Source organism: Tenrec ecaudatus, chromosome 10, assembly GCF_050624435.1.
Source record: "Tenrec ecaudatus isolate mTenEca1 chromosome 10, mTenEca1.hap1, whole genome shotgun sequence".
Classification (NCBI taxonomy): domain Eukaryota; kingdom Metazoa; phylum Chordata; class Mammalia; order Afrosoricida; family Tenrecidae; genus Tenrec; species Tenrec ecaudatus.
The window spans coordinates 138,579,022-138,649,095 of NC_134539.1; the positions used below are offsets into that span (position 1 = coordinate 138,579,022).

Here is a 70,074-nt window from a genome sequence, read left to right on the forward strand (position 1 = left end):
CGCCTGACCAATCCGGGAAGCATACGCAGAACGGCCTGCCAACCATCGCTGGACAATGCCGGCGCCAGAAGTTCTCTCCAATGAATTTGAAGAACAACACTGGACTGACTGCCCCCTGCCCCTGGCCCCATAAAAACCCAGCCAACAAAGGACTCGGGGCCGATTCCCTTTGGACGCTGGGTCCCCGCTGCGCCGGGCAGCGGAGGGAGGAAGCCCTAGCTCGAACTAGCGAATAAGCTCCTTTTGCCGCTTTTGCATCTCAACTGGTCATGATAATTGCATGCGCCCAAGGTGAGCTCGCCTTCCTTCCCCGAATCTAACAGGTTGGAAGGCATGCTAGATACAGTGGCCCCAACCATGGATGTGGGCATACCTGTGATCTTGAACATGGCACAGGCCTGGGCAATGCTTCACTTGGATGTCCTCCGGGATCGCCCAGGGTCGGAGCCACCTGACTGGCAGCTCACAACAACAAAATCTCATAATACCTTCATTAGACACTGCCCTCTGCTTCCTCAGGAAGGGAGGGCCGAAGGAAGCACTAGATAAGCATCTACTACATGCCGGGGATTTTCCCATTTGCTTTTTCATCTAATTTCCAGAGACTATGGCCACCAGCGAGAAGGCGGAGAGGCCCGGATCACCCAGCCAGGAAACTGTGAGGGTGGATTTGAACCGAGGTCTCTAAGCCTCCAGAGTCTGGACTCTCCCCTTCATGCATTCTCCAAATAAAACTTGCACGGGTGCTCGGGGTGTTGGGGGTGGTGGGGGGCTGGGGTAGAAAGAGTGTGGTCAGAGGTGCAAGCAGCCAGAGGGGCTAACCAGGAGAGGGCTCAGATCAGGAGCAGGAGATGGTGAACAAGGTGGCAGGCAGCCAGACGGAGGAGACAGGAGACGGCGTGGGAGGTCAAAGAGCTCTGCTTTGACGGGGCTGGGGTGGCCAGTGTGGAGCGTTTGTCCCCCACTAGCGTGCTGGAAACACCTCCTGTCCCCACAGGCCATGAGCTCACCCTCTGCTGGCACCGCCCACCTCTCCTCTTGGCTCTGGTTGGGACGCACCACCATTCCCGCCGGAGAAAGACAGCCATGACAGACATCACATTTTTCTCCCTAAAATAATACCACCGGGTGCTGCCAGCGAGCGGGGAGCCGCTCCTGCCAGCAATTCTGTGGGAAGTCTGTTCCCGATCCGGCAGGCTTCGTCTGAGATGCCTTCCCAGGAGTCACCAGCAGCCAAGCCAGCCCTCGGTCACCGGCCAGCTCCTGGCTGCCAATCCTCCAGCTCTCCCTCCGGCACTCAAAGCCTTCACCTCCCTGTTCCCACCCGGCCTCCCACCGGCAAAGGGACGCTGTTTCAATGCGGGTGGGCCTCAGGGTCCCCCAGGCACGCCATCCTGTCCTCCGCATCTCTCTCAGACCCAAGCAACACCCGATACGGAAAGGATCATTGGGAACATAATTTTGAGCCGGAAGCCTTTAATTTAAAAAAAAAATTTTTTTTTTACAACAGACTTTTCCTCCCCCTTCCTCCTCCCTCCCCTCCTTTTTTTTTAAAGTAAGAAATGAGCCCTCATTTACCTAAAGGTCTGAGTGCTTGGAAATTGTCTTCCCCATGTGCACATTACCCACTTCCTGGCTGCAGGCGTGGAAGGACTTGGAGAATGAGAGGATATTGAACAGATTCATAATGGGCCCCATAGTATAAACATGTCTCAAACGCAGACAAAAATGCCAGGAGCTTCCATTTGGTTTAATGTAAAACATCCACCAGTTGTGTCTGCGTTCCCATTGTACAAATAAACAAGGTGGGGAGATGGACGCAGCGCAATCCCTGGGGAGCCAGGTGCCTCCGTTCCCTGCAATTTCAAGGCTGCTTCTGCCCACAAACAACTCGGGAAAGAAGCTTAATGTAACCTTGCAGATCTGTGCCAAAAGGCAGAGCAAATGGGAGAGGTGGGGCCAAATGGTCTGTGGCCACGCCCACCCTCAGAGGTGACCTACACCCATGGGCTGCCCCTTCCCTGTCCCCGGCATTCCAAGTCCCTCAGAAGGTGTTATGGGAGTCTGGGCTGGAGGGTGTATGGGGGATGGGGCATCGGGAGCAGTGGGTTCAAATCCTGCCTCCACCCTGGGCAATCCCAGGCTACTGATGCCATCCCTCCCTCTCCCACCCCCGCCCCAGCTAAGCCACTCCCTCCATCGGGTGCCAGGGCTAATGGGTGCCCCAAGGCGAGGTGGGCCAAGTCTTCAGTCAAGATGCAAAGGCTCTCAGGAGGACCAGTGTTCCCAATTTCATTCCAAATCAGTGTTTCCTACCATGGGTTCTTTCAAACCCAGAGCCAGGGGGCCTGTGTCACAGAGTCTGAACACATCCAGGCCAGGTCACTGACTGAACGGCCAAAATGACTCACTTGGCCAGGTCAGTATGGGGTGGGGGCCAGCCAAGCCAGTCAGTTGGAAATGGCCACTTGGTGGGATCCAGCCCCCATCTGGACGGGGAAGGGAGACTAGATTATTCCAGGTCAGCAGGACAGACCTGGGAGCCAGCCTGCCTGGCTCCTGCTGGGTGATATGGAGCAAATTCCAATTTCTAACCCTGCTCAGCCCCAGCTTTTCGGGGCCACGTGAAGTTCCCCTCACTTTTCCCCGAGTCCAGTACCCAGAAGTGTTTCAAGTGTTAGCTGTGATTTGTGTAGAGAATAAGGGAGTTCTTCAGAAGAGGAAGCTAAAGCTGTACGTGGGACAGGATCTGCTAAAGGGCGTACAAGGTCAACTGCGATCTGACGGACGTTTCCCAGGCTCTGTGACCGAAGCAACAGCCACACGGGCAGCATAGGTGGTCCGGTCCGTGCCAGGCGTAGTCTAAGCGCACCTCATGCGTTTATCTAATGAAGTCCTTACCACCATTCTGTGAGAAAACACGCTTTAAAAAACAACAACCAAGAAAGCTTCTATTTTTTAGCTTTATTGGCATACAATATACATCTCATATAATTCAATAGTTCCATCATTTTAAGAAGAGTTATTTTCTTCTTTCTTGGACTTGTTGTTAGCTCCCCGTTTCCCCACAGCCTCCCTGGCTATACCTCGAGATAATTATGCATTCAGCTTCTGTCTCTATAGATTTACTTATATCCTGGATTTCATATACGGAAACACCCCCCCCCACCAAGAATCAAGAAACAAAAGTACTCAACAACAGTGACAAAATGAAACAGGATAAAAAACCTCAATTGAAAAGGAAAGCAGAGGCATTTTGAAAAAAAACTGAAACAAAATTAAAATGGGTCCAAAGGGAGGTCAGGTGATGAGATGCTACATTTTAACCTAACTGTATTTGCCATCATCGACTTCACACCCCTCAACCACGGTCGGAGGGGATTCGCCGGAGGCTTAGTCCACACGGGGACACTGCAAATGGATTTTTGGGCGTCTATGGTTGTCCATGGCCTTCGGCAAATCGGCTCAGAATTTAAGTTCTAATACCGTTTCCGCCTCAACGACAACAACAAAACGTTCTTCTCCCATCTTACAGATGAGGACACTGAGGCTCAGCCAGGGCCAGGGTCTTGCCTGAGCTCAACAGCCAGTTTCTGAGATGAGTAACGCTAACCCGAGGGCCAACTTCCTCTTACGCAGAAGGCCACTTCAGCCAGGCCCAGGCTTCTTTCAGTCCAGACGCCAGTCTCTTCTGCATTGCTCCGTGATGTCTTTTTCTTGGTATTCCCAGCTCCCCCAGCCCGGTGGGTGCGGGCTTACCTGGACAGGATGGCTCTGAGTTCAGCTTGGGCCCGGCTCTCCTGTCAGGTGGGCGTCATCATGTCGCTCCAAACCTCCTCTCCCCGCACGGCCATGTTCACAGTGCTCAGGGAGGGCTTGGAGCATCCTCCCCCTAGGTCTTTGGCCATGCACGTCTCTCAGGCACAAAGGAGTCTATTTTCACACAATAAGTAATAGGCCCGAAGGCCTGCGGTGATGTGGGGAGGGGGACGTGCAGCAGCACTGATCCTGGAGGCCTTGGATCTCACTGAAGAGTGCTGGCATCCTGGTTCATCCGTCCCCAAAGGCATCGACTCTAGCACTTCTCTGACCCACTGGGTCGTAAATCCTCTCCAAATTCTTCCCAAGGCAAATAGGAAAGATGGTGCGGGAGGAGAGGTGGGAGTGGGGGTGGGGTGGGGGAGAGAGAGAGAGTGGAGGGGAGAGGCACTAATACCTGGCAGAAATAAATAACCATCCCTCCAATTACAGTTCCGAGCAGCTCCCACCACGCTGAGTGCAGGCAGCAGGGGCCCCTGATCTTCGTCCTTAGCTTCACGGACTCTGCTTTCCCTTCTTCCAGCCAAGCTCTTCTTGGATCGAGAGACCAGGGCCCCAGGAGATGTGCTCGCCTGGATCCCATGACCACTTCTACACTGTGCTCTGAGGGTCGATTGTTGGGTGCCGTCAAGCCCCTTCTGATTCAGAGAGACCCCGTGTACAACAGAACGGAACACAGCCCGGTCCTGTACCGTCCCCACAATGACTCTCAGGTTTGAGCCCATCCACGCAGCCTCTGTCAATTCTTCTTGTCAACGACCTTTGTGGTCGTCACCTAATCTGGTGTCAATCTGGACATAGCCAATGAGACTGCTGTGTGGGCATGGCCTTCTCCTGAGGATTCTGGGAAATCTGGTCCTTCCTCCTTGGAGTCGGAAGACTTCCCTCTCTCTCTGCCACTCCCTGGGAGACATTGCAGAAGACAAGCCACATGGATGCAACCAAACCTCGGGAGCTGGAGAAGTTGCAGAGAGACCCCTGCCAGTGCTAAGATGCTTACAACACCACTGGACCCAAAGACTTTCTACCCACTGGCTTGTGATCGTCCTGCGGAGTACAGCCAGAATGCTCCTTGGAGGCAAGGTTGGAGAGACTTTGTCTCCTTGGCTGTGTTGTCAGGAGAGACCAGTCCCTAGAGAGGACATCATACTTGTTAAAGTAGAGGAAGGTTGTGTTAGTCCGGGTAAACTAGAGAAACAATCCATGGACACACATATGTGTATAAGGAAGAGGTTTATATACAGGAGCAACTGTACACTAAGAAAGCATCCCAACCCAGTCCAGTCGAAGCCTATAAGTCTGATACTAGCCCATATGTCTGATACCAATCTGTAAAGTCCTCTTCAGACTCACAAAACACATGCAATGAAGCCGAGTACAGGACGATCCCAACCTCCTCACTTTTAGCAAGGAAGGTTGTGTCGTCTGCATCTCGCAGGTTGGTAACAAGCCTTCCTCAAGGCCTGATGCCACATTCTTCTTCATACAACCAGCTTCTCTGATGGTTTTCTCAGCGTGTAGATGGACAAGTATGGCCAGAGGATCACACCCCGACACACACCTTTCCTGATTTTAAGCCATGCGATATTTCCCTGTTCTGTTCATACAACTGCCTCTTAATACCACGAAGTGTTTGCATAGCCAATAAGACACCAATAAACATCTTCCCGGAGTCTCTGCTTCAGCTAAGATCCAGCCGACACCAGCACTGGTATCTCTTGTTCCGCCTCCTCTTCGGATCGCGCCGGAACCTCCGGCAGCTCCGTGTCAATGTAGCGCTGCCCCTGCTGTTGGGGATCTCCAGCACAATTTCACTTGCATATAGTACCAAGGATCTCCTTCTATAACTTGCTGGGTCACTTTTCTTCGGAATGGGTACAAATATGAATCTCTTCCCGCCAAATGGCCAAGTAGCTGTCCTCCCAATTTCCTGGAAAGACGAGTGAGTGCTTCCACTGTTACATAAGTTCACGGAAATCTATCCAATGACAGCCCATCAATCCCCGGGCCTTGCTGTGGCTAACGCACTCAGTGCAGCTTGACCTTCGACCTTCAGCGCCATTGGTTCTTGCTCCTGCGCCGCCGCCCCAGGACTGTGCATTCTCTCCATCATCGTTTGATGGTCCCCGCATCGCTCAATAGCTTGCCCATAGAACCTTTCAAGATGGCAACCCGAGGCTTGACTTTGGAGTTCTTTCGGCGTGAGATAGACTGAGCGTGCTCTTCCTGTTTTAGTTTTTTAACGCCACGCCTTTGCACACTTCATGGTAACATTTTTGTCCTTTTGAGCTTCCCAGGAAATTTTCCCTTCTGCACTTTTACGTCATCTTTTCTTCTACAAGGAAGAGCGAGTTTCCGAGTCTCTCCAGACCTCCACTTTGATCTCTTCTTTCTTTCCGGCCTTGAAATGACCTTCTGCTTTCTCCAGGGAGCTGCCCTTGATGTCCTCCCACAGCTCCTCACTTTTCTGTCCTCAGTGTCCCATGTGTCGGTTCTGTCCTTGAGATATTATCAAAGTTCAGGTGCCTGGGTAGCTGAGACCTTGGAAAGTTCTGTCCTAACAGCTCTGAGCCTGATTTCAGGGTCCTCCCCAGGTGTGCGTACCTCTCCATCGCTGTGTGTCCCCCCCAAGTGTGTGTACCTCTCCGTCCCTGTGTGTTCTCCCCAGGTGTGCGTACCTCTCCACCCCCGTGTGTCTTCCCCAGGTGAGCGTACCTCTCCATCCCCGTGTGTCCTCCCCAGGTGTGTGTACCTCTCCATCCCCGTGTGTCCTCCCCAGGTGTGCGTACTTCTCCATCCCCGTGTGTCCTCCCCAGGTGAGCGTACCTCTCCATCCCCGTGTGTCCTCCCCAGGTGAGCGTACCTCTCCATCCCCGTGTGTCCTCCCCAGGTGTGCGTACCTCTCCATCCCCGTGTGTCCTCCCCAGGTGTGCGTACCTCTCCATCCCCGTGTGTCCTCCCCAGGTGTGCGTACCTCCCCATCCCCGTGTGTCCTCCCCAGGTGTGCGTACCTCTCCATCCCCGTGTGTCCTCCCCAGGTGAGCGTACCTCTCCATCCCCGTGTGTCCTCCCCAGGTGTGTGTACCTCTCCATCCCCGTGTGTCCTCCCCAGGTGAGTGTACCTCTCCATCGCCTGCTACTTCCGTCAGAGCTTGTGGATGGAAGTGAGATGCCCTTGCTGTTTGTGGTGGGACTGATGGTGAGCGGGGAAGGAAGGAAGGACTCCAGGGTCAGAACCAGAGTCTGGTTTCTCCCATTGAACTTGGAGGAAGCCAGGAACTGGCCTTCCAGGTTGCTACAATAGGATGTTTGTTCAGATTAGAGAATGAAAAATATTACATTTAGCAGCACATTAAGTTTGATTTTTAACTCCTAAGTATATGTGTGTGTATTTACATTGATATGTAAGGGTTCTCTGGTATCCGTGGGTGGTGAGAATGGTTAAGCTCTCAGCTACGACCTACAAGGTGGAGTGTTTGCAGCCACCCAGAGGTGCTATGAGAGAAAGGCCTGGCAAACGACTGCTGAAAACCCGTCGTTGAGCACTCTATGGACCAGAGTCCTCCTGTGCCAGGCATGGAATCGCCATGAGGTGGATGCTGGCAACCAGAGGTATTTTCCATTGGCACACTTGCCCTGCAATTGCCAGGGATGGGCTGGATTTCCAAATCCCATTTTCTAATCCTAGGACCTGGGTGTGGTCGCCGTCATTTGCAGGTAAAGAGTCAGGGCTCTGGGAGGTAAGACGTTTGGAAAGTTGACAGGCGGCAGCAGAACTTGGGACCGAAGTCAAGCTCTCCAATCCCACCTCTGGCTCTTCCTGCTGCCCTGACTCCCTTCTTGTGTGGGCTGGCTCCTTCCACTTTGGCAGGAGGGGGTCCTTTCCTCCTCTGTGGATGCCCAGCCAGGGGACACAGGCAGGCGGGGAATATGCTCGAACGGCCCCCGCCAGCCGAGAGGAGAATCCACTGGGAAGAAAGGAAAATGGACCCCAACAAGGTTCATGTCAGCCCGGTGGCGCGACATAGCAACTCTTTCAAAACCATAGCCTCGTCAGCCCCACCCTGGCCCCCCTCTCCCCACAGACTTGGAGTTTTCCATTGTAGAGCAGGGAAGAAATGTTGCTCTAATCCCTGTTCCATGATTTCATCTGCTCTTTCTTCCCCGGGGAGCCCCGGCAAACAGAGCAGCAGTGGGCCAGGGAGAGGAGCCAGTACTCTCCTATCGGGGTTTGCGGGTCTGAAGCTTCGGGTAGGTGGGAGGGGAGCTGGACAGGGCAGCCCCTCCCTCCCAGGTAACAGAGCCAGAACATGGGAGATGTCTACGAGGTCCCCTTTTCCCCAACCCTCTCCACCCCAAGTCCCCTCCTCCGGTCTGTCCTCGGTGTTTTCTTGTTTTCTTGTGCCGAGTGCAGGCTTCAGTCACTTCTCCCCGGGGCTTTGCAATGAGAGCCCTGCTGCTAACTGAAAAGGTTGTCAGTTTGAATCCCAGCCATTCTGCAGAAGACAGAAGCAGTAGCCTGCCTGCATCAACATTACCACTCTAGAAACCTTATGGACCATTTTACTCTGTCCTACAGGGTTGCTGGGGGCAAGGGTGGGCTAGTGGTTGCGAGTTGGGCTGCAGTCCTCAGGGTCAGTAGTTCAGAACCACCAGTGGCTCCGAAGGAGAAAGATGGGACTTCCTACTCCCCCAAGCCCACAGGCACCGTTTGACTCCGTCCCACAGAGTCGCTGCGAGTCGGCATTGACACAATGACAGTGCGCGAGACCCGGCCGCTGTGGGTTGGAATCTGCTGAGCTACAACAGTTTTTGGTCCATGTGGTTATAGCGGGTTGCATTGTGTCCTTCCCAAAAGACAGATTGGAATTCTAACTCTCGGTCCTTGTGCAAGTAACTCTATTTGGAAATAAGGTGTTTGCAGATTTAATCAAATAAACACAAGGTCATACTGGATTAGGGTGGACCTTACATCTATGACCGGTGTCCTTATAAAGAGAGGCAAACTTGGAGACGCGCAGAGAAGATGCCCGACTGGAGGGATACAGCTACAAGGCAAGGAAAGCCAGGATTGCTTACAGGCGCTAGAACCAGGTAAGGAAGGATTCTTCCCGAGAGAGGATGGAGGGCGAGCCTTCCTTGTCTCTTTGGAGGAAGACGCGGCCCTGTGGACACCTTGATTTCAGACGTAGGGCCTCTGGATCTGTGAGAGACCAGATTTCTGTTGCTCAGTCACGCGGCTCATGGTACTTGGTTCTAGCAGCCCCGGAAACGAACACAGCAACACTTCTGAATCCAGCGCTGGGCCCTCCGCCTCTCCGCCAGCAGTTGCCGAAGTGACCTGCAAGGTCGTCTCTGGATGGTTCCTCATCACCCACACGGTAAAGCCCAGGGCCCAACGGGGCTCTCAAAGGCGTCCTGGGTTCTCCTTGCCTTGTCCCCAAGCTCAGATGTCCCAGTCTCTTCTGGACACTTACTCTCCTTTCACCTCTGACTCCCTAGCGTATCATCCTTGTCTTGGTAACCCTGTACCTGCTGAGCCGCCCCTCCTTACACACACACACACACACACACACACACACGCTCTCCCTCACAAATGCACATACAAACACATCTATTCAAACACACACAAGCACACGTGGACACGCCCCCCGTCCTCTCCCTGCTTGCAGGGCCAACTGCTTTTCTTACCCCTTTTGTCCCCCGTGTTTTTCTCTCGTGATCACCCACGAAACCATAAGCTCTTTGGGGAAGGGGGTCTTCTCCAGACCTTGACATTTCTGTTGTCCCCGATCCTCGCACAATCCTGGTGGTGCAGACAGTTCAGTGCTGAGCAGCTAACCCAGCTGCTGCTCTGCTGGAGAAAGATGGGACCACGTGCCTTCCTGAACACCCAGGGGACCATTCTCCTCTGCGCCAGGCCAGCTCAGCCCCGCCCCTAATCTGATGTGCATGAGGGAGGCTGGTTCAGTGCTGCCCACACCCACAGCCATAGAGTTGATTCTCATTTCTAGTAACCCTACAAGAGGGGAACCCCCTCACCGGAATCCCCCCGCCAAAAAAGCTATGTATTTAATTTTTGTTACAAAACAACCTTATCACCTTCAACGTATTCTCCATGACCCTTAATTGTATATTTGTCAAATCTGCAATTCCTTTCTTGGAAACATTTTTCAAACTCCTCTGTTTGGATGCTGACAGGAGCTCCCTTGGTTTTTCCGGCACCTCTTCTACATCGTCAAATTGCTGTCCTTTCATGTCTCTCTTCAATCTCGGAAACAGCACGGAGTGAGATCAGGGAGTCAGGTGCATGGGGCATGAGAGGCATGCTGGGTTTTGCCCCAAACTGGCGCACTGAGATGGCTGCATGAGCAGGTGCATTGTCGTGGTGGCAAAACCAGTCCCCCGTCTGCCACCAATCAGGCCATTTTTGTCACACACTTTCACAATCTTTTTAGAATCTCTAAATAGAAAGCTTGATTAACAGTCTGACCTGGTGGAACGAACTCCAAACGCACCACGAGTCGACATTTTCGACCATTTGGGAAATTGATGGACGTCCAGAACAAGGCCTGTCATCGATCAATCGACATTTCACCTTTTCTGAAACAAGAGAACACATGCGTGTACACTTCAGTTTTCCCCATAGCGCTGTCCTGGTGATCTGTGTTCAACATCACAACAGTTTCTGTGGCAGTTTTCCTGAGCAGGACACACAATTTCACAGGCTCGTGTTGTTCTCTTAAATCGGCCATCACAAAAACGAGGTTCGTGCAAAACTGCTTTCATGACAAAATTCACTGTGACCAGAGAGAACCTTCCCAGGCGACACCACTGGGTGCACTGACTCAGAGCGAGTTGCTCGATGCTCCCCTAGCAGGGAAAATGCACACTACGAAAGCGCCGCCAGCAGACATTTTTTCTGTTTTTTGGGGGGTGGTGGTGGTACCCCTTCGTACACGGGGTTTCTGAGGCTATAAATCTTTCCAGGTACAGCTCCATCTCTCACCCTCCCAGTGGATGGTGGGTTTGAACCACCGACCACTTTTAGACACGTATGACCTGCTCTATAAAGATATTCCCTCTACTGTGGTGCTCTGGAAGGGGTGCCCCAGTATGGCGATACCATGAATGGGGTGGTTTATGAGAAAAGGCATTTTCTGTCTCTGTGTCTCTTGTCCTCTCTTATAAGAACTCACGCTCCTCCAGTCGGACCGCATGGGTCTCATCTTCCTATTTCCAAACAAGGTCACGTGTCAGGTATGAGACTTAGGGCCTGAGCCTACCTTTTCAGAGACACAGTTCTAGCCATGAGACCCCGGCAGCCCCCCGCATGAACGGAAGGCTCTAGCCCTTTTCCTTTCTCCTTCCAGAGAGCCCTCCTCTCTTGGGGCAAAGAGATAGTCTCCGGGCTACTGGCCCAATGGGTCCCCTGTACACCTCCCCTCCCTGGGATGGGCTCTTACTGGGCTCCCGCCCTTTGCCCCCGTCTCTCTCAGACCTCCCCCAAACTGCTGCCACTCTCCGCTCACCTACTAACACAGATCGGAGGCTGTTTTCAGACTTTCACTTAGATTTGAGGTCACTCAAGGTTCCCAAGCAGGAAGCCACTTAAAACTGAGTATCAGTCACTGCTAGACCAGGGCTTGGTAGACTTCTTCTATAAAGGACTAAGTAGCTACTGTTTTAGACTGTGAGGCCCAAGAGCCAAAAGCAAGACTTTTATGTTTGTATTTATAAAATAATAGAAAGCTAACATTCAAAATATAATACTTCTTGAATCCTTTTTAAAAAAGCAATGCGGATCGTCTAATAAAAAAATAGGCTTCTTTTGGGGGGGAAAAGGGAGCTAGCGTTTCACTTAAGCGGGGTTCAGCGTGAGTATTCCCTCTCATCAAATTGATTGCAAATGTTCATCTGTAGAAACCATTCTTGCGTTGTAAGTGGGCCAGCAATCTCATGGGGCCGTGCAGTGAATCACTTATTAGGGCCCTGCGAGCTGAGCCCCGTGGGTCCTAGAAAATGATTGAGTGGGGCGAGGCAAATAAGGTGGGTTTGCAAAACTGATCATTAGGGTTTCACAGACCTTCTGTGGCTAGTCCCGTTCATTTGTCTATTAGCAGTGCTGTCCAATCCCTTTGGTGGGCCCTAAGCACCTTATTTGCATAGCCCCATCCAATCATCTTGTAGGGGTCACAGGATTGCAGCTAGAGGGGCCATAGTAAGTAACTGGTAAATAAAAAGGAGGGAGAGAGGAGGCATGTCTGACTCCTGCCCCACCCCAGGCTCAGCAGGGACCTGGAGAACAGGCATCTTAGAGCATCTGGGAGACAGTGCTGGGTTCCCTTCTCCCCGCTCCTCCTGCCTGCCTTGTCCCTGCGTCAGAGACGGACAGGCTCGGTGTCCATGGGGTCCGGAGGGCGCACGGAGGGGAAGAGAGAAAAATGGAGGCAAAATCTCCCGTGGCTTGTTAAGATCAGGGCTGCCATCGGTACTAAGGTGAGTGGTAGGAGATAAGTTTTCCCTTCTCACACACTGATGCCTGTCGTCTGAGGGAACCCCACTACACAGGCGGACAGACGGTGGAGCTGGGATTGGGAAGCAGAGGTTTGAACTCCTAAGCCACCGCGACTCTCCCGCACCTGCTGTCCTTTGAGCTGTAGGTCTGTGCCCCGGACCGTGTTCTCCAACTGGCGCGAAGCTCTTGAGGGCAGCCTGACTGTGTTCCTCTTCAGAGGCCAACGTCTAGCACACAGTAGGTGTGTTGTGTAGCTCTGGGTTGACTTGGCTTAAAGGACTCGCGGGGGTCAGGGGTGTCGTGGAGGCTGTCTCACGTACCCATGCTGCTGTGACAGCAGTTCTACGAGAGGGCGATGTTCACAACGAGACGTTTATTCTCAGGGGAGGAGGCTACAAGTCTGAGTTGAGCACATCAGCCCCGGGAAGACGTTCTCTCTCTGCTCTGGCGGAAGGTTCTCGACTCCTTACAGCATGGGAGGGCTTGGCGTCCGGGGTGGGGGTGGAGTGGGATCTCCCCCTGTCTTGGCATCAACATTCCCCTGGACCCAGGGGCTCCCCGGCCCAGAGACCCTGGGTCCAAACGACTTGTTGCGCTCCATTTCTGGTGGTACTGAGGTCTCTCTGGTCTCTTGATGGAATCCTTTTTATATTTTAAACGAGATCAACTCAAGATGCAACCTAATCTTCTGAATTGGCTCCTGCTCCATTAACATAATTGCCTCGAATCCTGCCTCATGGACAGGATAGAAAACCAACCCAGACTCCCAATGCGATAGATTTATAACACAGAGCCCCAAATGGGGGTAATTATGTATACTTAGAAGCATGGTCTACCCAAGTTGGCACATATTTTGGGGGCGGGTGCAGTTTTGGTTTCAAGCAGGCTGGGCTGCCTTTGATCACCCGTGAGCTAGTGGTCAGTGAGGGAGTGAAGGGTAAACGCTGCATTGGGAGCCGAGCGTGGTGCGTGCTTGCCACCAGCACCAGCTGTGACCCAGGCTGCGTCTGCGCCTCCTTCTCCCCCTCCATTCCTCCACGGGGGGCTTCTAAGGGCTCCGATTCCAGTCATTCCAGGTCTGATCCGATCGATCGGTAAAGGTGACCGCCAAGACCACCCCAGAGCACAGACCATTCCGGGTAGAACTCAGAGTCAGCGTGGACTTGGCCACACCCAGCCACAACCAGGTACCTTTTGTGGTGAAGTGTCTATTCGAGCCCTTGGGCCACTTTTCAGGGAGTTGTTTATCTCCCCTTATCGTTCTTTATTTAAACCAGCGCTTCTCAACCTGTGGGTCGGGACCCCTTTGGGAGTCAAATGACCCTTTCACGGGGGTCACCCGGTTCATCACAGTAGCAAAATGACAGTGATGAAGTAGCAAGGGAAATAATTTTATGGTGTGTGTGGGGGTCACCACAACATGAGGGATTGTACGAAAGAGTGGCGGCATGAGGAAGGTTGAGAACCACCGATTTAAACCAAGAGAGCCGCATTCCCAGTGTGATTGGGGAAACGGGCCTGCTTCCTGTAGGCTAGGCCTCGCCGAGGGTCTTGCAGGAAACACGGGCCCTGCCTTGGGGATTCTGTCTGTCTTGGATGGCCCTGCCCGCACAGTGTGATCCTCGGATGGGGAGGACCCAGCCTGATCGCCTGAGTGGCCAATGGGAGCTGAGGAGACGGGGTCCTGTGAAGGGCAGGATGGGAAGTGACCTGGGTTTCCCCAGGCTTATGTATCAGTGAGAAAGAGCCGAACAGAATCTCCTGGAAGGGAGGAAAACAGAAGGGGAAAAAAAAATTCTCCCATCTGTTGAGTATTAACCTCTGAACCATTTAACCAAACATTGGCTTCTCCTGTTATTTGATAAGGTGTATCCAGCCGAGGGAGATGAGGAAATTGGGAGATTATTCTTTTAGATGACATCAGCAGGGGGTTTGTGTCTGCTGCAGAGCTTGGAGGGTCCCATCCGGGACATCACATCACCGCCAGCACACTCTCGGACAGGCTGGAGGGCTTTCCTCGGCCTGGGAGTGCAGGCCTTCCCAGGGATATAAAAATACACAAGAGGGATTTTACAATCCAGGCCATGCACGCAGGCTGTCTGCTCCGAGCCAGCACTGCAGAGAGGGGTGATTACGGAGGAAGGAATGGTTTGTGTCACCGTCACACGGAAATGTCCGACGCTTTTCTTCAGGGACGACACCTCTCAGTCTTCCAGAGGCTCTGAGCAGACTTCCGGAGATGTCGGCGAGCCTCCGAGGCCGTCCAGCCCGCCCCAGCCTCCTGGAGACGCGCTTTTCGGCAGCATGGGCCAGTGAGCAGTCTAGACAGATAGGGACCTCCAGAGCGGGCCAGCTGGTTTCCGCTTGTAGCTCAGACTTGTCGAAAGGACACCAAGCTGCGGACTGCACCCACCCGGCCCCTCTGCTGCCCTCCAACAGATAGAGGCAGGTTCTCTCGCCAAGCCCCGGCCCTTGCCTAGGCACCTCCACAGCCTGGTCCTTTCTCTTCGCCCAGCCTCAGTTTCCGTGTAGGCCAAAGGAGCTGGGGGAATTGGTCTCCCAGGTCTGGTCACCATGGTGGTAGGTTTCTGGACTTGGTTCTTGGCTTTGCACGATGAAAGAATTCATGCAAAGGCCCGATTTGTAATCCAAGTGGGTTTTTATGAAGGACGGGACAAGTGTCAGGTGTTACAGTCTCAAAGGGGTTCACAACTGGGCCCGAACAACCACGTGGAAAAGCACCCACATGTGTGGATCTTGGGGGGTGGGGGGGTCCCTGGAAGCCTGAAGCCCAAGAACCCTAGAGGCTGAGAGCAGGTGGGTCCCGAGGCTGTGGGCCCCAAGTGGGCCCAGAGCAGGGGCAGGTGTGCCCAAGCAGGAAAGAGAGACCCTCCCCCTCTTCCTGCCTCTGACCAGGAGCAGGGGAGGAGAGCGTCCCAGAGCTCCCTGCCTTTAGTCTCATCCACCCGTGGCTGGGGGAAGGCGTGATTGAGGGCATGGTTGACCTCATTGGCTGAGTGACCCCATCTGGGTGATGTTTGTGAGCCCAGACCTAGTTTGGCCCGCCCAGGTGTACCTCCCACCTGGCTGGGGGGCTTGATGTGAGCACGCTCAGTTTGGGGTCTTCATAGGTGTCTAATGGTTGCCGAGTTCTTTCTGACCTCTTGTAAGGGGCCAGCGCAGGCATGGGAGGGACAAGCTCCTGTCCCTAGTTCTGGCTCCCTGACAGTGGGATCCGCCCACAGGACCCCTCCGCTAGGAGGGGAGCACCCCTTTGCTTCTGCTTCTCCATGGTCACAGCCCCCTCACGACAAGTCTTCCCTGCCGTCTTCTTTAGCTCTGCTGAAGTCTCCCTCTGGCCGCCTCTCCTTGGTTTCCAGCGCAGGGGGCGGGGGGGGGGGGGCACAGGCTCGCTGTCTCTGTGAACCCATTAGCCTGTGTCACTTCTGGCTTGAGGACACTGGATGGAGTTTTTCTCCGGGCGAGCTTGTTTTCAGGAAGCCTGGGGGTGTAGTGGTCTATCTGCAAGGTGGAACGTTTGAAACCGCCAACTGTTCTATGGGAGAAAGATGGGGGCTTTTGCTCCCGTGAACAGTCGCCGTCTCCGAAGCTAGCCTGCCCCATAGGGTTGCTCTGAGTTGGTGTCAATTTGGGGGAGTTAATTTGATTAACATCATTCTGGGACCAGGATCATTCCTATGTCGGGTGAAGATACTGAAGCTCTGAAACTGGCTTGGCCAAGGTCACCCAGTAGGAAGTGATGGAGCCAGGAGGCCAACCCCCGCCTTCTTCCACCATCGTGGTACACAATCCCTGTGCCGGAGACTCCCCACTCCTGGGAGACAGCAGAGGCAGAAAGGCAAAGCGGGGAGAACACAGCAGTTTGCTCCCCAAAGCCTAGTCCTTGGGCAGAGATGGGTGCGGCGGAGGAGAGTGTTCAAGTCTGAGGCACGGGTTGGGACATGTTACAGATTCAATCATGTGCCCCCCTCCCCTCAATATGTTGTAAACCTTAACCTGTGTCGCCATCCCATTTGGGACTGGGGTGTCTGTTATGTGAACGCGATAACATGAGTGTAGCGTGCATCTCAGGTCCTTTTGGAGAGAGAAGAGATAAACAAGTGAGGCAGCCAGGAAAGAGGAGGGGAGGTAGACACCATGCCACGTGAAGACAACCCGCTGCAGAGACGGGGCCCTCCGGCAGAGCCCCACGGAGAGGGGAAGCCCTCTCTCTGGAGCCGCCACTTGGAATCCGGCATCTGGCCTCCTCACCGTACGGAAGTCAATTTCTGTTTGTCAAACCACCCATACGTGGTCTTTCTGGTCTGGCAGCACCGCACAAGGGAGGCAGGACGTGGCAACAAAAACCTGCCATCCAAGGCCTCCTGTGCTGTGTGAACTGCCCCCTGTCCCCCAAGCAGATCACGCTGGGCCTGGCTGGCCAGAGAGGGTCCTGTCCTGAGTCTCAAACAACGGCTCAAGGGAGAAAATGCAAGAGAGCCACCATCCCCTCCACGAGAACCTCGGCTTCCTCACCAAGACACGGGGGGACAACAGTGAAGGGGACGTCCTTTCAAGTCTTGCCTCTGATGTAAAAATACATAGCCTCCGTCTCCCTGCCCTCCTCTCCAATCTCCATCCCAGCACAGCCCCGGCAGACAGGGAGTGTGTCCCAGTCACTCAGCGCTGGATTAACTTCTACCCTCGCACCGTCTGTTCTTCAGTTCTCCCAGGACACCTTCCAGAAGGCGGGCTGCCCTCGCTCCTGCCCCTAGCCTACAGACGAGGGAACTGGGTCTAACTAATCCTTGTTGGTCCCGGCTTGCTGAGCAGTCGAGCCGCTTCTCAGAACCTTCCATCAACAGTGCTCTGTCTCCTTGTCATCTGGAGGTGACAGCTCAGCCAGCTGCAGCCCAGATGTGGAGACCCGGCTGGCCACAGAGGAGCGGGGTGGGTGGAGAGAGCCTCCTGTTTCCTCCCCTGAAGATGAATGGCCCAGAGGCCACTGGAGGCTGTGGCTTTGTGAGACAGGAGCTGGGCTCTTCTCGCAAACAATCCCCACCTTGTGAGGTGGCTACTCAGAGGGAGCAAGCCGAGGACAGGCTGCTCAGTCGGCTGCCCGCCTTTCCCTGCACAGCAGGGCTCTCCACCTCATCTGGCTAGGCCCTCACCCTGGTCCAGCGCGGCAATGCTAAGAGAGGGAACCGTCTGGGCTATCCCTTGGAAGCCCTTCCTCTGTCCACGGGGTGAGCAGAAGGAGCCACTCTGGGAAAAAAAAATCCACACCCCCATGTACCTCCATGTATGCCCACCACCCAGACACACATGCTCACATATTTACACAGATGTACTCATGCCTCCCGGGAGCCCCCCAGGAGGGGAGGGAAGGAAGCTGGGGTCTACCATTCCCCTGAAAGGAGCAGTGTCCTCTTAACCCTAAGTAGCATGTGCAGGGATGGGCGGGAGCCGCGGGGGGAGCTGGCCTCGGAAGGAGCCCCTGGGGCCCATAGCTCACAGACACTCCAGACAGGGCCTGCTGTCAGACTGCTGTCTGATGTCCCTCCTGCCTGCCGCCCAGATTCCCCACCAAAGAGGGCGCAGAGGGGATTTGAGGGGTGAAGGTGCTGTATCCTGCACGCAAGCCCCCAGAGGACCCACACATTCCTGGGCGGAAAGGACCCCGGCCTCCTTGCAGCTGAGCGGGGGCGGGAGGGGGCAGTTTCTTTCCTCCACCCTCCCCCTACCTCCCCAACACACACGCATGCACACACACGCATGCACACACATCACAGGCCTCCTTCAGGCTCCCAGTAGCCCTGCTGTAATTCCGACTCCAGGGCTCTCAAAACGGCTTCTCTCCAGGCCTCTGGGAAGGAGGAGGGTGGCTGAGGTGGGACCCAGGGCTCCCCACCCTCTCCCAGGAGGGGCCCAGCAGAGCCAGTTCTTGCTGCCCTAGACCATTCATTCAGTGGCTACAGAGCTGTGGGAAGAAGGAATGAGGGAGTGTGGGCAGGTCAGCGATGATGTGGGGGCCCTGAGCCCCTCAGATTTCCTGGGAGGATGTTGTCCAGCGCCGCCTGGACACTCTGAATCCCTCCGGGGGCTCGTCCAAGAGAGGTCTCCGGCCGCGGGGCTGAGATCCTGCGATGCGCTGCCTTGCGGGGAGCGTGGGGTGACTGCGTGTACGGCAGCCACGTTGCTTTAGTAGATGAGGGCCGTCCTAGGCTGGTCTTGTGTGGTCACTGCATGGAAGTGGGTGGAGGGTTGAGTCTGAAGAGCCTTTGGCCTGCATCCCCGAGTGAGTGTCCCCCGCCGCGGACCTCTCATCTGGGCGGCGTGGCGGCTGTGACACATTTGCCCTCCGGCCGCTCATCTGTTGTGCTCACGGCTCTACAGAGCCAGGACTTGGGCCCAGGGAGGGTCAGGGGCCTGCTGCAAGTCGGACAGCCGGCACGTCTGTGAACAGACGAGAGGTCTTCCTTGACCTTGCTGCAGCTTCCCTGCAAACAAACTCACTGCCATCAGTCCATTCTGAGTCAGGGCCACCTGCAAGGCAGAACAGAATGTCTCTGTGAGTTCCCAAGGAGCCTGGGGGAGGAGTGGTTGCCAGTGGGCTCCAATGCAGAGGAAGGGTCTGGCGTTTGAAACCAGCGGCCACTCCGCTGGAGAAAGATGGGGCTTTCTACTCCGATACACAGGTCCCGTCTTGGAAACTCGCATGGGGCAGTTCTAGACTCTAACTCAGGGCTCCTCAAACTTTTTAAACGGGGCCAGTTCACCGTCCCTCAGGCCCGTTGGAGGGTTGAACTATAGTTAAAAAAAACCAAAAAACTATGAACAAATTTCTATGCACACTGCACATATCTTATTTTGAAGTTAAAAAACAAACGGGGCAAAAACACCCGGTGGGCAGGATAAATGTCCCCGGCGGGCCGCAGTTTGAGGACGCCTGCCCTAACTCTTTACGAGAGTAGAAAGCCTCGTCTTGCTCCTCCTGCACAGTGGTTGGTGGCTTTGAGCTGCTGACCTTGTGGTCAGTCTAAGTCATAGGCCACTAATCCACCAGGAGAAGAAAATCCAGTCCAAACCAGGCTCGTATGTTTATCTGTCTATGTAAGCCCATGTCTGCACGAGTGTGTTTCCCTGTGTCTGTGTGCTTGCTTGTGTTTGTGTGTCGGTGCGTGTCTTTTGTGGGGGTTATGGAGGCTGGAGACTGGGAGCTGGAGAGGGGCGATGGCGAGAAGAGAGAAATTTCTTCTCCTGCAATGCAGAGACTATTAAAGGCACAGAATCTGGCCAGAGCACGGTCCCCAGCAGGCAGGCAGCCAGCTCAGACACAGCCTGCCGCTTCTGTAGCCAGGTGCACCGGGTGCTTCAGGCAGGATTTGTATTCCTGGAAAAATGGCTTTAAATCATATATTAAAAAGAAAAAACACACAAATACAACCTTTGTAGGCACCAGGGAAGCCTGCAGCTTGCTGGAAGCCTGTGCGGATTTTCTTTTGTACCATGAAGAATTCTTTGGAGACTGTGCACTGGCCCTCCTGGATTTCCTCAGCGCCAGGTCTGTCTGCTGAACAGTTAATCAGACCAGCCGTTGGGCTCTCGCAAAGATGAACCCAGACTGAATGGCTGACGCCTTGCACGAGGCTCTCAGCGCCTGCCGGAGCCCTCTTCTTTCCCAATAGAGCTGGAGGTACGCCCAGCCGTGGGCCTCAGCCCTGGGGACAGGCTGGAGTCCGGAGCCAGCAGCTTCAGTTAGGAAATGGATAAAGCTAGAGAAGGTCTCGCAGCCAGGCCCATGGCGAGAGACGGTTAGGTCATGTCTCTGTCTGTTCAATTGGATATTAGTCCCGGCCCTGATGTCACCTTGATGTCACCTTGCAGCTATTAAGTGTGGCCCTCGGAGAAGCACACGGGTCGCTCTCAAGTCCCTATCAGACACCGTTCTTTTTTCATTAAAATTTTTTAAAAAATTTTTCTAGGATTTAATTTTTTAAATCATTTTATTGGGGGCTTGTGTTGGACAGGGTTCTCTAGAGAGACAAACCAGATTGCTAGTAATTATATATAAATATATTTATAAACATAGATATATAATACAAGAAATGAACCGTTAAATTATATACAGATAGATAATACAAGAAATTAACAGTTAAATTATAAAGCAGTGAGACAATAGCAGTCCTTTAAGGCTTGAGAGCTGCCAGTTGCCAGTCCCCTTCTGTAGAGAGAGCTGGGCTTTATATACCCAGGCAGCAAACAGCAAGGCAGGTCCCCAACTGTCATCAACTGTCAGTCCCCAGCTCCAGAGATGAACATTCCAATCGTTAGGGCTTAAAGAGACCTCAACCTATAGCGACACAGTCCACAGGCTAGGCATCCTGCAGGTAGTGCACCCCTTTAAACTGAGGCACAGACAACCAAGGTGAGGCTCACCGAGCCGTTTATCCCTCTGCCCCTCAGTTAATCCTACTGTGTCTATCGGCCAGGCTGGCACAATAAACTGTAGCAGGGCTCGTACAATTCGTATCACAATCCATACGCACATCCAATGTGTCAAGCACATTTGTGCATTTGTTGCCATCATCATTCTCAAAACCTTTGCCTTCTGCTTGAGCCCTCAGGCAGCCTTCTGACTGCTGCTGTTGACCGTGGTCCGGCAGCACAGGCCACAAGGATGAAGCCATTCAGACTCGAGCCAGGGCTCAGGATAGGGGTGTGGGGATGGTGGGCAGGGTGTCTTGGTCCCATGGCTAGGACCAGAGAAAGTTCCTCGGGGGCACAGAAACAGAGGGGGTGCCCAGTACCCCTCTCGTGGGCAGGGCCGTGGAGCACCAGACCTGATGGCTCCAGAGGTTGTGACCATCAAGCCACCCACCCCCTTGAGTTCCTGATGAAATGCACTCGGCCGCTGGCCAAAAGATTGGAGGGTTGAGTCTACTCAGAGGTGCCTGGGAAGAGAGATCTGCTGATCTCCTGCGGTCTCAGCGCTTGGAAACTCTATAGAGGAAATACATGCTCACCAGACTCCTATGGAAGAGATTTAAAAATTCTGTTAATGAAGCCATATCTGCGTAGAGTGTATCTTACCCTACTTACTCCCAGGTCTTCTTTTGCATTCGCCATTGTGCTAGTCCAGGGTGACTAGAGAAACAAAATCATAGACACTCACATGTGTATTGCAAAGAATTTTATATACAAGAGCAATGGAATATTGAGAAAACATTCCAGCCCAGTCCAGATCAAGTCCACATGTCCAATATCAATCTATAAAGTCCTCTTCAGACTCATGCAACATATGCAATGATGCCGAATGCAGGAAGATCACAGACCAGTGGGTGGGAAGTCTTGTGGATCCAGTGGCGTTGTAAGCATCTCAGCGCTGGCAGGGGTCTCCATGTGGCTCCTCCAGCTCCCAGGGCGCTGGCTGCATCAGGGTAGCTTCATGTGGCTTCTCGTCAGGAATGTCTCACAGGGAGTGAGCCCGTGTCCCACCTCCAGCGAGCTGTTTATCTCCTTAGCACCTCCAAATGAGATCATCAAGCTGCGACCTGATTGACAGGCTAGACTCCACCCCTTCACTCTTAAGCCTCAAATTGGCAACAGATTATGTAACAACCACAACCATTTTTGGCTGACCTGCTTCTTATGTATGGCCTCCTTTTTTGGCCAAGTTAATACGCGTCTCCCGCCTTGTTAGTGACTGACTCCCGTTCCTTTTGCATGGTCTTGCCTTGACTTTCCATGATGGTGCCGTCAGACAGTATTGGTCGTTCCGCGATGGACTCGCTGCACCACGCGTGGTGTCCTCCGGTTCATCCGCGTTCTGAGGTATTTCACAGACTCCCTGCTACTCTCTGCCATTGACAGTGCTCCATGCGTGGGGGTGGTTTGCTCCTGCATCCTCACACGTGCTTTGCGACATAAGAAAGAGATTAGACCCCGCCCGAGAAGCCAGCACAAACGAGGCAAGATAGATGCTGCCCGGAGATTTCCAAGGAACACCTAGGAGAGTTAGGGAAGCTGAGCCAAGGAGTTTCCCTGCAGGTTGGACAGAGAGACTTTTCCTGAAACTGGTGCCCTGAATTCAGACTTCTAGCCTCAGAAACTATAAGAAAATGTGTTTCTGTTCTTTAAGATCCCGAAGAAAAGCAAACCCTGTACATGAGTCAGAGTCATTTCAATGCCAAGGGGCTTTGGGAGCCGCCCCTGGGCCCTGGCACTTGGAGTCGGGTTCTCTCCCCACTTTGTCTCTGGAAGGGCAGCGCGACACTCCCCCGTCCTGGATGCTCTCTCAGGGACGGAGAACCCCGTTCTTGAAAAGTGACTGTCAGGGAATGCTTTGCTGTTCGGGTGGCTCTCATCACAGTCCCTGGCTCACACCGGGTGGCCTTGTTTCCCTCACACAGGGGAGGATTCCTACCCACTTGTAGAGCAGCCGGGCCCAGCTACTTTCCACCAACACTGGTCACTCCAAGCCAGTGCTGGCAAGTAGGGGCGCAGGGTTTGCTCAGGAGACCCCAGAAAGCGCTTGACGGATGTGTGCGTGTTCACCTTTAATTTCATGATCAGATTCTACTCTACGGGCTTAGTAACTGAGCGACCGGAGCAATTCTCCCACTGAAAGGAGTCTTTGCTATTGATTTGGGAACTTGGCTTCCGTGGCCGCCTGATGTCAGACAGCAGCCTACTGGTGAGACCTAGTTGGGTCATAGCTGCCTCTTCCTTCCTTTTGAGGCGGGCCTGTAAGCGCTCCCAGAACGCCCAGGTGTTCAGGCAGAGGCGTCCAGTTCTGGGAGGACATTTCAAACAGAAGGGACTTGGCAGAGAAATGCAGCTGAGAAACCACCGAGCCTGGTTCGGTGTTGCTGGAGCCGGGGTTGTGAGCAGGGCGTCGTAGGTGGAGGCTGTGGGGCAGGGGCCCCCTCACCACCGTCCACCACAGCCCCTGTTGGTGTTCGTACGTGTCATCCAGTTGGTCCAGCTCATAGTGACCGTCCAACTCTCTGCTGTTTTTGAGCCCGTTGCTGCAGTTACCACGTCCCTGTGTCAACTAATGTCATTAAGGATTTCCCTCTTTTGCTGACCCTATCTAGTTTACCGAGCACAACGCCCTTCTCCAGGGACTGGGCTCTCCTGGTTACATGACCGGAGCGTGTGCGACACAGTCTTGCCAGCTTCGCTTCTAAGGAACATTCTGCCTGTGCTTCCTCCAGGACAGATGTGTTTGCTCTTCCGGAAATCCACGATATACTTAATATTCTTCACCAACGCCGCAGTTTGAAGGCATCCTGTCTTCCTTGGTGGTCCTTATTCATTGCCCAGCTATGAATACCGATGAAGTAATTGAAAGAAACCATGGCTTAGGTCTTCTTCATAGAAGAAGGTGGCATCAGTATTGGAGGAAGGCTCGTTAACAACGTGCGGTGTGCAGGTGACACACCTGGCTCGCCGACAGTGAGGAGGACTGGAAGCATTTGCTGATGAAGATCAAGGCTGGCAGCCTTCAGTGTGGATGGCAACTCAACGCAAGGAAGACCCAAATCCTCACCACTGGACCAATCGGTGACATCATGGAAAATGGAGACAAGATTGAGGTTGTCAAGGATGCTGCCTTGCTTGGATCCACAAATCAGTGCTCGTGGAAGCAGCAGTCAAGGGGTCAAAGGACCTGGTGCATTGGGTGCATCTGCGGCACGCGGCCTCGTTAAAGTGTTGAAAAGCAAGGTTACTGCTTTGAAGACTGAAGTGTGACTGCATCTCACCGGTTGCCCATGTGGCAATCTCCTTCATTCTCACTCACTGCCATCGAGTCAGTTCTGACTCGTGCCCACCCCGCCGAGCAGGGGAGAGCTGTCCCTACGGGTTTGCGAGACGGTGACCGTTTGCAGGAGTAGAAAGGCCTCGTCCTTCTCCGTGGAGCACCTGGGGATTTCAAACTGCTGACCTTGAGGTTAGCAACCCGGCTTGTAACCACTAGACCAGCAGGACCCTGACAGCGAGTCCCTAGGTGGGATAGACTCAAGGTTGAACTTTGGCTTTATGGACTTGTTTCCATTTTCTCTAGCTTCCATGTGAGCAATTGATGGTCTGCTTCAGTCGGCCTCTGGCCTTATGCTGACTGAGGATGTTAAGCTTCTCTGTCAGACACAGCTAGTCAATTTGATTCCTGTGTATTTCACCTGGTGAGGTCCACCTGCATAGTTGCAGTTCATGTTATTCCATCACGCCCTCTCCTGTGTCGTTTCATTCACGAGGCTGTAGCTTCAAACTATGAATCCGCCTTTGTCTCCAAGTTTTGCCTTCACATCACCAGTAGCTGTCCATGCATCTTGATTGCATGTTTGGTCAAAGTCAGGCTGCAGAAAGTTGGTAAATATCTTTTATTTCTCTATCTGTGGCCTTAGGGGTTGGTGTGTAAATCTGAATGGCGGCGTGTTCACTGGCCTTCCTTGTAGGCAGATGGATTGTACTCTGTCTCTGGCAACAGTGTACACCAAGCTTGGCCTTGACGTGTTCTCTCGATGAGGAATGTGACCCCGGTCTTTTTCAATTTGTTACATGCCTATCATAGTAATCCATACGGTGGTTTGATTCACAATGGCCAATACCAGTCCATTCAGCTCACTAATGCCTAGAATGTTGATCTTTATAAGTTCCGTTCCATTTTTGATGACTTCCAATTTTCTTAGATTCATACTCTGTAGAGTCCCCGTTCGGATTACTCATGGCTACTTCCAGTCGTTTCTTCTCCTTTTGAGCTGTGCCACATCCATCAGCCCATGAAGGTCCTGAATCTTCATTCCGTCCACATTATTAAGGTTGGACTCTGCTTGGAGGAGGCCGCTCCTTTGGAGTTGTGTTGTGAGCGCCTTTCACCCTGAGAGGCTCTTCTTCCAGGCTTCCCAGACGGGTTCCATGGTTTTCAGGGGCCAGTTTTTCAGGGAGGAGATTGCCAGGCTCTTCTTCCTCGTCTTAGTCTAGAAGCTCGGCTGAGACCTGTCCCCCACAGGTAACTGCTGTTACGCGCTAACACCGACGGATGGCCTCGTGTCTAGCATCACACGCCACATACTGACTCTAAAACCTTGCGATTTACTTCCCTCCCTCTGCCATCGTTGCCTCATCTGTCAACTGCCAACAATAGTGTTAACTCTTAGGATTGCTAAGCTCACTTAATTGGCACATTTATGGAAAGCTCTTAGGACGGCACCCAGCACAGAGGGGGGAGGTGAGAGGGATCCTCGGGGAGAGCGAAGAGAGGGGAGACGGTGTCGTGCAGAAGAGGGGCAGCTTGGGAAGCAAGCACAGGGACAAAGCATGAGGTGGAGGAGCTGCATGGGAGATGGAGAAGGAGCCTTTGGGACGGAAGCCTCTTCACCAGGAGAAGGGAAGTCCCAAGAGGCAAGGGACTCGAGTTTCCGGTTGTCAGAGGGTGTGTTGGAATGCCCGCGGGTGCGCCTGGTTTGCTTGGCTTTGAACCTAAACCTTGGCCGAGCTCCTTCTTTTGACCTCCTTGCTTTCCTCCGTCAGTTCCTGATGATGTCACTCCCTGCCATGCTCACAGCTGGCCTCCTCTCGCTCAACGGCTCTCGGGTGGCTTCAGACCCAGGCCTCCTCAAAGCCCGATCTGGGCTACCTATTCTCTACCGCGTCCTGCCCTCCCCTGTCCTTGGTCCTATTTTATCCGTTGTTGACATCTTGGTGAGCTAAATATTGTTCCAATTAAAAAGATACAGGATTACTCTTGGTGTATATTGTTCTATGCTTAAATAAATAAATCATCTCCAAATTCGAAATTTCACAAGTAAGGATGCTCGTTTACGTGAAAGATCCTGGTCCTAGACAGAAAGAGCTCATCTTCGGTGCACAGGACTCTGACGCTTTGAGAAGCCCTTAGGGAAACTGAGTCACTCGCACTTCCATTGAGTCAATTCCTTCTCATGGACACCCCATAGTCCAGGACAGAAATACTCCTGTGGCTTTCCGAGACTGTAACTCTTTATGAGAGTGGAAAGCCTCCTCTTCTTCCCGCCGAGCAGCTGGTGTGTTTGAACTGCCGACCTTATGATTAGCAGCCCAACCGGTAACCACTATGCCATTTGGGAAACTGACAGTTACAGCTTTATAAGGGGAATCATAGATATCCATCTCCATGAAAGAAAAAAAATTTTTTTTGCAATGATTATATTGTACCCAGTTTTTTGAAGAACCCAAAGAGAGACAACTCAGGCTGGGTGATTCTCCTACACACACACACACACACACACACACACACACACACACACACCTGGCACACACACCCGGCACACACACACTTTTCCTGTTCCTTCTGGACTTGGTCAGGTGACTTGTCAGAGGGACAAAACAGGGCAAGAGCCTGGTTCTTAGCAGTCAAAGGAAAAGGGCCCGCACACATTGCTTTTTAGTTGATTTTATTTCTCCAAGATTATTTTTTACAAAGTGAGTGAGTTGACCTTGCACAGTTAACTTGGTGCAACCTTAAGAAAATATGGGAAGTAGGCTTTAGGGAAGAAAAACCATGACACATGTACTACCCGGTCGTCTCATTTAGCCAATCATTTCCCACCACGCTTGTCCTTCTGGGATGGGCAGTGGGGCTCTTTCACACAGGAACGATAAATCTCTATGCAAGAGGGCCACACGCTAGACGGCTCCTCTCCGCAAGGCCCGCTGATATTGGAAGCTGGGGTCGGGCAGGCAGGGGCTCTCAGTCCCAGGTTTCAGTTGTCCCAGGCAGTTTGGTCATCAGAAGTGTCATCCCCGGAAGATCAGGCCGAGGGCTAGGCAGTGGACGCACCCGCCCATCCCTCACGGTCACTTCCACGCTACAACCTCTGGGGAACGTACTGCCCAACGCCATCAACTCAATTCTAAGCCGGGCGGCCGGCCCGCTGTGTTACAGAGCAGCACGGCTCCTCGGGGCTTTCTTAGCTGTTTCTGCACGGAAGCGGATGCCTGGGCCTTTTTGACCCGGGCCACGGGGTGGGTTCAAACTGCCAACCTTTAGGTTAACGTCCACTGCAAAGCGTTGGTGCTCTCCGACAGGCTAACATGCACCTTGTGGAGGAAGCGAGACTGCTGCTGCTTCCCACTGCAGCCAGAGTCCGTGGAAAACCGGGCGCACCAGAGCCAGAGAACTTTCCCACCCAGCCCCGGGATGTAGCTCTCATGCTCAGAATTCCCTCAGGAAGTTGAGGGCCACTTACCAAGCTCAAGAGGGCTGGTGTCGGGTAGACTTTCAACCTAGAAACTGTGGCGTTAGAAGGGATCACGACGCCAGTGCTGAATTGATTCTGAGGGGGCTGCTGTCCTCAGACTTCATCCCGCCCACTCAGTCAGGCTACGGGCAACAGGTCTGCTGGGGACCAGGGAGAGCTACACACCACCGTCTTCTCTCAATCCACCCTCGCGAGGCTGCCCACTCCACAGCCAGTCAACTCGGGACAGGGACGGGTTTCCTGTCTGCCACAGCTGGGTTTCTATCCTCGGCCCTCCTCATCCGGGGAACCTAAACTGAAAACCTTCATCCCTGTGGATGGAGGGTCTCGGTCATTTCTTTCTTTCTGGAAGGTTCTCTGTCATAAGGCACTAGCTGGCCAGGTGGTCTTCAGACCTGGAGGCAGCCTGACTGTATAGGAAAAAGGTGGCAGGAGAGGGTACAGGTGGCACCCCGAGAGGCTGTGCCCCCGGAGCTGGTCCCTGGATTCACATGAGTAGGACCACTGGGAGACAGCGCAGAATTGTGGGGATCAGAGGGCCCTCCCCAAGGACTCCGAAAGCCAGAACCCTGCTGAACAGAGCTGGGAAACTTCAGGATCTTCAGGAATGCTGGGCACTAGGAAACATGGGGAGGCCACCCTGGGGTGGGTGCGGGCAATTAGGGGCGTGGAATTGGGGGTGCGCAGTTTCTCGGTCTCCACAGAGCATCTCACTCTGAGCTTGGAGAGGCTGCAGAGTCCCCATCCTCAGGGTCCTGCCCGGTTGGGGAGGTGGGCTGGCCCCCCTTCACACGCTTCCACTTCATCCTCCGGTTCTGGAACCACACTTTGACCTGGAAGGGTCAGCACAGAGAAACCAGTCAGTCCAGGGCCAGTGGGACCCCCCAGGCCGTGTCAGGCATTCAAGCCCTCCCTTGTCCCCAAAGACCCAGGAATGGACACCAAAGGGAGGTAAGCAAATCGGCCCAGAGGCTTTGTTTACTGTCCTGGGATAATGGCGAGTCCCAGTGCATCAGAGACAGATTCTAGCAGTCACTCTGCATGGCTGGCACCCCTTTCACATGCCCTGCCCTTCCATGCCCACACCCCCTTCCTTCATAACTCTGGTCTGAACTTCAGTGTTGTCTGCAGGCGGAGATTTTGACCCCGCTATACCGGTGGAGGAGAAAGATGAGGCTTTCTACTCCCATAGGCAGTTAGTCCGGAAACCCACAGGGGCAGTTCTTCGCTGTCCTACAGGGTCACTGTGAGTTGGCGTCGACTCGATGGCAGGGAGTTGTACAGGAGGAGACCTAGAGACAGGCCCCAGAGGTCCCAGAGCTAAGACATTGCAGAATCGAATCGAAGTCTTTGGATTCTAAATTCAGTCACGTGCCTTCTAGACTGAAAGTCGCTGACATGTCCGAACCTGAAGGAAAGGTCCAACGAGGTTTCTGCACCTCGGAACCATCTGCACCTCCGGCTACCTCCCGCCCCTCAAAAGGCAGGAAGCAATGAAACTTGCAGATTCCCAGCCCTGAGCCATTGCCCTCAGAATGGGGCTGCCAACATTTGCATGGGAAACAAGCATTCCAGCTGATTCCAATGCCCACCGGAGTTAGGGCAGAACACGCCAGCCTTCAACGCGAGCTGCAGGTGTGTGTGTGTGTGTGTGTGTGTGTGTGTGTGTGTGTGGTGGGCTTTGTACATTTCGGAGGGCTGCAACGGATGGCTACCCCAGCCCAATGAGCCATCTCTAGAGGTGGCGTTTGGGCATTCGTAGGATTAAGATCTCCCAGTTGAGACCCACTGGACGGAGGGGTGGGGGTGGGTGGGGGAGACAATAAAGAAGGTTCAGCGGTGCAGTGGGGGCGGGGGACGCACAGGGAGAGTGGAGAAACTGAGGAAAGGAAAGGTGGCAGGGGAGAAGAGCTGTTGCCCGAGCCTCACCTGCCGCTCAGAGAGGTCCAAGTTCACGGCGATCTCGTATCTCCGGAGCCGCGTCAGGTAATTGTGGTGCGCAAACTCAGCCTCCAGTTCCCGCAGCTGCTCCTTGGTGAAGGCTGTCCTCTCCTTGCGGGCCTTGCTGCCGCCTTCCGGTTTCCCTCGGTTCTCCTGGTTGTCTGGGGCGGGGAGAGAGGTCCGGATCAGGAAGCTCATGAATGGAAGATGGTCCCGTGCCTTTTCTTTTAAGGTCATTCCCCGAGAACTTGCTAGAAATGTCATGAGCTCTCCAGGGCATTCTGGCGCCTAGAAAATTTACAAGCCACTCTCTGCTCTAAGAGGGGCCCTGGTGGAGCAGGCGATGTACTGAACTGCTAGCCACAAGGTTGGTGGTTCGAACCTACCTGCTGCTCCACAGGAGCAAGCGAAAGATGTCTTACTCCCATGAAGATCAAAGTCTTGGAAACCCAACTAGGAGTCAGAATCCACTCAGTGGCCACGAGATTGGTTTTTGAGTCTAAGCGTGACCAGGGCAGGTAGCTCTGAGGAGCTGGACATACCCGCCTTACCACTGACCCATTGATCCCGCATTTTAGAGAGTGGTTCCTGAGGCTTTGTGTGCCCGTGGATAATGCGAAACAAGACCGTACATTGCTTTTCCTTTTTGGCACTGGGAGGAACCAAGTCTGGAAAATCCACTTGAAGGAGGCCCTAGATTAGACACAGTGGGAGGCGGGGCTCAGTCCTAAGTGCTAACAGAGGCCCAGGGAACAGACTCTGCCGAGCATCTTAGTGGTACAGCACCATGTGGCTTCAAGTCGATTCCAACTCATCCTGCCCTCCTGCGTGTCAGAGCAGAAATGTGACCGCTCAGAGGCAGGGTGCCAGCCCTTTTTCCTGAGATGCCTCTGGGTGGACTTGAATTGCCAACTCTTCAGACAGTCATCAAGCACATAACCGTCTGTGCCACCCTTGTATGCTCACACGAACCCAGTCGGGGACGCTGGCACCCTTCTAGACACCAGACGAGGAAACCCACGGAAGGGAAGCGCAAGTGGCATCAGTTCAGTTCATCAAGCCAGGAATCAAACCCCGGGAGTCACTCACTCACTCACTCACTCACTCATTCACTCACCCACTCACTCACCCACTCACTCACCCACTCACTCACCCACTCACTCTCACTCACTCACCCACTTACTCACCCACTCACTCACTCACCCACTCACTCACTCACCCACTTACTTACCCACTCACTCACCCACTCACTCTCACTCACTCACTCACTCACCCACTCACTCACTCACTCACTCACCCACTCACTCTCACTCACCCACTCACCCACTCACCCACGCACCCATACCCACTCACCCGCTTACTCACCTACCCACTCACCCACCCACTCACTCACCCACCCACCCAGTCACTCACTCATTCACTCACTCAACACTCACTCAACACTCTCACTGTCACAAAGTCCATTCCAAGTAGTAGCCTCCCTATAGGACTAGGTAGAACTTCCTTGGTTGAGTTTCCGATTCTATAACTCTTCTTGGCTGCAGACAGCCTCATCGTTCTCCCGAAGAGTGGCTGGCGGTTTAGAAATGTTGACCTGGAGGCAGGCAGCCAAGGCAGGACCCACTCTATCACCACGGTTCCTTCATATGTACTTGTGCTCACTGCCATTGGGTTTCGGAGGATGTCACTGTGGAGAGGAGTAGACAGCCCAGTCTTTTCTCCCACGGAGCTGCTGGTGGTTTTGAACTGCCGACCATGCAGATGGCAGCCCCAAGTGTCACCACTATTCCAACAGGGCTCCCCTTCTTAGAGCTTAAATTCTAAAGCACTTGGTTTGCACCGGCTGCAATTTAGAATGGGACTCTAATTCCATTTGAGTCTAACTCCATTGAGTTATTTCTGACTATTAATCAGCAACGTGACCATTTTGCCCTCAGACAGGGTGTGCTTGGAAATAGATCCCAACTACCAACGATTTCCAACAAGAGCCATGTGTCAGCGAAAAGACGGGGTCCTCGTGACTGTAACTCAGGGTCCAGTGGTCATAACCAGGTGTTCAAAGGCCCAGTGCCAGCCTGGAAATGGTTTAATAATAGGTTCATCCTAATCGGGTCCTTTGCCCGCCATGGATGGTGATGGGTGTGCCCCCAACCATGATATCCGGACCACTTCCTTCTTTCCGGTCACGAGGGTAGGGGGGGGCATGCGTCAGCACTGACTCCATGGCACGGAGTGGGATGATCTAGGGGGCCCCGTGGTCGTGTGAATTCCTCAGATGCCGTCTCATGATGGTGCTCCCCTCTTCTGGGTGGTGGCCTTCATCCTTCAAAGTTTCATATACAGGTCTCCAGAAACTTGAATGTGGGGGCTTTCCCTCCGAGACCATGGGGTTCAAATGACAAACGACGTATGCCGGGAGGATCTGCAGTCTGTAACTTGCTGTATGCTGGTAAGGGAGGCTCCTGGTGGGTGGGGGGGCGGGAGGTGAGCGTCCTCACTTTTACAGAGTGTGGAGACACTGCCCCCACACGAGGAGCTGACAAGGCAGCCAGCCACACAAGCTCTCCTCCCGCGGGTTTCAATATTCAGAAGTCTCCCACTTCACCTTCGATCCACAGTCAGGGGATGATGGCTCAGGCTGGCGTCTCACCCAAAGCCACCCTCTTGCATGCGCAGGGACCCTGCTCTCTCAAAGACCCCAGTCCCACCCCGCATCCTGAGCAGTGGGTGGGGGCCAGGAAGGACTCAGAACTGTGGTGTCGGGGAAGCGAGCCGCCCACACTCCCCATCCAGCTGCCAAGTTGCGGGGGCGGAGATGGAGAAGCTCGCATTCACCCTCCGGTCCAATTTGGAACCTTGCACCGCTGCTGCTCAGGGTCGCTTCTCTAGTCCCGCCGCCTCCTCCAGCGTTATGTGCAGTCTCTTTGTATCTGAGTTTGCGGGTCCTTCGCCCCCCACCCCCAGCCTCGTTGCAGAGGGGCTCGGGTGCCAGGCCGGGTGGGGTGAGCAGGGGGGTGTCGCACGGTAAAGCGGTTTTTTGCGCTGACCCTGGACTAAGCCCGGTGACCCTGTGGGAGACAGGAGGGCGCGCTGCTCCCCTGGGCCCCTCACTGCTCCGGTGGCCTAGCCGATTGAGGAGTGGGGCCTGGGGCTGAGGGAAGGGGGCAACTCCCGGGCCGGGCTGCCTGCCCGGTGGCTTCTGGCTCTCAGCCAGAGAAGTGTTTCAGACCCCTCCGGAAGGGAGCGTGGGCTGGAGGGGAAGGACACAGCACCGGGCCCCAGGGATCCCCAGGGGCGCTCTGGCCTTGGCCACCGCCAGCGCCGCGCCCCGTCTGGCTGTGAGCCCGGGGAGGGGCGGTCATGCAGCAGATGCAGGACCTTCCCGGAGGCCGAGGGCCCATGGGCCCAAGAGTGCAGCCAGGAAGCCGGGGCGCTGCTGCTGTGCTCCAGGGCGGAGCCAGTGGCTCTGTTCCCAGTCCCTCTGGTCCCAAGGCCTTTCCACGTGAAAAGGGGCGTGTCAGACCCAGAGGCTTGCCCCCACATTTGAATCTCTTGCCTTTGAGGGTGCCCCTTAGCCTCACTGGGTGGCAGTCGCAAACCGCGCACCTTGAGCTTCAGAATGGAGAAGAGTGGACTAGTGTGTGGGAAATGCTTGTTAAAAATCATCAGGCGCTGCATAAATGGCAGAGTTCTTCTACTTCTTGGGCTTGGTGGCACGCCTTCTTGGGCTGAGTAATGTCAGCTGGCAGTCCTACACAGCGTCTGTGTGCTGCGTGCACCCCCTTCCTCACCCCTCGTCACACGGGAGAGCAGAGCATCCCCTTAGCACTGCTTTGGAGTCCCAGGGAGCTGCAGATGCTGAACCTGGGCTGGGCTGCTAGGCTGCTAACCAAAGGCCCCTCGGGAAAAAGGCCTGGTGCTCTACTTTGGGCGAAGCCTGCATGAAAACCCCTTGGGCACAGTTGCACTTGGGCACCCAGGACAGTCGGGGTGCAGGTTGAGCCTTCATCGATTCGGCAGCAACTGAGCAGCCTTGCTGCGTCCATCAGTGTGATTATTGGATGAATGGCTCTCTCCCAGGATGTGACTGCCCCGTTCTCATCCTTGCTTCTAGCCCCTGGTTGCTCCTGTACCGGGAGGGGAATTCGCTTCTGTGTGCAGAGGAGGAAGCAGCCACGGAGGGTCGGGGGCTTGCTCGCTGTGGCCCGAAGTGTTGAAGTGGCTGAGCTGGAATTTGGGCCCGGGTTACCTGACTCTAAAGCAGCCGCTTAGTCACGGTGTCAGGCTGTCCATCTTCCTTTTGGTGGACTGGGCTGGCCCAGGGCAGCTCCGCTTGTCACCACCTCCAGCTCCCTGGGGCACTGTGCTGGGCTTCAGCGCACACGTGCACACACACACACACACACACACACACACACACACTTCTGTACATCGCTTCTCTGGAGGGAAGAGCAAAGGGGAGGAGACCCCAGCTGATCCCAGTCTAACAACACAAGACCCCTCCCACCGCCTTTCCCAGCACGCAGCCTCTGTCTGTCACTGTTGTTCTGCGCTCGGAAATGGCCGTCACAAGCTGGGAATGCAGAGGACAGAGAATGAAGCCTGAGCCGAGGGGCCTCATCCACATACTGCGGGGTCGGAGCCCAATGGGGGTGGGGGGGTCACTCTTCCTTCATCCACTTTCCCGAGGAGGAAAGCGTTCCTCACCATGAGCAGTGGTCAAAGGGGAGCCGACGGGGAAAGTGGAACCCTTAGAACTGCCAAGTTTCCCATCAAAACAGAAAAGAGAGACTCAGGGGTGCTGGCTCTCATTTCAGCCGGGGGTGACGGTCAGCCTGCCAGCTCACCCAAGGGCTACTTCACGGCCACAGCAAGTTGGTCTTTGCTAGGGAGGCTCCCTTCCCTCTCTGGACCTCAGTTTCCCCGTGTGTGAGGGCCTGGGATGGAGCTGGGACTTCTTTCAGCTGGGGAGCGAGGATCAGCCTTTTCTCCATGTCAGGGTCTCCTCCTTGCCCCTCCCCTCTCTCTGGCTGGGCACCCCCGATGTCCGAGGCCTCTCCCAACTTTAGCTATCCAGATATCCTGACCTCCAATTCCCTCCTTTAGTCAGAGCTAGAGACGCAGGCATGGCCCCTGTCCCAAAAGTCTTCAACCCAAAGACCCCGGCTAGGGAGAGGGCTTCCTCTCTTGCCCACGTGCTCAGAGCCGAGAGGAGGCCAGCTGGGTTTGCAGCGGAGTCTGAGGACTTTGGACAGAGCCTGAAAGGTGCTGGCTGCAAAGATGAGCTCTCTGACCCTGGGCAAGTCCTTTAAGTTCTCGGGGCCTCGGGGCCCTCATATGGAGAATGAGAGTCACCGTGGTCGTCAGGAGTTGAGGCCAATCCAATGGCTTCTAACAGCACCAGACTTATCTGTGATGGCCGAGCTGTTTCCAGAGGAACATGGGATCGGCAGTGAGCCTTAACTCCTAGCACAGGGTGGCCCAGGGCCCAGGACGCTGCAGAGGCTCGGAGAGAGCCAGCCCGAAAGGCGCTATTGGAGAGGATGCTGGAGAAATAGTTCCTCGGCCGAGATTAGAGAAGATATCCCTTAAGGTACCGCATCTCCAAGGCAGAGCAAAAGGGCAGGGTTTTCAAGGCTGGTCTTTTGACTGTTTCCCTTCTCCGTCCATTTTCTCCCTCTCTGCATGGCCCTGGTCACGACTGGAGGAGGGGGTGGGCGGCTTGAGCTAGGCAGAGGCCACAGTCCCAGCACAGTAGCCAGATGGGCTAAGACCGTGGGTGCAGATCAGTGCGCCTGGTCGCCCGGGGCAGTGGCTAGCTGTTCCAGGACTACAGAGGGTGGGGACCCATGTTAGCTGATGTCCTTTGTGCACTAGGAGGGGCTGGCCCCGTTCCAGCTCCCCCACTGTCCGCCTCCCAGCACAGAGCGGGTGGATCTGCAAGGCACCGGTTGACAGCAACCAGACAAATGCGGACAGGATACGCTCTTACACCATCCGGGGCAAACGATTTCATCAAGAGCCGTCATGTTGGGCAGCCTTCGTAAAGGCAGCACACAGCTGAATCAGAGCTCAGGGAGGTTCCGACAGACCAGGGGATCACACCTTTGTACAGGCCCTCTCTCCCTTCCTCCCACTTTGCCCAGCAGCATTTTATGTGTTTCCCATCCAGGACCAGAGGAGGCCACTGCCTTAGAGATGAACTCCTACCGCCTGTGAGCCCAGAGAAGGGCAGGGACTTGCCTAAGGACACACAAGCTAGTGACGGGATTCCGTCAAGAACTCAGAATTCTTTAGTATTTTTACACTCGTAGGCCGTATAGCCCGTTAATGATTTCGTAAGGTTGATAAGCCACATGATTGTTCGGAATGAAGGACTAGGGAAATTAAGGCCCCGAGGAGTTAAACGGTTTGCAAAAGGTCCCTGGAGACCTGTCCATGGCTGTGTCCCACTGCTCTTAGGGAAGGGAGGGTCTACATGGGACACTGCCTGGGTCTGGGTCCAGATTGGTACCCCTGGGAGAGAGAAGAGGGGACATTTGGGCCAAGACCTTGGCAAAGCCTCTGAAATTGGTGTTGGCAGCCTACTGGGCCATCACTGTGGGGACACCCTGGTGTCCTCGTATTTCAGCTTCAGAACAAGACAAAAGCTGGGTGGAAACAACCTGAGACCTGCTGGGTGTCTGCATCCAGCACCATCCTCGCTTCCTGGCCCAGCCTGCTTTCCTCACTGTCAACGCCCTTCCCCTGGCCTCTAGCTGCCTGAAGGGACACAGGTGAGGCCCGTTTCTTTGAGCCAGGGCCTTCCAGGTGTACTTTATGGATTGGGAGCGCCCGGACCGGGCCTTGTCTCCCAGGTGGGGTGGGGGAGTGAGGGAAACGGTCAGGATGTGGGTGGAGGTGAGGATGACTGGGATGACTTAGGCGATGATGAACTGGGATTTGGTGGCCCTGGAAGATGGTGGGGGTGGGAGTGGGGGAGCAGCAGAGGGGGAGAAGGGGAATGAGGAGAGGTGGAAGCAGAGAGCCTACGAGATGGGGGGTGGGGTGGGCGTGGGCAGTGCCGGGTTTTGTTTGTGTTTATAAGTTCCAGATGTCCCTCTCAGCTGTCACCAAAGGAAGTATGGGCTTCAGGCCCTAGGCCCCATTGCTCTCACGGTCTCCCCGCGCCATGGGCAAGGAAAACAAGAGCAAGTAGGCCGGGCTGGCGGAGCAAATGGTCCATGTGCTCGGCTGCTAACTGAAAGGCTGGGGGAGGGGGGGGGAGTGAATCCACCCACTGGTGCCTCAGAAGAAAGGCCTGGAGATCTGCTGCCTGAACCCCGTGGAGCCCGGTCCCGTTCTGACATGCACGGTGTTACCATGAGCCTGGGGCAGCTTGATAGCAGCTGGTGAAAGGATGGGGGTGCGGTGGGGCCCCTGGCCTGAAGCCAGCAAGCCCAGTTGGGTAGGAAGCCTGATTCAGTGCGTAGAGAGTCCCAGAAGATGGGCTGGCTCCCAGGCTCTCAGGAAAGGAAGGGCTGCTCTGCCTGTGGCCCCCACCCTGTCTGCCTGGACCAGGCACTCCTGATCCCTGCGCTCAGGGACGAAGATGAGGGGATGGGCCTCTAAGCCTAGTCGGACATAAGGCCAAGCTGATGCACCCCTCATGGCCCCAGGGTCTTTGGAAGCTGGTCAGGGGCCTGCTGTGGGAGGGGGGTAGGTAGGTGGGAGTGGGGGTGGGGGGAGACTGACTCTCTCCAGAAGTCCAAGAGTGCCTGGGTGGGGCCTTTGCTGGAGCCTCTGAGTTAGGCAGCCCCAGAGGTCGTGCCGAAGCTCCAATCAGGTGGCAGGGGGTGTCCAGAGTGCCCCCGGCAGAGTAGGGGTCCCTGCCGCTCCTGCTGAGGGCTTTCCTTGCTGGGGGTCTTTTCTCTGGGACAGCAGCTATGCAGCCACTCAAGCTGAATTCCTGTCCAGCACGGCAGGGACCCTGGAGAGGGGTTTGCAGCGGTCAGGCGGGCCAATGGGCGGCAGGTTGCATAAACCCGCCTGTGTCCACTGGGCCACTCTGCCTAGCCAGGCACAGAGCATGCCAACCTGGGAGCAGCCAGCACCATGGCCAGTGTTGGGAAAAGAGCGCTCACTGGTAGGCTGGGCAAAGCTGTGTTGAGGGGTTACCGGGTACCAGACAGCAATGGCTGCAGCCTTCACCCCGTCCATCATCTCATTTAATCCCCAAGGCAACCCTCGGAGTAGATATACTTTCTCCCTGGCTTAAGGAGGCTCAGGACTCAACCTAAGGACATACAGTCAGGAACCATATCTGGTTAGCATGTTTAACCGGTCCCAAGTGCACCCCAGCAGGATAGGCTCAGCTTGGGGCTCAGCCTACATAAGCACCACCCCCAGCGCCTTAAGGGGGCTCCCGCCAGTGACCCAAGTGGCTCTCACTGGGGTTGTGCGTTTGTTTTGTTCTCCCATCACCACCACCTCTTCCTCTCCTCCTCTGCCCGTCTCCTCTGTTACCATCTCTGTTTGATGGTGCAGAGATTCTGGGATCTGCATGTGGCTGGAAAGCAGTGCCCTGTCCCAGGTGGAAACTGCCAGTGGTGGATGGGACCTCGGACTAGGAAACTCTGGAGTTGGCCCCGTTCGGAGGTACAGCTTTGGTTAGAGGGGTTTGTAACGGGAACGCTTGTGCTCCTGCTCCAGTCCTGGTCCTGGGCCCACCGCCACCCCCGGCCCACACCCATTGTGGAGGAGTGAGGGACACAGGCAAGACGGGTGATTGGTAAGGCCGATGTGCACCCTAGGGGTCTCTGCCAAGCCAGAAAAGTCTCCTTGTTCTCTGGATTGGAGCACCCAGCTACACACCAGCACGACAGCCCGAGCCTCTGGCTGCCCAGCATGGCTGCGCCCCACAACATGCTGCCCAGCGTAGCAGCCTGCTCTTGGGGATCTGGGTCCGCCCCCAAGAGGGCCCCTCTGCAGAATCTGTCCAGCCTGCAGGGGGGCATTTATGAGTCTTTCTGACCCCAGCACTCACCCTGACCCTGGCCTGGTTTTATGATGGGAATCTGGTGCTCCCTGAACCACCCCCCACCCACCCACCCAAGTGGCCAAGCAAGGAGGCGGTTGCATTTTGCAGAAGTACAGCACAGCTCCATGCAAACCCTCAGCTGGGCCGGGGCCGGACAAGGGGATCAGCCTCAGATGAACATCCAGTGTGCTCCTTAGAAGAAAGGCTGGGCAAAGCTTCCTCTCACGTCCTTTGGACGTGTTTTCGGGAAAGACAACCACTGGGAAGGACCGGGTCGAGCCGAGGGTCGTAGGAAGGAGGACGACCCTCTATGAGATAGACTGACACGCACCTACATCACACGTCCCCACCGTGAGGGTGGCAGAGCCTGGGACAGTGTTTCGTTCCGCGTTGCATAAAATCGCTATGAGTCAGCACCAAGACGCCACCCAACTACAACAGCCAGACGGGGTGTGAGCTTCTGGGTGCCAGTGTTTTTAGGAGCCAGGGAGACTGCCCAGGGGCAGCGGGCACCATCACAGCCTCCAGGCCTTCCGTTTGAGGTGGAGAGGCAGCCGTGAGCACGTGTAACTGCAGATGCAAGGGCGGTGGGGGCAGAGGCAGTGGTGTGCATGTTGGGGAGGGTGCAGGATGTCGAGAAAGGATTCTTGGGGTGGTGGGTTTTGAGCTGGGTCTTAAAATGACCAGAACTCCAGCAGGTGGGGGGTGGGGGAGGGTGTTGGAGGCACAGGGACTCTCCTTCCAAGTACAATCAGGTAAGGGGAGGTTAATTCACTCGGCAAGGACACAAGGTGACTTCAAAGGAAGGTGAAGGGATGGAGGACAAAGTGGGGGTTGGTCCGCAGATGGACGTCAACCACCCCAAAGGGAAAGTTTGGGGCGGGCAGGTGGAGACAAGGGACCATCAGCTTGGGGAGGAGGAGTGACAAAGGGACCAGCCCTGGGGACACCAGAGGTTAGTGTTCAGGGATGCCTGGACTGGCAGGTGCCCTGGGCATCACTTGAGGGGGGTGTGGTGCCAGCCAAAGCTCACCATTTATTTCTATCTCCAGCTGTGAGAGATCACTCAACAATGGAAAAGGCACAGCCAGCAGGTGTCTCTGTGGGAGATCAATGGAGCTGGATTAAAGGCAGTGGGGGTGTGTGTGGGGGAGCACTGAGCCTTCCCCAGGGCTTTCCCAGGCTGCCATCTCAGTCACCTGCAGCCTCCAGCACACTCGACCTCCCCTTGAACCTCGCCAGGAAATCGCCACAAAACCCCTCACTCCCATAAATTAACGGGATGACCACGGTAGCGGGGACATTTTTTTTGGGGGGGGGAACCGACAGCGACCTTCCCTTGAACCCCATCAGGAAGGCAGGTGTCAGGAAGTCCCTCACCTCCCCTAAATTCGAGATGATCACAGCATCGAGGATACTTTGGGGGAAAACAACAGGGCCCCCGCGCAGCTGTCTATGCCAGTGGGGGTCTTTAACACCGCCTGGCGGGGGCGGGGTGGGGAGCAGGCAGGGGGAGTGAATGATACCACCACACGGGCCTCCTTAATCAGTTCTGCGCTGTGAGACAACAGGGCACCCTTCCCAGGGAGTCTGCTTCTGTGTTTTTGAGTGCCTCTGACCCATCTTCCAGGGAATCTGGGGGACACAGTAGATGGGGATGGCAGGGAAAAGAGGTGGGGGCGGGCAGAGAACATTCCCCTGGTAACACACCTGTAGTCACTTCCAGTTACAAATGCCTGCCTGGCAAGTCAGAACGGGGCACATCTACCGAACATAACTCATCCCCAACCTCTGAGCCGGCCTCTGAGCTCCAAGCTCCGTCAGGTCTGATGAAAATCAGATTCTAGGAGCAGCTGTGATCACAGGAAGTCCCCCAGGGTGTGCACCCCAGTCCCAGGGACTTCTGAGACCACCGATGTGCACCACTTGACCTCACTGGGCACGTACAGAGATGTGCTCATCAGAGCCTGTGTTCTGAAGTTTGGTTCAGGAACGACGGGTGGGGTCCCCTCCATGCCTGCTTCTTAGCCGGCTCGTGCCCTGGGCTGGGCTCGGGGGTCATCTCGTGGGCCCCCACATTGAGCCTTCGCAGCGGCTCCCTGAGGAGGCACTGCCATCCCACTGCCATCTTACAGCATGGGCACCAGAGGCTCTGATTGGGGAGGGCCTGCCAGAGTCATGCGGCCCACGGTGGGGGTGCTGACATCGCACCCTGCCTGTCGGACCAGGGAGAGCACATTCCTCAGGCTGCCTTGCCCACGTCCAGAGCTGGCTCAGTTGGGATTAGGGTGAGAGAAGCCCCAGACCCCAGTAATCAAGGTACTGAAAAATATCCAAATGAATGCCAGGGTTCCTAATGAGAAAATCCATCACAGAGGTTTGGGATGGGCAGGGGTGGGAACTGGCAGGGGAGTTTTTGTGAGTCTGGCTATACTGGCTCCTGGAGCTGGGGTGGATCTCACCCACCATGCCCTCCTTTCTTGAGGCTCTTAGGAAACCCATCTTTCCCGCTTTCTTCTCTTTTAGTTAAATCCTGAACAAAGAGTGGAGTCATGGGGTAAGAAAGATTCCCACGTGGAGCAGAGAGCCACCTGGGAATGAATGAACGTTAGCTTGTTGCACACCCCTGCTGCTGCTTCTGAGGGGCCCCTGTAGGAGATCCCAGGGTCTCTCCTGAATGGGGGGGAGTGGGGGGACCCCCAACCCCAAACTGAGCCTAAGAGAGATGCAGGGCATTCAGCCAGGCTCTCGTGGAGCGACCAGCCCCTGAGCTGACTAATCCCTTACGCAGTACCCCATACCATTCACTGAAATACAGAACCATGAATGAGATGTTGCCCAAGCCCAGGAGGCTCTGGTTGTGCCCATTCCTTCCTAATGCCCTTGGCTCGTGGTTCCCTGGAAGGTGTCTGTATGCAGCCTCTGGAAAGGGCAGAGGGGAGGGGGAGGTGGCCCTGTGGAAGAAAAACTGCTCAACTAGACGCAGCAGCCAAGTCGCTGAGAGGTCCTTGGAGGAGAAACAGAAAATGCTCCAGCTCTCGGCAAGCCGCCAAGCAGGCAGGGGTAGAAATTTAGCCAGCTGGGGATTTAAAGGGCCCGGCTAGGTAGCCAAGGAACTCCCGGCAGTGCAATGGTTAAAGTGCTCAGCTGCTAACTCAAAGCTTGTCTGCTTGAATCCGCAGGCAGCCCTGCTGGGAAAAGTTACAGGCAGGCTGCTTCTGGAGAGGTGCACTGCTTTGGGACCCCGGCGGGGCAGCTCTGCGCCACCTGACAGGATCTCTGAGTGAGAACCAACTTGCGGGCCCTGGGTGTTTCGATTTGGCCCATTTAGCAAAGGAGCCCTGGTGGCGCAGTGGTTAAGTGCTCAGATGCTGACAGGAGCTCAGCGGGGTTGAGAGAAACGTGACGGCTTTGGAAACCACAGTGGGGCAGCGCAGCTCTGGCCGCAGGGTCACGGTGAGTTGGCACCTGGCCCGCAGGGTCGCCGTGTGTTGGCATCAGCTGGGCAGCACGCTCACAGCAACTCTTTGGTTTACTAAGCGTCCAAGGTGGCGCACACAGTTCATGCGCCCGGCGGCTAACCACAGGTGAAAGGTTTCAGCCCACCCAGGGCCCCTCAGAGGAAAGGCTGGGCATTGGCGTGTGCAAGGCCCGCCGTCTGCAGCAGGGCTCTGCTTGCGCACGCACGGGGCTTGCCACGAGCCGGAGCCCCCGGATAGCAACAGGTCTGGCGGTTTGGGTTTCTATTTAGGAATCAGCGTTGGGGGAGGGAGGATGCGGGGGGGGGGGGGAAGGCAAGTTGTGACGATCGTACTCTAGTTGAACACATTCGGGGAACCTCTTCGAGCACTGAGACTACCTCTCATTCCAAAGTCAGTGCTGAACTTGAAATGCCGCTGGGCGGTGGGGTGGGGTAGAGCTTGCCATCTGAAGGCCTGATGGGAGCTCACTTCTAGGCTCACCTGGGACTGAGGGGCTCCCGGGGGCCTGGGGGCCAGGCACGAGCTAGTCCGTCAGAGAGAGGGGTTTCAACTCCCTCCAGCGTCCGGCGTCTCAGATCTCCACGCTCACAGGACTGAGATAACAGAGCGTTCTCTAATTTGGACACATCGCCGGGGAGGATCAATCGCTAGACAAGGACCTGGTTGGTAGGACGAGTGGACGTACACATGTCCTTGGTGGCACAGGGCCGGCCAGTCTGCTCAGTGACACTCGGGGTCCCCCCCGCACTTTGTGAACTTGAGAGAACCCACGGCGGGGACTTCTGTGCCCTCAGAAGCTCCCACCTTGGGACGCCTCCTGCCCCGCCGGACAGGCCATTCAGGCCTCTGTTTCTTCTCCTCCCGGCACCTATTGTGTCTCTTTGCTCGCCTTCTCTCGCTGGTACAGCCTCCCGGGGCCCAGAAGTGTGGGGGACACAGACACAGACCCCCTCCCCCCACAGTGAGAGAATCTTAGCGCTCTGAGTGGCAGGGACCCCAGGTCCACTTAGTCTAGTCTCATCCACTGTCCGCGTGTCATGGCCACGGGGCAGCTGGAGAGGGTGCGAGGCCTTCCGAAGGTGACACAGCTAGGAACGGGATGGTCAGTTGCTGCCGGCCACCTACCTGAACTCTCCTTTTTCCGCCGGCTGGACTTCTTCTCCGTCTCGTTGGCAGCGTTCCCCGGGACCTCGAAGTCCTCGCATGGGCCTCCCAGGGCGTCCACCATCTCCCGGGAGCCCCCCGCTGGGCCCGGGGTGAGCCTGCGCCGAGCCTCAGAGACAGGGAAGTGCCAGTCGGGGGGCTGCGGAAAGGCAGGGTGCTGCTCGGTGAAGCCTCGCCCCTCTCGGGGCAGGCTGTGGGGGGTGGCCGCCAGACAGGAAGCTGAGAAGTCAGGGTACGTTGCTGTTGCTGTCGGCTGGAAGTCTGGCTTCTGGTGGAAGGAGAATGGGGTGGGTGGGTAGTGGGGGAGCCCCAAGGTCCCATTGCCTTCCGAGTGGGGGTTTCGAAGGCAGCTCCAGACAGGGGCCGGGGGGTGGGGGCTCCGCATGCAGCTGCTGGCCACAGGGTCCATCTGGTCGGGCGGCGGGCCTCGCTCCGAGGTGTGGCGCTCTCTCTTGCCACTTGTTAGACTCAAGAAAGTTTAAATGCAAAAATAATCATAAAAATCAACAGGAGGAAAAAAAAAGGTTCCAGAGAAAAGTCCCCCAAGGACTCGAAACGACACCCCGAAGGAAAGTCTCTGCCGAGGGCCCGCGCCCACGTGGCCAGCGCTGCCCGTGGGGGACACACACCTACGTCGGACTTCACGACTGGCCTCCTGCCCCCCAGCACACCAGCCTGCCTAGAGGGGTCCCTGTGCATGTATTTGTCGCCAATGACACTGAACACTGTCACTGGTCCAGCTCGGCCCCTGGCTGATGAGGAACGGACTCTTCCCGGTGCCTGCCCGGAGCCAATGCCTGCAGAGGGCCGGCCAGCTCTGTGAGCGCCCTCGCTCCCTGGCTCGGAGACACTTTTAAATTCTGCTGTCGGGAGAGAGTGACACATTCAGAAGTGAAATGTGAGAGCTGAGAGGGAGGGGTTAACCTGCACACACGCAGTCTCCTCCAACCAAAACCGAGCAGGCAACTATTAATCATCAGAAACCTTATATGCACAGCTAATGGGATTTGCAGATGGAGACTTTTAAAGAAACACTGTGTGTTTTTATTTTTTATTTTCAGGAGCCTCCGGTAACACTAGGAAGTGAGTTTTATTGCACTGTTAACAAAAATTCCCTGCGTCTTGGATTTGGAAAAAGCCTTAAGTCAGATCCAGAATCCATCAAATGCCAACTCCCGGGAGCGAAGCTGGGGGGAAATAAATGCAAGAGACAAGCTTGCTGATGGCATCTGATTTACAGACCCTTCTGCGGCTGCCTGCAAAAAAAAAGGAGGTGGATGACCGAATTCGCCTTCTCTTTGCACGTCTCTGTGGTCCCTAGGAAGCCGCCCTGCCGTAAAAGCGGCATTGGCTCTGCCCAGAGTGGACGCTCACTTTCTCAGGAACTTAACAGAACAACCGGATGCTTCCTTCCACTCTTTAACCTCCAACTTAGATGCCAATTAGCCACACTCTTCTCTAGAGAGGCTTCCAAGTCACTCCCTCCCTGTGGGCGAGGGCAAGGCTCTTAATGAAGGCCCTTGAAGTGCCTTCAGCCCGGCCCTCCCCCCACCTGCTCCCTGCCCCTTCACCTCCACCCACCTGCTTCCTTTGCTGACCCCTGAGGCCCAGGCCTTTGTGGAATCTGGGGGCATGGAGATCGGATTCTTCTTCTTCTTCTTTGTTGTTGTAAAAATACGGAGAACACAAGGTTTGCCAGCAACGTGACCTTCACAGGGGCAGCCTGGTGGCACCAACGGCTTCCACGGGCCTGTGCGACCAGGACCAGCCAGTGACTGCTACGCTCTCCATCCCCACAAACAGAAGCTGACTGCTTCTCAACCCACGGCCCCCCCATCGGGAGGGTCTCTGGGGTCTTCCTGGCTGGTGCTTATGCCAGGAGGACCAGCCCAAGTGCCAGCTCAGGGTGCCAGCCTCAGTCTGCCAGCCTCTCTGCCCTCCCCCCTGGGCTCATGGAACTTCTCGGAGGCTGGAGGTCGAGTCTCTCTCCCACCAACTATGTTCGGAGCCGGATCAGAAGGATGGGGGGCGGAAAGTGGCATGGCCACCTTAACAACCATGCTTCTGCTGGCTTGCCCCAAAGACCCTGGGGTCCCCTGAGGGGGGCTCAGGCGTTTCTCAGCAGCACGAAGGAAGGGGAATCTGAGAGAGGGGACGTATGTAGGCAGAAAGGATGGGGCTACAGGTAGTTATTCCACATAGGTGTCATCTTCGAACTGCACAACTCTCCGGTTAGGGGTAAAGTAACCATTACATTCCATTTGTGTAGGAGTCCTGGTGGCACAGTGGGTATTCATTGGGCTGCTAACCATAAAGCCAGCAGTTCGAAACCACCAGCCGCTCCTTGGGAGAAAGAGGAGGCTTTCCACTCCCATAAAGAGATGCAGGCTTGGAAACCCACAGGGGCAGTTCTACCTTGTCCTAGAGGGTCGCTGTGAGTCAGAATCGACTCCATTGTAGTGACTTGTGTTTTTTGTTTTTGTTTTTTACGGGGGAGGAAACTGAGGCTCAGACAAGTGATGCCAGTTGCTTAGAATCACACAGCCAGGAAATGCCGGAGCCAGGGGTTGCCCTCGCCGGTCTGCGGCCACGTGTGCAGCAGTCTCGATGGAGTGGAAGATTCATTGCAGTGCGACAGAGACTCAGTCAGATCCTGGGTCTGCCATTTCCCAGCTAGGTGCCCTTGGCTAAGCCACCTCAACTACGTGAACCTCCGTTTCCTATCTGGACCGATCATCACGGCTGAGGTCCACCCTCTGAGCTCAACCCTATGCACATTGTGACCCCACAGGCCCCCACGAAGCCTTCAGGTGGGCATCCTCTGCGCTGTTCCGAAGAGGATCCTGAAGCACAGAGAGGCCGCAGGACCTACAGAAGGTCACCCAGGTGGCATGTGAAGGGCCCAGGATCCAAAGCCCGGAGACCTCGCCCTGCCATGGCACAATGCCCACCTCAGAGGTGCCTGTGGATTTCAAGTGAAACCATTTCTGTGAAGAAGATCATTAACAAAAGCGCTCTCTTCTTCGGAGTTGTAGCCCTCGTCCACCTCGATGGCTCTGAAGGGCGCGGCTGGGACAAGGCGCGCCGAGGAAAGCTTGCAGAGGCAGACTGCCCTGGTGCTGTGGGCTCTGGAAGGCATCCATGGGGCGGGGAGGAAGAGCTGGCCTGGCGGCTTCCCGAGGAGGAAAACCTTCCCTGGGGCCTGGCGAGTAGACCTGAAACCAGATTCCTGCTCCAGCCTCTGCATCTGGCGGAGGATCCCATCCCAGAGGCCCCTCGGCCTGGCCCTTTGCCCTTGGAAGGGGTGGTCCCTGGGTCACGGAGGGGTAGGTGGAGAGGTCAGGAGGGGCAGCGGGGAGGGGGCATGTCGGGCCGCTCTGAGCTGGAAACGCAAGGCCCTGGCACCCCGGCGCCCACACAGCTGCCGGTGTCTGTCAGCCCCCCTGCGGGGCACGGCCAGGGGTCTGGTGGTCTCTACATCTTCCCGACAGGCCGCCCTTCTGGGGCCAGGAAAGAACAATGCAGCCCTCCCCTCACGGCAACCCCGTTTGTTGGGTGGAGGCTGGGGGCCAGCACCTTTACCCTCCTCAAAGTCAGCAGGGCCCCGTCAAGGCCCCGCAGGCCCGGGAGACAGAGATGGATGGAGATGGCTGTTTGTAGAGAAAGCCCTGTGGCCAGGAGAGCCGGGCTTTCAGGAAGGGAGGGGACCCGGCTCTGGTTGTTGTGGTGGGAGGGGTGGGGGAGGGGACAGGAGGAGGAAGAGGAAAGGCTTGCGTGGGGAGGAAGGCCTCCGACGGTCCCCCAGGAGGGCGTTCTGCTCGGCCACACCGTGGAACCGCTGGAATTTCCTGTGATGCACACAACCAGCAGCCGTCCTTGGCACGAGACCCGCTTCCTCGCGGGGGCCACCCCACCCACCCGAGCCCGGAAATGCGTGGTGTCGGGAGGAGCCTGGGACCTGGAGGCTGGAGAGCTGGGTTCACGGAGTGACCTGTGTGGTCTCAGCCAAGCCGCACCTCTGCTTTGAGGCTCCTTTTTATCCGGCAGCACAGCCTCCTGGGGTGGCTGTGCAGGTGAATGAGTGGCCACCTGGGAACAGAGCCTGCTGGCGGTAAAGGGCCCCCGCTGCTGTCTCCTTCCTTAAGCATGCCCACCCACTGGGCAGGTCACATCCCGTTGCTGAGTGGATGGTCCAAGGTGAACTGCCCAGCCCAGCCTAGTCCCCAAAGACCTTCTTTAGCAACGCTACTCAGAGGTTGAGATCATAGCCTTGGGAGTCAGGGGGGCTGAGTTCAAATCCCAGCTCTGCCTCAATGCAAGCTAGACGGTTTTAGCACCTGAGCCTCAGTTTCCTCAACTGCAAAATGAGGCTCAACCCTTCCTCCCGTCGCCACCGGATGCTAAGAGAATGGGGTGACGTGGTTCATGGAAGCGCTGGTTGTAGGCCAGCACACAGTAGGTGCATGTTAAGTGGTCGCTTCTAGATGCTGCTGCTGCTGCTGCCACCTGAGATTCCCACCTTAAGGACAATCCCAGAGGCCCCTGCGAAATGTTTATGCGCCTGAGAGGGGACCAGATCAGGTCATTAGTAGGCAATCAGGTCGTCAAACAAGTGACATCGTCGCTGAGATGGTGGAGGCGTAGAGAGGCCTGGGGGAGTGGGCAGGACACGGACACGTGGGGCTGCTGCTAAGTGCCATCGAGTCGGTGGCAACCCTGGTGACCCCTACACCCAACGGAACAAAACCCTGCCCAGGCCTGTGCCACGCACACCGACGTTCCTGCGCTCGAGCCCATTGCCGCAGCCACTGTGCCAGCCCGTCTCGGCGAAGGCCGTCCTCTTTTGCGCCGCCCCTCTTCTTTGCCCAGCATGACGTCCTTCTCCAGGGACTGGGCTCTCCGGACAGGCTGTCCCAAGCACATGAGACGAAGTCTCTCCATCCAGGCCTCTAAGGAGCCTGAGTGCTGAGGATGCCACCATACCTCTGGACTGGAGGTTCTGGTCTTGGACCTGGTATTTGCTTATTGAGCCGAATCTGCCCTTTGCTTCGCAGAAGGCGTTGAAGCAGCGCGCTCCTCCTGTGTGCCAGCCCGCCCTCCGGGGCTTGTGGGAGGCTCAAAGGAGGTGATGCCCGGGACAGCGCCGAGGAGAGCATGGGGCAGAGTTAGACATTCACCCAAGGACCCAAGAACGGGACCTTTCTCTGAGATGCAGAGATCGATGAGTTCATGAAGACAAGTTCCTCCGATGGATGTTTTCGCACCTGTCTGTGATTTTCACACCACTGGTGCTGGTCACGGGTCTGCTACCTAGATTACAGGCAGATGATGGACACACACGTTTGCTGCTCGCAGAACGGCCACCATGCGAGCCTTGTTCTCGGGCAGGTCACACGCCCTCATTAGGCCTCAGTCTCCTACACGGAGAAACGGGAGCTCCCTGAGCAGACAAGGTCTAGACCAGGGGTCCTCAAACGTTTTAAACAGGGGCCAGTTCACTGTCCCTCAGACCCATTGGAGGGCCGGACTATAGTTAAAAAAAAAAACTATGAACAAATTCCTATGCACACTGCACATTTCTTATTTTGAAGTAAAAAAACAAACGGGGCAAAAACACCCGGCGGGCCAGATAAATGTCCTCAGCGGGCTGCATGTGGCCCGCGGGCCGTAGATTGAGGATGCCTGGCTCTAGACCCTTAGCAGGTGCTCAGACAGGGGGCATCTGCGGATGGTCAGTTCCTGGATTGGCTGGAGGACATGCTGGTGTGTAGCAGTCGGGGGCAGGGGGTGCCCTACGGTGCCCCAGTAGCAGGGATGGGGGGTTGTGGCTCAGTTGAGATTGGGCAGCTACATAGAAGAGAAAATTCAAGATGTTGAAAGGGACAAGACTTTGCTGATTCATCTCAAGAAGGGAAGACTAGGGTGGGGGCCCCTCAGTCACCAGAGACCAGGGAATCCTCTCTCTCTCTGTGTCCCCTCCGCATCGCCTGGTCTCCTGGTCTAGAGTGGCTGCCCACAATCGCAGCAATGTTCCTAGCAGGGGGAAGGAGGAAGGACAAACAGACTGTCCCTGTCGCTCTGCCCAAGTTTCAGCAAGTGTCCTGGAAACCCTGCTCTGCGGCTGCTCTTTAGAGTTGTTGACCGATTAATCTGTTCTCTCGGTCAGTTCACTACTCATGTCGCTCGCTGCAAGGGAGGCTGGGAGACAGCACCCTTCAGCCCATCACCGGCTCCCTTCTCCTCCCTGCTATCAGAACCTGCTCTTGGGGAGAAGCTATCAGGTACGCTAACAGTGCAATACGTGCCACGCACGATCTTTCACCAAAAAAACGTCACCGGTGGTTGATCAGAAATTCAGATCTGACTAGCTGTCCTTTTTATTCCCCCTTCCTCCCTAAATCGGCTCAACTCATCTTCAGAATGCAGAAGGTTCTGGAAGGAGACTCCAAAGGGGGTGGGGAGAGCCTTCCTTTGACCTGGGCTTTCTCTTGGGTGCCCTGCCAGGGCCTTCTGATCTAGATGGAGGGTGAAGGTAGTGCCGACCAAGGGGACTGGGAGCAGGGAGAGGTGGCGGGCAGGGTGCCGGCTGCAGAGGGGCGCCTGCTTCCCCAGCCTGGCTTTTCCAGCCCCCTGCTTTCCAGGGAGTGGTGCCCTTCTTTGGGGGAAGCCAGCTAACCAGCCGGGACAGCAAATGGGGATTTATGTGGTGTGGGAACGGCAAGGGCTCCGGTTTCCCTCACTGTTTACCCAGCAGTATTTTTTAAAACAGAAATCAGCGCGCGGGCAACCGCAGCTGTGAGTTACTGGCCGGGGCTGCAAGGGCTGGTGGGGGGGGCTGCTCCCCCGGGGAGCCGTGCTCTTCACCGAAGCTCTGATGGAATCTGCCCCACCACCCTCCCCAGCCAGGGTGCAGATGGGAAGGTGGCCCTGGGCAGGTCCCAGGTGGCCGTGATGAACGCCAGCATCGCTGGGGGAAGCCATGATGGAGCGGGGCCCAGAGCCTTGGGGAAGCCTCAGCTGAGGGGCCAAGACCCCACAGGGGCCAGGCAGGTAAAGCTAGGCTCGTGAGGGTCCCCAAGGGCTACTACTAGGACAGGTCATTTTATCCAGTTTTCTCAGAATTTTCCCTTTTCCAAGAGAAGTCATACTTCAAGATTTTGATATGAAGTTCCTCCACTCTAAGATGCTAGCAGTGGATTTAAAACATGCCTGGCCAATTAAAAAAGAGATTGGTGGGACAATTTGGTTCTCGGGCTGTCACTTTGTCATCTCTGGTCTTGAGTTCAAATCTCACCCTGCTCCCCGCTGTTTTGACAGATGAGGAAGTTGAGGCCCTGGGAGGCCCAATGACTTGCTCCAGGCTACACACGGTGTGTGTGTGTGTGTGTGTGTGTGTGTGTGTGTGTGTGTGTGTGTGTGTAGACCAGGAAGCCTGTTCAGTGCTCCTTGTTCAAGTGGCTACTCGTTGGCCTGAGCCAGGGGGTCCTGCGGCAGCTGTCCTGTTCCTGGGCTCTGGGGCGGGGGGGTTCTCATTTGTACAGACGTTTACAGACGCATCCACAGCCCCCTGGATTCTGGCCATGGCCCCCACGGAGCGGAGCAGGCTGCCTTCCTCCATTTTTCACGAGTGAGGCTTGCAGAGAGAGGCTAGGCAGCTTGCCAAGGTCATGGCTGGGCTCCGAAAGGGCTGGAGCCGGGCTTCTGATGACAGCTCTAAGGTGGTTTTTCCTTCTTCCAAACTCTGCCCCCCGTAACAATGCCAGGGCTCCCTGGCAGTATACAGCCAGAGACGGATAGCAGCCGCCTCCTAACAGGGAGCAGAGAATGAATGCGATGTCCGGGAAAACGGAATATTCGTCGTAACTGAAAGTTAATTGAAAATCCATAGGTTATCAATTTTCCAAGAATAAAATAGAAGGTATTTCAAAGAGCAATTATACTGGGCATGGCTTAATCTTTCTTTGATGACTCTCAAGGCGTTTCGGGGCCATGTAATGTCTTAGGGCCTCGTTATGAACACCAGTAATGACTGTGAGACAAAGTCTCGTCAGCGTCTCCCTGGCTGCTCAAGGTGTGGCAGGAGAGGGTCTCCGCAGAGGATGGGGGGCTTGTGCCCATGCTCCTGCTGTTCTGTCCCGTCGGTGCAGGGCAGCATTGCAGATAGAGTACTGTCCCAGAAGCCCAGTCTCAGAGCTCCTGTAAGATGGGAATGACACTCACTCCTGGACTCACTGTCCAGTGTTTGACTTCTTAAAAAGCTTCCGGTCTCTCGGCATCAGAGCAGAAAGGGGGCATCCCACTGTATTGGACCACAGCTTCATTTGACCCGGGAGGAAACAGGCCCAGAGAGGTTAGGAATGGGTCCAAAGGTCACACAGCCTGGAAGGCGGGGCTAGAATCTGGGAATTCTGATCCTCTTTCCAGGATACCACGGGAGCACCCAAAAACCTGGAGAACAGCAGGATGCACCTGCAAACTCCTGGTGTCTTCAGCCTCAGGGAGGGACTGCTCAGGCTTGGGCCGAAGGTGAAGCCCTTACTTCTGGGTCAGGAGAGGTCTGAGGGCACCAGGGACACAAGGCAGCATTCAGGGTATCATGCACATCTGAGCATTTCCTCATGTGATTTTGGAGCGTGCCGCCCCCAGGACCAAGCTGTGAGTCCCCATAAAGACCCCACACAGCCGAGTCACACAAAAGCAAATACAGATAGGTCCAGCACACCTGGACATGGGCGTGTCTGCTCACACGTGGACTCAACCATCAGACAGGCGCCTGTCATCTGGGGAGGGGCGCGAGGCACAGGTGCCCACACCACATGCGGGGGGTGCGCTGCCACGGAGTGGACACGCACAGGGTAGAAATGCTCCTGTGAGTTTCCAAGCCTGCCCCTGTTGAGGGGAGTAGAAAGCCTCGTCTTTCTCCTGAGGAGCAGCTAGGAGTTTCGAACTGCTGGCCTTAGAGTTAGCAGCCCACTACGCCTCCAGGGCATTAGTGCTTCTGTAGCCCCCTCTTCCTCCCACCACACACACACACACACACACACACAACTGCAAGTGCACCTGAAGAAGTCAGCGGGTGAGGAAGCTCGGCAGTTTGAATCCCAGTGGTCTGCAGGTGGGAGGTCTGGCTCAGGGAGAAAAGCCCGGGGTGCAGTTCCCCTTTGCATCACCTCCCCTGTTGGCTTAACCACACTCTCTCTTTGGACACCCAAGCAGTTCATATCTCAGTTTTTTCTTATCTTCAAGGCTCTTCATACCCTAGCTAAAGGCCCTGCCTCTCAGGTGTCCACAAGAGCTTTCACCTCAACCCGAGATGAAGAGTCAGAAAAACTCATTGTTGGACTGAAGGCTGGGAGACTTCGGGTTTATGAATGGGCTAGTGGGCCCTGGCGCGCCATCTGGTGGTAGGTAGCAGAACTGCCTGCAGCACATTCTGCCATGAGGTGAGGGGGTGGTGGGGGCAGGGGATGAAAGGCCTACTTCTAACCCTAGATTGGCAAGAGAGGGATGCCCCAATCCTTGTGGTTCCTGCAGCCCCCGTAGCTGCCTGAAGACACAGGGGGTGAGGAGAGAGTGGCCTGCTGGCTAGTGGGCATCTCTGCTCTCTAACACGACCTCCCCAGGTTGGTATTCCCCAAACGTCTAATTTCTGCACTTCAGCAGAGAGCTTTGAAAGCCCAGTGAACTCGTTGACTGCCCTGGACATAGTCTTGTGTTGTCCCTTCCAAGGAGCTCAGGGCAGAGCTGGAAGGCAGATGCTGTGCCTGCCGGGATCTGCGCCGGCACCGTACACCACGGAGGTGCAGGAGGAAGCGCACCGGACAGTGCCTGGTGCAGGTGGGCACCATTGCCCCGGCCAGGCCGCATGACTGGGTCTGAGGCTGACACATGGTGATGGATGTATTCTGAGAGCACTCTTCTGACGGAGCATGCTGCAATCACGGGCGTCGAAACAGGATCAACATGGTCTGATGTTCACTTTCCAACCGGTCCCATGCAGAGCGGAGCCCAGGCAAGTGCGTCTGGATTACGGTGGTGGCTACTAACCAGGACCGCACCAACGGCTTCGTGGAGAGAGAGGGGGCTTTCCGCAGCTCCAGAAACCCACGGGGCAGTTCTACTCAGTTCTTCAGGGTCGCTATGAGTCGAAATGGACTATTCGGCTGTGAGTTTTTTAATTTCTTGCTTTGTATTTTCAACCCAGGTAGAGGATGGATGAGGGAAGAGGGAGTATGATTTGGGCAGTCAGGCCCGGGGCAAAGACAGTCTCTATTTAGGATGTAGAACCCACGGACCGAGGGATGGATTGGAAGAGGGGAAGGTGTGCGGTAAAGTGAGACATCCGAGATATCCCGGTTTCTGGCTTCAACAACAGGGTGGATGGTGGTGCGTTTACGGAGGCGGGGACAATGGGGCCCAGCAGACGGGTGAAGTCCTCTTGGGGCAGAAAACCTTAGCGCGACCTTCTGCAGACCTTATATGTCCATTTGCCACCCAGTCCAATACAGCAGCCAGAGCTGCAAGTGGGTATTGACATTCAGATGAATGCAGATGCACTAAAATGTCCAAGTCAGCTCCTCAGTCACAAGAGCACAGTTCAAGTGATCAGCAGCCACGTGTGGCTAATGGCTAACGGGGCGGAAACCAGGCCTCTCCGTCACCCCACCCGGCTCCTGAGCCACCGGATGCGTGACTCTGGAGGAGTTGCCGCTGAGGGTTGGGGTGTGGATGGAATGCCACATGGGTAGTTTTTGAGACCTTGGGAACTAGTGGACACCCCTATCGTGTCCCCTAAGCTCTGGGTGTGACTCAAACCAAATAAGAGAAGACACACACACACACACAGCATTTTCCAAGAACGGGAAGTTTGGGGGCTTGAGTAGGCGGGGAGAGGGGCTCAGCTCCGTCAGCTGTCTAGATGCACCAGGTGGTTGGCACTGAGGAGACCTGTATGGGGGCTGGAGGGGGCCAAGCGGAAGCATGTGGGCTCAAGTGAGAAGCTGGAGACAAGAGGTGGGCCCTGCCACCTGTCCCTCTGGTCAAGACCTCTGAGCACAGAAAGGTATGTTGAGAGTATCCAGGGCAGATACCCCCAAGAAGTGGGGTGGCCTCTTGGGGCACACTCCAGGCGAGGGCGTGGGCAGGGAAGAAGCCGTGTGTGTTGGGAAGCAGCCACAGCCCCGGAAGGAGTTGGGCTTCTTCACGCCCCTTCTGTCAGCACTGAGGCCACGCATGCACGGGGCAAGACATGGGAGCAGAGGACGGGGAGGGGACCGCTACCCAGCAGTCCCCACCTAGCTCCTCAGAGCTCCCAAACTGTGCAGTTGAGGACTGAATTACGACGCCTCCAGGGGCTGCTGATAAGGCCTTGGCCTAAAGTCTCCTGGGAGGTGCTGTGGCTAGGTCCGCCTCGTATGAGATATACACAGACTGGATGCTAAGCTTCGGGCGGAGCCCCTTGGGGAACCTTCTAGGCAATCTGTTTCCAGTTAGAGCCACATCAGTAAGTATGTCTTTGTGTGTGTGTGTGTGTGCTCGCACGCGTGTGCACACATGCACTTGGTATGTACAAAGTAGGGTCTGCAGCCAGGAGTCTGGATGGGCTGGAGGATTTGGGGTTCTACAGGCTTAATTTGAAGTCAGCAACTGTGTTAGTCCAGGTTGACTAGAGATACAAACTCATAAACGCACAAATGAAAGCACAGATCAAATCCTTTCCGAACAAACCCCACTGTAGATGGACAGCCGTGCAGAGAAGTCCTGGGTGTAAATTTAAGGATTATTCCATTGGCCCACACACCACACGGAGCGCCTACTAAGTGTTGGCGATCAAAGATGAGACCCCTGGTCTTGGGAGTTCCCTGGGAATTCTCATGGGAAGCAGCCACAGGCTCCGCTGTCTCGAGGTTTTGCCACTGAAATGCTCCTGGGGCCGCAGGCAGGCAGCTCCTTGAATGACAGACAGGTCCCCGTTAGTAGGTCTGGGCTCAGAATTGTCACAGGTGGTGACGGAACTTGCAGAGCAACCAAGTGGCAGGTTGAAAGGAAGGGTGGCGGTGTGGGGTACTGTGGGTGGCTCTTGGGGAGCAGTTCTCCTTCCTTTAAAAAAATCACTTTATTGGGGGCTCATACAGCTATTATCACAATCCATACATCCGTCATTGTGTCAAGCACATTTGTACATTTGTTGCCATCATCATTTTCAAAACATTTTCTTTCTACTTGAACCCTTGGTATCAGCTTCTCATTTTTTACCTCCCTCTCTGTCCCTCCTTTCCTCATGAACTCTTGATAATTCATATATATATATATATATATATATATATTCTCATTCATGTTTTACACTGGCCGCTGTCTCCCTTCACCCACTTTTCTGTGTTTGTCCCCCTGGGAGAGGGGTTATAGGTAGATCATTGTGATTGGTTCCCCCTTTCTTCCCCCCCTTCCCCTTCCCCTCCTGGTATGACTACTCTCATTATTGGTCCTGAGGGGTTTCTCTGTCCTGGATTCCCTGTGTGTCAGCTCTGACCTGTACCAGTGTACATGCTCTGGTCTAGCCGGATCTGTAAGGTAGAATTGAGGTCATGATGGGGGGGGGGCAATAAAGAACTAGAGCAGATAAGCCTTGGTTGCAATAAATGGCTCTCTCTCAAAAAAAAAAAAACCCACTAAAAAGAACTAGAGGAAAGTTGAATCTTTCATCGGTACTATACTGTACTCTGACTGGCTCATCTCTTCCTTGTGACCCTTCTGGAAGGGAATGTCCAATTGTCTACAGATGGGCTTTGGGTCTCCACTCTGTCCTCCCCCTTATTCATATCGATATGATTTTTTGTTTTGTTTTGGATCTTTGATGCCTAATACCTGATCCCATCAACACCTCGTGATCACACAAGCTGGTGTGCTTCTTCCATGTGGGCTTTGTTGCTTCTCAGCTAGATGGCTGCTTGTTTATCTTCAAGCCTTTAAGACCCCAGACACTCTATCTCTTTTGATAGCCGGGCACCATCAGCTTTCTTCACCACATTTGCTTATGCACCCATTTGTCTTCAGCGATCGTGTCAGGGAAGGTGACCTGGTTCCTTTCTTGACTTGAGATTTGGACGAGGTGGCTCAGCCTGGCTCTGCTCTGCCTGGCTGTGTGACTGCTCGCGTGGCCATGACATGGGGGCAGCTTCCTTCAGCCAGCAGCCTCTTGGTGTGAGGAGGTTTGAGGGGGTCACGGAGCTGCAGGGGCTTTGCAAGCACAAGATGGGGGGAAGCCTATTCTCCTCGGCTCCCATTCCTGCTTCTCTAGTCTCGGAAGCTTCTTGTGGCCCCATCTAACAGGGATCCCCACGCCGTGTCCTCATAGACTCCCTCCCGCCTTGGAGGGCCAGGCTGTGGTGAAAGGCAAAGGTAAAAGGTCATGAGAGTCAAGTTGCAGCAAGATTTCACTGAGGGCTCCTGGGGGAGGCTTGGAGGCCTGTGGCAGTCCAGGCAGAGGCTGTCCCCAGAATCTCTGGAGGGCACTTGGGGTGATCCCAGAACTAGCAATACTTCCTCTGCCAAGGGAGGGCATTGTGGCAACTGCTCCCAGTCTGAGTCCCCATCACAGCACACTAGGTCTTCTCCAGGCTCCGATTGGCCAGTTTGGTCCCTGCGCTGGACAGGAGCCTCCCCTGAGCACCACCCTGCCACCCACCCATCCATCCATCCACCTGGCCCACGAAGCCAAGAGAGGTCTCAGCTGGAGCGCTGGGGATTGGGTTTGTGGGACTCTCCCTCAAGCCCATCTTACTCCTCTCCGAGCAAAGCTCATTAGGTTGATGGCTGTGGTCTTGGGGAGGGACAGAGCCTTTCAGGAAACACCAAGCCTGGCAGATTCCCTGTGGGGCAGAGTCCTTGGTGTCGGGGGAAGGGACAACCAGCAGTTTGCAGAGGTGAAGGGAACCAGACCTTGGGGACCTGTGTCCCCTACCCCCACCCTCCAATCACACCATCCTGAGACTCAATGGTTTGGTTTAACTTCTCCCCCCCTCCACCCTGAGTCAACCACCATTTCTTAGTTGGGGGGGCTTTCTTAGTTGGCGGTGGGGTGTCAACCAGGCTCTCCCACCCCAAGCAAGCACTGCTCTGTGGTGGGGTTACTCTGGGTCCCCTTAAAGGTAAGCAGTCCTCTGAAAGTGCACAGGCAGAGCTCCCCACCCCCAGCCTTCATGGACTCTGGCATTTGGGGTGCGTTAACCCTTTGATTTCCCAGATGGGGAGCCAGCAGCAGCACTGAAAGCCTCAACCTTCCCAAAACCAACAGGGGTCAGAAGAAGCTGGGATGCAGGGACTGGAAAAGGCATCAAGACTTATTTGGGGACCAGGGGAGAGCGCCCCTCGGCTTGGGGGACTCTGGGCGCTGCAAGTCCACGAATGGCAGCCTCTGCGTGGAACCCGCCTGCCCCCAGTCGCTTGGGATGCACAGTCACAGTCGCTTGGGACACACGGCCAGCCCAGGCGGTGACCTTGTCCATTTCAGCTGGGAGCCGTCCCTGGCTTCCCTCTGCTGCGGTCGGGGCGCTGGCACCCTCTGCTGGCCGCGAGCACTGGCATAGCATCCACTGCACCCTCTGGGGCACATTCCTTCACCTCGGTGAGCCTCAGCTCCCTCCCTCCCTGCACCCCCTGCCGACCTAAGACCTCAGGTAGGGAGAGTGGAGGGGCGGCGACGGGGAGGAAGGCCTTCAAGGAGATGGGCTGAAGCGGTGGCTGCAGCAGTGGGCTCAGGGCATGGGAACAATTTTGGGGCGCAGCAGGCTGGGGGAGTGTTTCGTTCTGCTGTGCCAAAGGTGGCAATGGGTGGGCAGCTAATCGATGGTACCCGCCCCGCTTCCGCTTCTGGGAGAAGATGGTCTGTGGAGAGCACCCAGCTCACTGGTGCTTAGGGCAAGCGGGGCCCAGGACCCCGCAGACCAGGAAATGCTGGTCCATCCAGGTTGCTGACAGTGTCTCTCGCCCTCTCTCTTTTTAATTTTTTTGGCTGACCCTCTCCTTGACCAAATACGCTGCCCTTCTCCAGGGACGTGTCCCTCCTGGTAACCTGTCCAAAGTCTTTGCTTCTCTGGAACACCCGTGGAACAACCGATGTTCTCCACCAGCACCGGGGCCCAAGGGGCCAGTTCTTCCTTGATCTTTCAGATTCACTGACCCTTGCTTGCATGCCTCTGAGGCATGGAAAATCCCTTGGCGTCAGTCAGGCACAGCTTAGTCCCCAAGGGGTCATGGTTGCTTAACATTTCAAGGAGGCCTTTGCAGCCGGTGTAATGTGTTGTGCACTTTCTTGACGGCGGCTGCCGTGAGCCTCAGTGTGGGTCTGAGGGAAATGGAGTCCTTCACAACAGCCGCCTTTCCTCGGTTTCCCGTCGTGTTGTTCATCGTGTTGTCCAGTTGTGAGGGGGCAGTCCTCACTGTAGTCCTCGATCATCATCTACTCTCAGCGAGCAAGACCGTGCCCTCTGCTGGTGCGTCTCCCGCCAACCTGGAGCCTGTCTTCCTCAGAGTCCAGTTCCTCTGATTCTCTGCTCAGCGCACGCTGAGTGAATGTGGTAAAACATACCGTATATACTCGTGAATAAGCCAAGTTTTTCAGCACAAACTGGGTTTTAGCTTATACACGGGTCAGTGGTACTCCAGTGAGGTGTAACATCTCGTGGGTGATTGCCGTTCCTAACACTGCTGGGCTTTGAATGTTTGTTTACTCACATCTAACCAATCAGCGCTGTCCTATGATGTGGACAGTTCCAATTCGCAGAAGCACCAGTAGTGATTCACTTACACCGGCAGCTGAACTGGTAAGGATGCATCTGTGGCAGCGCTCCGCCTCTTCCCTCTTTTCTCTGTGTTAATTCACATCCTGCATTTCCCACCCTAGGCTTATACTCGAGTCAATCAGTGTTTCTGGTTTCCCAGGTAATAATTAGGGACCTCGGCTTATACTCGGGTCGGCTTATATTCGAGTATGTACGGTATTCCGTTCTGAGGCCCACCTCTCCTGGCTTGAAACCAGGCAGGATCCTCTTGTTCTTTGCCCAGTGGCCTCTTGGTGTGTGTACAGGCTTTGCCTGCACACGTGCACGCTCTGGAAGGTTCAGTCTTCACGGTATCGTCCACAATCTGAGTGTCATACACGCCTTCGCTGAGTCAACAAGACGCCAGTAAACACCTTCCCCGTATCCTCCGCTTTCAACCCAGATCCAACTGACATCACCAGTGAGACCCCTCATTCCACATCCTCTTCCGGCACTTCCCTGCCCAGGTGCCGAAGCAACCATTTCAAAATTCTCTTCAGCGAACGGTTACTTGCACGTGATAGTCACGATATCATTTGTGAGCTTCCACATTCTGCCAGATTCTTTTGAAAGGACATGAACATGAATCCCTTCCAGCCGGTTGGCCAGGGAGCTGTCTTGGCACAGTCAAGTGGGCACTTCTAGCACTGCATCGATCGGTTGCAACATCTTGGTTGGCTTTGCGTCAGTTCCCGGAGCCCCAGAATTTCCCAAGGCCTTCAACTCAGCGTGGACCCGCGCGGGCCTTCGGCACCGTCCATTCTTGATCCTGTTACCACCTGAAATGATTGCATATCGACCAGTTCTTTTGAGCAAATAGCAGGTGCTTTCAATATAGGCATTGTAAAATTGTGGGAGACCTAGAAGTAGCCAAACAGTTGTCATGCTTCAGCAATCTTCACATGTTCGATTCTGTGACATTAAATATGTCCATCACTATGTGCCCGGCTATCAAAAGATACAGCATCTGGGATCTGAAAGGTTTGAAGGTGAACAAGCGGCCATCTAGCTCAGAGGCAACAAAGCCCACGTGGAAGAGGCACACCAGCCTGTGCGATCACGAGGTGTCGAAGGGATCAGGTAACAGGCACCAGAAAACCCAAAACAAACAACAAAAGAATATATTGTTGAGAATGAGGGGAGCCAGAGCAGAGACCCCAAACCCATCCATAGACAATAGGAGTCCCCTTCACCGAAGGGTCACAAGGACGGGATGAGTCAGCCAGGGTGTGGTGTAGCACCAATGAAACACACAATATTCCTCTGGCTCCTTGAGGCTTCCTCACCCCCACTATCATGACCCCCCAGTCCTGCCTTTCCCTGCGGGCTAGACCGGAGCCTGTACACGGGTACATCTAAGCGCCCACAACACACGGAACCCAGATCAGATGAACCCCTCAGGGATAGAAAGGGGAGTAGCGATACCAGGAGAGGAGGAAGAAGGACGGGGAGGGAGTCAATCATAACGATCAGCTCATACCTGCCCCCCCCCCCGCTCCCCGGGGCACGAACAACAGAAACGTGGGTGAAGGGAGACAGCAGTCGGTGTAAGATATGAAAATAATCATGATTTATCATTTATCAAGGGATCACTAGCGTGGGAGAGGGAGGAGTGGGAAGAGTGGGAAAATGGGAAGCTGGTTCCAAGGGCTCAAATAGAAAGACAATATCTAGAAAGTGATGGTGCCAACATATGTACCAATATGCTCGATACAGTTGGTGTATGGATTGTTGTAAGAGCCCCCAATAAAAGGATCCTTAAAAAGAGACTAGATAAATAAATATGTCCATCATGTCCAACCATTCCTATGAAGCCTCTTCCGGAATTGTTCTTGACTCTTAACAGCAGCTCAGGGGCCACTGAGCGTGTCCCTCCCCCTCTCCTGCCCAGCTCCTGGTAAAACCACTAGTACACTTTGACCTCTGTGCACTGGCCTGTTCTAGCTATCTCCTGTAAGTGGGGTCACACAAGAAGGAAGTCCTCTTCAATGGCAGCTCTTATTCATCCCCCCACGTCACCCCGTGGCTCTCAGCCCTGAATGCGATGCGGTCTGAGGGGGAACAATCCTGCCACGTTGTCCAGTGTGTCCATACGAACAGAGACCAAGAGGCTTTCTAGAAGGTCTTAGTCCAGAGTGGAGTCCCCTGGGAAGGGGGAGCCATGCCATCCTGCGACTTGCTCAGCAAGTAAAGCCACCACAAGGGGACCTATAGGGTGTCGGGAGCACTTGGGAGCAGGATTGAGGGGCATGGAATGGAGAGAGGAGGGGAGAGGAGGAGGCGAGGGAGAGAGAAGAAGGACATACAACCCCATGGCATGCCTCCCTCTGCCGGGGCCGCCTTCCTAGCCCTCCTCCGCGTCCCTGACATTGCTGGCCTAGGAGAAATGTCCCTTCTGGGGAGACAATGGCCATCAGAACGGCAGGCAAAGGCGCTGTGGAGGAAGGAGGCGCAGCCCAGCGGCCGAGGTATTAATATGATGGAGGAGGTTCACAGGTCACCCCCTCATGACTGAAAGCCGCCGTGGAATGAAGGTTGGCAGCTATTTCCAGGTAAAACTGTCTGATGGGAAGAAATAGCGCAGCCCCTGACCATTAAGCTGCAAAGGCCGCGGCCATCGTAAATCCCGCTCTCGTGGGCCCTCTCCGGCCAGCGGGAGCACAGCCCGGCAGGCCAGCTGCCTCGGGGAGGAGGGCCTTCATGGGCACCGGGCAGTGTCTCCGAGGACCGGGTGGACTCTGGTGCCCAGGGCTGTGAAGGCACTTGGCAGCCACCTGGCGAGTTTCTTCTTCAGCTGGATGACCGAGAGCCCCTCTTGGCTTCTCCCAGCTCAAACCTGCCGCAGCTCCGGTCAGGCAGGTTCGAATCCTGGCCCCGCTGCTTACACGCTTGATTACTTGAGGGCGGTCACGGTCATCGTTTCTCATCTCCAAACATGAGCGCAGGGGGTGGGTTTGTGTTTGGGGCGACGAGGCCGTCGGATTTCCCCTCTGCCCGGGCTCTGAGAAGCGGTAGCCACTCCTACACGCATGCCTCTGTCTTCACAGGGTCGAGGCCCTCCTCTAAAGCAAAATCCTGCAGCAAAATTCACAGAATGTTCATCTCACCACCTGTGTCCATGAGGGAACGCCCCCACCCTGCTTCCTCCCATGCCCCCCAGGAACCCCTCACCTGCCTTCTGCCCCTCGTGTTGGTCCAGTCTGGGTGTGTCATCTAAGAGCACCCGCACGCTAGGCGGCCTTGTGTGTCTGGCTTCTCTCACATCGTGTAAAGCTTCGGAGCTGCGCACGTCGGACAGAATGCCGCATATCAGTCCTTTGCACCTTGACTGCTGAGTAGCGCCGTGCAGCGTAGCTGTCACGCCTTGTCCGTGCCCCCGGCGCCTGATGGGCATCTAAGTGTGAATAATGCCGCCATGAGCATCCCCACACACATGTGTTCCCGGGTCAACATCTGTTTTCAATCCTCTCGGAAGCCGAGCATCCAGCTGACGGTGGCCTGCGGGATGGTGGAGGGGGGGTGACTGCGGCTGCTGGAGGGGGCGCTGGGGCCACGGTGTCCGATCCGCTATGCGGAATGGAGGCACGGAGCTTGAGGGTGGCATGCAGTCTGTCTGGCTGTGGTGGCTTGTGTGCTGCTGTGATTCTGGGCGCGATGCCACCAGGATTTCGAAGACTGTGACCCATCGCGGACCGGCTTCCGGAGAGCTTCCAAGCCAAGACGGACTGGAAAGAAAGGCCTGCAGAAACCCAGCCCAGGACTGTAGTCTGCTCTGGTGGTGGAAGACCAGCCCCACGTCGGGAAAACGTGGCCTACATAAGGGGCACAACTGCGGGTGAGCACGCCACGATGGCAGAGATGGCACAAGCGGGGTGGCCGGGAGCCGGAGCCCACTGGACGGCAACTAGGAGCGACAACAGCCAGGCCAGGAGGGATTTGTCCCAGAGCTTGTGGACGGGCAGGCCTGCTCCGGGCCCTCGATCTCCTGAGCTCCCGAGGTGGAGCTCCTGCCTGGTCTTCTCTCGGGAGCCTTGAAGCCAGGGGGTGCTGCTCCTCCGTCCACAGCTGAGGACACGTATTCTCAGGCGGCCCTCAAGCAACCCGGCCCCCTCCCAGGGCTAAAATAGGCAGACCCAGCAGCAAACCTAGATCCGTGGACCCCCAAGGACAGATCCATGGGGCAACGATCACATACCTCTGGGTAATTTGAGGGACCCCCTCCCCCAATTACCAGCAAGAAAAAAGGGCTCAGAGTCGTCATTTACTCAGAGGAACGGCTGGGCGAAGGGTGATCACATTTCAAAGGGTCATTTCTCCAGTTTCTCAGCTTCAGTGAAATAGGAGCCCCCCCCCCACCGTCCCCCTCCCAACCGCTGCAGGCAGCAGGTGACACCTGTATTATTGCTAAGGGTTAAAAAGCCCCCGAATCAATAAAACCCATTAATGAGTGTTGGTACCTGGAAGGGTCCGGCCAAATCCCTTCTACTCAGCCAGTTCAAGCCCATAAAACAGCTCTCTCCTTCCAGCCCGAGCCTTCATTTGATAGAAAATGTGGGGAAATTTTACAAAGGTGACTTGCTAATTGCCTGTAAAATAAAAGGCAGATGGAAGCTTTATTACAGTTGAAGGAAGTCGGGAATATTAAGGTAAAATGTCAAATAACAATTGATTTTCCTCAGACATAAAGGGGCGATTTATGGCTTCCTAGTTACTACAAACGAGAAATTATTTGAAGTTCTAAAAAGTATGAGGCGAAATAAAGATTAAATAGAAGATGAAATCATAGGGATCCCTGGGAGGTGACTTCAGTGCCCTCCCCCCCCCCCCCCCCCCCCCGCGAGCTAGAATTCACGTGGCAGGGCTCCAGGCCGCTGGGGAGCTGGGGGAGGCAGAGTAGGCTTTGCATTTGAGGAACTGGGGGTGAGGCTGGAGTGAGTAGTGGTTAGGGGCAATTTCCGATGGGAGGGTCTGGGATTAGGAGAGGTGGGGCACAGGAGGGAAGGCGGAAACGTCTCCCCCTTTCCAGCTGTGGTTAGCTGCCAAGAAGTGTCCCCCTTCCCCCCATGACTGGCGATTGCGTGCCCATGGGAAGAAGATACTGTCGGTCTTGCGCCATCTCCATTGTGATCCCTGGGGGGTTCGGCGACTGCGTTTCAGACATAGATAGGTCACCAGCCCTTTCTTCCTCTCCCTCGTCCTCGCCTGGACGTTCTGCTGAAACTCCTTCACCCTCGTGGCAACACTCAGGTCTCCGCTGACAGCCGGCTGATGCCCGGGAACAGAATCCTGGTGGTCTTCTTCCCACCTGCATGGGAAGCCAACTTTGATCTGATTGGCAAGCTACCACCGTTTGGCCCGCCCCCAGCCACGGCAGGGTCTAGGAGAAGCAAGTTTGAGCCCACTCGGGTTTCTTCAAGTCCGGTGGAGGTCCTCCCCTCGCTGACCCGCAGGCATGCCCCTCCAAGGACCCCCAGGGGGTTGTTAGGGGACTGCTCCAAGTCGAGCCCAAGAGGAGGCCAGGAAGGGGAATTCGGTTCCCAGATCCATCTTCCCCTAGACAAGGACCAAGCTGTGCTTTGAGGGGTTCACAGTAGGGGAAGGGGAGCATGGGGTGGGCAGGGCAGGCAGGCTTCTAGCTGGGTGCTGTCGGGCCAGCCACCAAAAGAACTCCGGGTCCGGTGTAGAGCATCGCACTGAGTCCTTGTAGCTGACAGTATTTCCATGCTGCCTGCTTTCAGGCAGGGGTGAGGGCTGCTGGGACGGGGGTGGGGGTGGGGTGGGGGTGGGGAAGGATGGGTAGGGAGTTGGAATGCTAGCAGTTCCAGGGACCTTCAGGCATCAGCCCCATTGGGCCCCGAGGCGATAGGCCCCCCAGCCCCTGTCTCTGTGTTTTTCGTGTTTGTGCACCCTCAGAGCCCTGTGGCAGGTGGATCACAGCCCCCGTTGTGTGGAAGAGGACATTGGGGCTTGGAGGTAAACCTTTCCCACAGGCAGGAGGTGTCGGAAGAAGGGGCCTCTCACTCTGCCCATTGAAAACACTCTTCTGCATCTCACAAAAGGGAAATGGGGTGCCCAGGGGGGTGGGGCTGCCTTCTCTTGGGGTCAGGGTCCTCCTGCGCCTCCCCAAGATCAGGCCACTTCAGGGCACAGGGATTTCTGTCCCAGGAATTGCAGCTAAGGCTTCCAGGAGGCAGGTTCCAGGGTGGGGTCTGAAAGGGGAGTAGAGCAGGTCAGGGTGGGGTAGCGGGAAAGGCATTCCCTGCAGGAGGGGACAGAAGGTGCAAATGCACCAAAGGCAGAGGCTGGTGGTCCCAGGGACGGGTGATGTGGAAAGAAGCCTGGCTCAGAGCCATTTGGATCCTGGAAAACGTGACTAAGGGTGGAAGTAAGAACCTGGTGCTCCTGCCTCACCTGGACCTTGGCACCTGGCTGTATTTGTTGCCTAGCGACGCCTTAACAAGGCAGGCACCACCCACTGAACTGCTTCAAGTCACAGCTTCATTCTCTCCCCCCCCCAACCCCCCCAGGCCAGAGGTCTGAAGCCCAGGTTTTGGCAGTTTTGGCAGTGCCGTCTTCCTTCCGGGTGGTGGCTCCTGGCAACCCCGGCATTCTCGGTTTGTAGCTGCATCTCCCCCAGTCTCTGCCTCCATCGTCACATGGCCTGTGTCCCTAAGTGTGCGTGTCCTCTCCTTGTCTTATCAGGACAGGAGTTTTGGGACCCAGGGCCCACCCCAATCCAGGACAACTCCACTGCCATTTCACTCGTTACACCTGCAAAGACCCTCGTTAAAGTCACAGTCACGTGCCGGCGGTCCAGGTGGACGTGAATTTGGGGAGGGCTCTGCTCAAACTGCCACCACCGGGCCTCTGTTTCCCCACCTGTGAAATGAGGGTGTGTGCCCCCGCTGCCCCACCCAGCTCTCTCCTGCTGAGTTTCTCAGCCAGAGAGCCTCTTGTGGCCTTGGGTGGGGGCAGTGTAACTGTCCCGTCGCATGGTAGGCACCAGAGGTGAGCCATCGTGTGTATTTAATCTCCTGCATTTGGATGGGGTCCTAATCTAATAAATGCTTAGGAGATTTCCATGGAATGGATTAATTTTCACTAGAAAGAAATATAATTGGTTGGTGTTAAGGCCATTGCCTTGACAAATCCGCCTTGGTCGTATATTGGAGAAAGGGGGAGACCTGATTCACGGCCACATAAATATGCCATCCTCCCCGCAGGCCCCGGCGAAGCACTCCGGGGCGCTGTCCCCTGTGATTTATCCTTCATTGATAAGCTCGATGCTATATTAGGATCAGATTTATGACGCCGCCTCTACAATATTTCTGATGCTTCATCTGAAGAGGGTTACAAATGAAGACCTGAAACTCGCTGGCGCCCGGGCCCTGCGCGCCCGAGGGGGGCTTGCAGGACAGGGGTCCCAAGGTGCAGGGAACAGAGGCGTGGTCCCCAGGAAAGGAGCCATTCGCTGGGTTTGGGGAGGATTTAGCTAGCCTTCAATCAGCGCAGCAGGTGAGCTGCTCAGGTTGGAATGTTGCAGCCCACAGCCAGGGCTGGATTAATTTTATTTTGTTTTAATCATTTTATTGGGGGCTCATACAACTCTTATCACAATCCATCCATACATCATTTGTGTAAAGCACATTTGTATATTCGTTACCCTCATCTTTCTCAAAACATTTGCTCTCCACCTAAGCCCCTGGCATCAGGTCCTCATTTTTCTCCTCCTTCTCCACTCCCCCCACCCTCCTCCCCCATGAGCCCTTGATAATTTATAAATTATTATTTTGTCATATCTTGCCCTGTCCAACGTCTCCCTTCACCCCCTTTTCTGTTGTCCGTCCCCCAGGGAGGACGTCACATGTAGATGCTTGTCATTGGTTCCCCCTTTCCAACCCACTCACCCTCTATCCTCCCAGTACCGCCCCTCACACCCCTGGTCCTGAAGGTATCATCCGCCCTGGATTCCCTGTGTTTCCAGTTCCTACCTTTACCAGTGTACATCCTCTGGTCTAGCCAGACTTGCAAGGTAGACTTCAGATCATGATAGTGGGGGTGGGGGTGGGGAGGAAGCATTTAGGAACTAGAGGAAAGTTGTATTTTTCATTGGTGCTACATCGCACCCTGACTGACTCATCTCCTCCCCTAGACCCCTCTGCAAGAGGATCTCCAGTGGCCGACAAATGGGCTTTGGGTCTCCACTCTGCATTCCCCCCTCATTCACTATGGTAAGATTTGTTTTTCTTCTTTGATGCCTGATAACTGATCCCTTCGGCACCTTGTAATCATACAGGCTGGTGTGTTTCTTCCATGTGGGCTTTGTTGTCTCTGAGCTAGATGGCCGCTTGTTTATCTTCAAGCCTTTAAGACCCCAGATGCTTTATCTTTTGATAGGTGGGCACCATCAGCTTTCTTCACCACATTTGCTTATTCACCCACTTTGTCTTCAGTGGTTGTGTCAGGAAAGTGAGCATCATAGAATGACAATTTAATAGAAGAAAGCATTCTTGCATTGAGGGAGTACTTGAGTGGATGCCCAATGTTCTTCTGCTACCTTAATATTAAACCTATAAATATATGCACATAGATCTATTTCCCCATCTTCATATATAAATATATTTACATATGTACATGTCTTTATCTAGACCTCTATAAATGCCCTTTGCCTCCCAGCTCTTTCCTCTATTTCCCTTGACTTTCCTCCTGTCCCACTATCAAGCTCAGTCCCCACCTGAGTTTCAGCAATTCCTCTTGATTACATTACCCTTGTTCATGCCCTCCCAGGCCTCCAACATCCTCCTCACCCCTGATTTGGATCACTTGTTGTTCCCTTGTCCCTGGGTTTGTTAACACCACTTCCTTTCCCCCCACCTCCCTTTATCCCATGTCCCCCCGGAACTGTCAGTCCGTTGTTTTTTCTCCAGATAGTTCATCCAGCCTGTCCTATTTAGACAAACCTGCAGAGATAATAACATGCACAAAAACAAGACAGAGCAAAACCAAGCAACAATATACAACAAAACAACAACAAACCACTGACAAAGAACAAAACAAAACACATCAAGAAAGAAAAGCTTGTATTTAGTTCAAGGATCATTTGTTGGCCTTTAGGAGTGTTTTCCAGTCCAGTCTGTTGGGGCACCACGCCCTGGCCCCAAAGTCCACTTTCAGCATTCCCTGGGGACCTTGCCGCTCCATTCCCTTGCTGTTCCGCTGCACTCCCCCAGTGTTTGCCTAGGTGTGGTGGGATCAGGTCGGGCGCAATTCCCACACTGTCTCCCCAGTGCTGTCCCCTGCAGGGCTATGGGTCAGTGAGGGGCGTCATGTCTCTTAGTGGGGCTGGCCATGTGGTCCTCTCTGTGGACTGGCTGCTCTAATTGGGGTCATCGTCCTCAAGGCCTGGTGGGCCAGGATGTGCTCCACTCTCTCCTACTCCCCCTTTATCTGCTCCCATGTGCTCTGATCAGTTATGTCCCTCTCCCAGAACTGCAGATTCAATGCCGTCCTTTGAAATAAATTCTTCTGGGGGGAGGAGCAGATGTCCACTTAGTAGTTGGGATTGGGGCCGCCCCCCCCCCCAGACCTCTCCATTGGTTCCCTACTCCACGCTGGAATGTTGCATTCACACCTCGGGGCACTGGGTTGACGTCTGGTCCCTCTTTCCCTGTGGAGATATAAACAATACCCTCCCCTTGGGTGGGTTAACGCCCCATGACCCCGCTCCCCATTTCTTCTTTATTTTCATCCTTTTTTTCTTTCCCCACCTCCTCCCCAGTTGTCTACCATGTGCATCCCTGGACGTGATCTGGTCTCTGCCAAACTACACGGTCCTCGCCCCAGGAATGTTTGTATACAGTAGCTTTTTCCCTGTGCCCCTTTTGCATTTTTTTAAAAGCTTGCCTCAGCAGACTCATGTTGTACTTATCCTTTTGTGCTTGGCTTACTTTGCTTAGCATGATTTCCTCCAGTTCTTCCCATGTAGCGATGTGCCTCATACGTTCATCACTGCTTTTTAGTGATGCGTAGTACTCCATTGTATGTATATACCACAGTTCTTTAACCCAATTGTCAGTTGATGGAAATTTGGGTTGTTTCCAACTCCTTGCAATTGTGAACTGTGCCGCAATGAACATGGAGCACAGATGTCTGGTCTTGGTTTGTTCCTTGCCTCTTCTGGGTATATGCTGGGTCATATGGTAACTCTATTGCTGGGTCATATGGTAACTCTATTTCCATCTGTTTTAGGTATCGCCAGATTGATTTCCATAGTGGCTGTACGTACTTACAGTCCCTCCAGCAGTGGATGAGAGTTCCTGTCTCCCCACAGCCCCTCCAACACTTGTTGCTTTCTGATATTTTGAATTGGGCCATCTTTGAGGGTGTCAGGTGGTACCTCATTGTTGTTTTAATTTGCATTTCTCTTATGGCTAAAGATCGGGAACATTTTCTCATATGTTTGTAGGCCATTCGGATTTCTGTCCCTGTGAAACTTCTGTTCAGGTCCTTTGCCCATCTTTCAAGTGGCCTATTGGTTTTTTTCTTTTTGGAAGCTAGCAGAGTATTGTAGATTTTAGTAATAAGGCCTTTGTCTGATGTGTCTTTGCTAAAGATGTTTTCCTGGTCCGAGAACTCTCTTACATTCTTTGTTGAATTCTTTTGATGTACACGGGTGTTTTATCTTCAGTATATCCCATTTGTCAATTTGTGCCTCCTCTGTGTTTGTGTCCTTCCCTATTTCTGATAGCCTGTGTATTCCATGTGCCAAAGTTCTCAGGTTTGTCCCAAATCCCTCATTGATGGCCCTAATAGTTTGGGGTTTAACTTCAAGGTCTGTGATCCACCTTGAGTTTATTCTTGTGCATGGAGTGAGATAAGGGTCTTGCTTCATTTTTCTGCATGTTGATATCCATTTTTTCCAGCACCACTTGTTAAAGAGGGCATCTGCTTCCCATTTGATATATTTGGGGCCCTTATCAAAGATCAGTTGTCTGTATGCTGATGCTTTTATTTCTGGGTTTTCAGTTCTCGTCCATTGGTCTGAGTAGCTGTAATTGTACCAATACCA

At 54.9% G+C, this 70,074-nt stretch overlaps 1 protein-coding gene across 2 annotated transcripts; it reads right to left on the reverse strand.

Annotated features, from left to right (window-relative positions):
* Positions 1-26,817: 26,817 nt before the first annotated feature.
* Positions 26,818-44,019, reverse strand: MEOX1 (mesenchyme homeobox 1). Of its 2 annotated transcripts, XM_075561908.1 has the most exons (3): positions 43,150-44,019; positions 29,512-29,684; positions 26,818-28,415 (listed from the first exon to the last, which is right to left on the reverse strand). In XM_075561908.1, exons 1-3 carry the CDS (start codon positions 43,595-43,597, stop codon positions 28,293-28,295), a joined length of 744 nt encoding a protein of 247 aa, XP_075418023.1. In that variant the 5' UTR covers positions 43,598-44,019; the 3' UTR covers positions 26,818-28,292. The 2 variants fall into 2 exon arrangements, with proteins under 2 accessions (XP_075418023.1, XP_075418024.1); XM_075561909.1 differs by lacking the exon at positions 29,512-29,684.
* Between the last annotated feature and the right edge of the window lie 26,055 nt (positions 44,020-70,074).

Coding starts and splice junctions, on each gene's coding strand:
- MEOX1 (XM_075561908.1), bottom strand. CDS start 43,597: ATGGACCCTGTGGCCAGCAGCTGCATGCGGAGCCCCCACCCCCCGGCC. Junction 29,685..43,149: donor GCGGAAAAAGGAGAGTTCAG/GTAGGTGGCCGG, acceptor TCCCCGCCCCAG/ACAACCAGGAGAACCGAGGG. Junction 28,416..29,511: donor TGGACCTCTCTGAGCGGCAG/GTGAGGCTCGGG, acceptor TGACCCTTCCAG/GTCAAAGTGTGGTTCCAGAA.